This window comes from Glycine soja, chromosome 16, assembly GCF_004193775.1.
Source record: "Glycine soja cultivar W05 chromosome 16, ASM419377v2, whole genome shotgun sequence".
Lineage (NCBI taxonomy): Eukaryota > Viridiplantae > Streptophyta > Magnoliopsida > Fabales > Fabaceae > Glycine > Glycine soja.
In genome coordinates, this window is record NC_041017.1 from 6,300,621 (window position 1) to 6,372,709 (window position 72,089).

General features: G+C 30.0%; 3 protein-coding genes, 1 long non-coding RNA gene and 1 pseudogene across 5 annotated transcripts; all 5 read right to left on the reverse strand.

Annotated features, from left to right (window-relative positions):
* Positions 1-5,226: 5,226 nt before the first annotated feature.
* On the reverse strand, positions 5,227-8,971 carry LOC114391010 (annotated as a pseudogene).
* A 13,055-nt stretch (positions 8,972-22,026) lies between these two features.
* LOC114391009 (MDIS1-interacting receptor like kinase 2-like) lies at positions 22,027-25,913 on the reverse strand. The gene is made up of 2 exons (XM_028351995.1): positions 22,619-25,913; positions 22,027-22,483 (listed from the first exon to the last, which is right to left on the reverse strand). Exons 1-2 carry the CDS (start codon positions 25,809-25,811, stop codon positions 22,149-22,151), a joined length of 3,528 nt encoding a protein of 1,175 aa, XP_028207796.1. The 5' UTR covers positions 25,812-25,913; the 3' UTR covers positions 22,027-22,148.
* A 13,178-nt stretch (positions 25,914-39,091) lies between these two features.
* Positions 39,092-41,581, reverse strand: LOC114391022. The gene is made up of 4 exons (XR_003662051.1): positions 41,152-41,581; positions 40,935-41,043; positions 40,513-40,621; positions 39,092-40,039 (listed from the first exon to the last, which is right to left on the reverse strand). It is a non-coding gene; the product is annotated as an uncharacterized LOC114391022 (long non-coding RNA).
* Positions 41,582-46,269: 4,688 nt separating this feature from the next.
* On the reverse strand, positions 46,270-49,637 carry LOC114391014 (MDIS1-interacting receptor like kinase 2-like). Of its 2 annotated transcripts, XM_028352001.1 has the most exons (3): positions 49,328-49,637; positions 46,817-47,743; positions 46,270-46,677 (listed from the first exon to the last, which is right to left on the reverse strand). In XM_028352001.1, exons 1-3 carry the CDS (start codon positions 49,590-49,592, stop codon positions 46,343-46,345), a joined length of 1,527 nt encoding a protein of 508 aa, XP_028207802.1. In that variant the 5' UTR covers positions 49,593-49,637; the 3' UTR covers positions 46,270-46,342. The 2 variants fall into 2 exon arrangements, with proteins under 2 accessions (XP_028207802.1, XP_028207801.1); XM_028352000.1 differs by having other exon boundaries at positions 46,817-49,637.
* Positions 49,638-69,186: 19,549 nt separating this feature from the next.
* On the reverse strand, positions 69,187-71,791 carry LOC114391017 (MDIS1-interacting receptor like kinase 2-like). Its single transcript, XM_028352005.1, has 2 exons — positions 69,766-71,791; positions 69,187-69,629 (listed from the first exon to the last, which is right to left on the reverse strand). The coding sequence occupies exons 1-2, from the start codon at positions 71,789-71,791 to the stop codon at positions 69,292-69,294; spliced, it is 2,364 nt and encodes a 787-aa protein (XP_028207806.1). The 3' UTR covers positions 69,187-69,291.
* Between the last annotated feature and the right edge of the window lie 298 nt (positions 71,792-72,089).

The window sequence follows — 72,089 nt, forward strand, 5'->3', positions numbered from 1 at the left end:
ACCTTATGAGATTTAATTCTCTGGATCTCATCCTGTAGTCGTTTTGCAGCCTTGTCACTTTTGGTTTTGTCTCAATAGTGGAGACTGAGATTCTTGTTTCTAAAGAAGTGTTATCAATCAAGAAAACAAAAATAATATTTGCATTTCAATTTTTTTTTATCATGTTCATACTTATAGAAAAAATAGAAAAAAAAGCATATTTTTTATCTTACCATCTAAAATTATAAAATAATGAATATTTTTTTATTGTATAAATATATCGTTACTAAATATATACAATGTATATTTTATTTTATATTAAAGAAATTTTACTTTTCACATGACACATACATACATATATATATATATTCCATAAGAATCAAAGACGAGTACTTAAAATTTATAATAACTCATACAACATATTCAACCAACTGAATTATACTCACTGATATAGTTACACATATACATACATGAATGTTAAATTTAGAATTTAATTAATTAAAATCTCTCTAATATATTTCCATTGTTAAAGAAAAAGTGTTTTATATAAGAGCAATATATCAACAAACTTATAGGTTCCTACCACAAGCATACAACGAAATAAGAATCAAACCGTCATTAATGGTGCATTACTGAATCACAAGGTTTAAAAACCTTATTCATGACTACACACAAAAAACGGGAGTCAAGTAGTCATGTGTTTACACATCAAGAGAGACATACTCATCCAAGGAAATTAAACAGTAGAATAAAATAAAGTAAAATAACATGTTAAGAATATCATGCAATTAAAATAGAAACTCATGCCCTCAATGTCACGTCCTATTAGAGCATTGTATCTTGACGTCCTCCTGCACATGATTTCTTAAGGCAATCCACCTAATAATCTTCTCTCACGAACACAAAGTTCAAGATCATCACAGGATACAAACACAAACAACACACAGGGAGTGAGTTATCACATTCTTAAACATGTATAGATAATTGAAAACACATATATACATATAATATAAGTATAAGAAGCTCAACTTAACACAATTCACATCATTTTACCACTCATTATATAACGTCACTTGTCCCCAAGGATTTAATCACAAATCACATTCCACACTTTCACATTAATCACGTGTTTAGAACGACACATCTCTAGTACAACACAACATCTCAAACTCACATAATTCATTACCCACCATTACGTAACAAGTCATAATGATCATTACATAAGCTTTATGCAACATATACACTAAGACTTAATCATATATGCAATGTGGTATCATGTCAGTGAAAAACAACAGCAAGGTGCCTAGAAGTACATAACAAAAGACACCACACAATGAGTATGTCAAGTAACTCTCACTAAGTGAAATCATAAGGTGACCAGTCAAGGTCCCTCTATTTTGCGAGAATGCTCCAACCATATAGGATTAATATAGGCTTAAAGAAGCACTCAAATCGAGTGTATTTACCCCCAAGGCTTAGTGATAACTGCTAAATATGAGTTATTTTGATAATATAAATATATTGAAAATATCTTTAAAAATATTTATTTAGCAGTTATCTTTGGCTTAAATATTAAGATTTGATATTTTTGTTATTTATGACTTGCAGATATGAAAAGGAGAGATTAAAAGAGAAAAAGATTGAGAAAATATCCAAAATATCAAGAAGTCTCAAGGAGATATGATTAAAAGCAAAACAAATCAAAAAAATATCAAAAAAATATCATTGAGGAAGATTTTTAACATTAGGCCCAAGTCCACTCCAACAACTATAAAAAGAGAGTCAAGTCAAGGAGGAGAAACACAACACCACATAACCCCATCCCCTTGGGGTTTCATTTACTCCCTTTCTTTCTTTACCCCTCTTATCCAATCATTCTTTATACCTCATCCATTTTAAAAACCCCTCAATGGCCATGAGTGGCTAAACCTCTAGTTAGGGTCTTGCAGGCCTAAAAGCCAAGCGATGTATGATGTATTCATTATTTATCAATGCAAATGTGTTTTATATTCTATTATCTTTTCTGTTTTTATCTTGCATTATTCATCTTTAATTATGTTAGGGATTAGACGCTTAGGAGAGGGTAACTTCTAAGTAAGATTTAAAGAAGATATGCATGCATTGGTTTTAGGGGTTAGACGCTCGGAAGAGGATAACTTCTAATAGAACAAAAATAAAGGATTTTATAAGAAAATCATTGCTAGGAATATAATCATAATTTTATGCCTATGCATTCTTGCAAACATCTAGAATCCATACTTCATATACTTTATTTGTTGAGTCTTTGCAAAGGAATTTGGAAGATAGATAAATAAAATAGGCTTGTCATCATGAGGAATCAGAGGCAAGTAATTGAACAGATGTATGTAGAATAGAATTACCTAAATTGATAAAGAAAAAGAAAAATCATAAACTTATACATCCTAGGCAAACAAGGTAGGTCAGGTCCCAACCTTATCAAATTTTGATTTTATTTTATTTTTATCTTCTATTTTTATCTTTTACTTTTCTTATCTTATCTTTTATCTTTTATTTTCTTTTATTTTTATCATATCTTAATTTAAATATTTTATCTTCTCTATCTTCTATTTTTATCTTTAAATCTTTTATCCTTTCTTTTAAATCTTTATCTTATCTAATATACTTCTTTATCTTTATTTTAAATTCTTTATCAATTGCTTTTAACTTGGGTTTGCATTAATCTAAGTACAAATAAAGTTCCTGTGGATTCGACACTCGGACTTCCGAGTACTTTACTACTTGTGACAATTTGGTACACTTGTCAACATGTTAACACTTAGACTCCGAAGAATTCATTAGGATCTTACCTTTCTGATTCAGATCCAACCCCTAAAATAACTTTTGCATACAAATACTACTCGTGAATTATGCAATACCCACGGTCTTACACTTATTTTCAAAACACATTTAACCCAATGCATTACAATTTAACTCCTCAGGTTCTTAACTTGGAACCGTACACTCTTCCTTTAACACTTCTCGCATTGCACTACAATTTAACATCTCAAGTTCCTAACTTGAAATCCCTATACTTTTCTTTTAATACCATTCACATTGGGCTACAATTTAACATATCAAGTTCTTAACTTGGAACTCTACACTTTCCTTTTAAAACCTTGCGCATAAATATTTTTCTAAGGTAAACACCAATTAGGTGATTGTATAATACACAACTCAAAACACAACTAATATCATATCAAGTATTAATCGCACACTTATTCACAAGCTAATAGGCCAATTATGTTATAAAATAATTAATGTCACTATATATAACACGAAAATTTATAATGTATATTTAATGCATATATAAATTTAAATAATAAATTTAGTGACAATTAAATTTGATCTAATAATTAATTTGTTTACATATATGAATTATTATAAATGAAACCTATGATTTTTATTTAAAATTTATATATATATATATATGTTAATTTACATGTGCATTAAATATACATTAAACTTTTATATATGTTAATAATGTATTTTTTACATATATAAAATTTTATTAAACCTACGGTTTTTATTTACAATTTATATATGTAAATAAATTAATTATTAGATCAAAATTAATTGTCATAAAATTTATTATGTAAATTTACATGTGCGTTAAATATACATTAAAAGTTTTAGTGTTATATATAACGACATTAATTATTTTATAACATAATTGACTTATTAGCTCAATTGATTATCAATTGGTTAGAGCGTCTTGCTAATAATGTGAAAGTCACAAGTTCAATTTCTGTCTAGACAATTAATTTTAAATTAATTCATAAAATATATCTTTTAAAAAATTAATAAAAAATTGTATAAACCATTTACGGATTAGGAAATCCATAAGCCAATTACGGATCTATAATTGATTTATGAATTGTGAATCCGTAAACCAATTACGGAAAGACAATATGAGAATTACATATATTATGCTGGGTGTACCAGAAAAACAAATGGTGCACGTAGCAATTCTGAAACCAATAATGTTTTGTGTTGGACTTTTATGGACTTTCTTATATTTAGGGTTTTTTAATTGTAATCCATAGCCCTAGTATATCAACACGCTTTCGTATGAACTAGGGTTATCAGAAATTAAATGTAGAAGCAGTTTTCTTTAAGCTTTCCTTTATCGTCCCCTTGCAATTTATCTTTCTTAGTCTAGTTAGCAGCAGAGTCTATCAATCTAAATGTGAAATGCTATTCAGTTATCTAAGACTGGACCACTTTAGGAAATAAGAACGAAACATCGTAGTTCTAAAAATGCATTATTATGGCGTCATATGTAAAGGTGATTCTCACAAAATGTTTCTCATGCTGGTGTTGGTCAGCATAACACATTTTATCTTTAAGCTTTACTTTATTGTCCCCTTGCAATTTATCTTTCTTAGTCTAGTTAGCAGCAGAGTCTATCAATCTAAATGTGAAATGCTATTCAGGTATCTAAGACTGGACCACTTTAGAAGATAAGACACAAACATCGTAGTTCTAAAAATGCATTATTATGGCGTCATATGTAAAGGTGATTCTCACAAAATGTTTCTCATGCTTCTCATGCTGGTGTTGGTCAGCATAACACATTTTATCTTTAAGCTTTCCTTTATCGTCCCCTTGCAATTTATCTTTCTTAGTCTAGTTAGCAGCAGAGTCTATCAATCTAAATGTGAAATACTATTCAGTTATCTAAGACTGGACCACTTTAGCAGATAAGACCCAAGCATCATAGTTCTAAAAATGCATTATTATGGCGTCATATTTAAAGGTGATTCTCACAAAATGTTTCTCATGCTGGTGTTTGTGAGCATAACACATTTTTCTAGAACAAATGATATCTAGGCAATTCTATCATGAGCATAATGCTTTACGTAAAACATCCAATCAAAAACTCAAGATAAAATTGAAATAATTTCAGTTCAAGTTTCCTTATAAGTAGTTCATGCATTTTCCTTTTCTTTGCTGACTTGTCGTTAATTTTTAATTAATTGAAGGAAAGGGAACAATTGATTTGAATTATTATATTTTCTGAAACAAAAAATAACACAATATTTGTTTCCTTTATTTTAATAGGAAAAAAAATAAAGCTTACACATGTTATCATTAATTTGGTTAAGGTATCTAAAGTTCAGAAACCCAAAAAACTAAAATAAAATGACCTACAATATATATAAAAAAAAGATACAGTACAAAAATAGGAAAGAACAATTAAAACTCAAGCATGTTTATTATTTCAATCTTTCAGCTATATATAAGTGACAATGTAGAGCTAATCCATTGAAGATGAGCTTGACATTACCAGCTCATTGGCAACCTGCTCCATGGTAGGGCGAGATCGTGGACTTTCAGTCAAGCAGGCCATTGCTATCTTGGCAATTGATGCCACTTCCTTACCAATTGGCTTTGTTGGATAAGGGAGACGTTGGTCCAACTTATCCATCAATGCCATGTGATCGAGTCTTGTGGCCACAAGAGTAGATGGAGATGATCCCAATAAAGAAGATATAACATCACCAGGGTGCTTCCCAAAAAGTATTTCCCATGCTAGGACCCCAAAACTATACACGTCACATTTCTCATTAACCTCCATTGTGTATGCAAGTTCTGTAACAAAATAAAAGTGCTATCATACGCAAAATAAGATTCTAGTGACAAAGGCAAAATGTGGACAATTGTGACTAAGAAAGGCAAACTAAAAAATATGATATCCTCAATTTAGTATAAAGAAAGGTAATTAACCTGGAGCAGCATATCCAAAGGTTCCTACGAATGAGGTCCAATTGGATGAATCTGGATTAAGAAACTTGGCCGTGCAAAGTCTGAGACATGAGCTACATATTCGGAATCCAAAAGAACATTCTTGCTTGATATATCACGATGAACAATTCGAGGTGAGCATTCATGGTGCATATAGCACAAAGCATTTGCTACATCTTTAACAACATTCACCCTCTTATATCAATCAAATGCCATTGCTTGCCCATCATCCTTCAGAGTCTTCTCAACACTGCCATTCTCCAGGAATTCACACACCAAAAATGAGAATTGTGAATGTGAACAAAACCCAAATAACTTTACAATGTTACGATGTCGAATTTCTGTCAAAGCTTGGATCTCACATGTGAAAGCTTTCAGATTGAGCATCTCTCCATTTGGAACAGAATGGAGTTTCTTCACAGCAACAACTTGACCTGTAGGCAGCACTGCTTTGTAAACACATCCTTGCCCTCCAACACCAATGAGATGTTTGTCGTCAAAATTTTCTGTGGCTTCAATAATATTCTGGAATACCATTTTGCCATCAAAACTCCATATTGCAAATATGTTAGGAGTTTGTATACTTGTAGCCTGGTCTTCTTTGTTCGTTGAGGTTTGGCATAAATGATACGAGACTCCGAAAGCAAATAATGCCAGTATTAGAATGCCCAAAGTAAGGGGTAAAATTACTATCATATTATTATGAGATTTCCCACTTGATGTTGAGCAAGGCTCCAAGCCAGTGACATTGCCACACAAGCCTTTATTATTTCTCAATGCTTCAATTTTAGCATTGTGGAAGGCTAGAATGTTTGGAAGTGGACCCTCAAACTGGTTGTATGATATATCAATAGATGTCAAGCTCGTCATATCATCGAAGCTAGAGAGATCACCTGAAAGATTATTGTGAGAGAGATTCAGTGTTTCTAAGTTTTTTAATTCTCCAAACATTGAAGGTATTGTTCCTCTCAAAGAATTTCCACCAAGATCAAGACTTGTAAGAAATTTCAGTTTGCCAAGCTCTGAAGGAATATTTCCCTGAAAATTATTTTGGCTCAGACTCATGTTCAATAAATTGAGCAAATTTCCTAGTTGTTTTGGGATTAAGCCAGACAATTTATTTGATCCAAGCTTCAAAATTTGAAGTTTCTGCATTGATGCTATTTCTTTGGGAACATTTCCTGTAAGATTATTGTTGTCGAGTGAGAGATCAAACAAGGGCAAGTTACATAAATCATGTGGAATGTTTCCTGTAAGATGGTTTGAGAACAGGTGAAGTCGTTGTAATTTGGTTGCCCCAGCTAGTTCTGGTGGTATCACACCTGATAAATTATTGTTGGAGATCATGAGGCTTGTGAGGCTACGAAACTTTCCCCAGTTAGGTGAAAGTTGACCATAAAAGTTATTGTCACTCAATTCGATGTAGTCCAAATTTGGAAGTACACCAAAAGCATCTGTTATATCCCCAGTTAGCTGGTTTCGCTGAAGCCGGACTCTTATAAGGCTGGAGCAATTCTTGAAACTCACTGGAATTGGGCTTGTGAAGTTGTTATTTTCAGCAGAAAAGTTTTTCAACTTTCCTCCAATGCAAATGTTTTGAGGTAAATGGCCTATAAAATTATTGTCAGCTAGCTGCAAACTATTCAGAGCAGTAAGCATGCTCATTTCTATTCGAATCTTGCCACCAAGTTCATTTCCAATAAATACTAATTTCCTGACATTTGCTAAATTTCTAATAGTTGAAGGAATTGATCCAGTGAGTTCACTAAAGGATATAGATAATACATTAAGCTTTGACAAATTTCCAATGATGAAAGGAATAGATCCAGAGAGTTTATTTTCATCAAGGAACAAGGAGTCCAAATGGACCAAGTTGCCTATGGAAGCTGGGATTGGTCCAGTTAGTTCATTCAAGGATACAGATAATACACTAAGCTTTGACAAATTTCCAATGGTGAAAGGAATGGATCCAGAGAGTTTATTTTCATGAAGGTCCATGAAGTCCAAATTGACCAAGTTGCCTATGGAAGCTGGGATTGGTCCAGTGAGTTCATTCAAGAATATATATAATTCACTAAGCTTTGACAAATTTCCAATGGTGAAAGGAAAGGACCCAGAGAGTTTATTTTTAAAAAGGTGCATGGAGTCCAAATTGACCAAGTTGCCTATGGAAGCTGGGATTGGTCTAGTGAGTTCATTCAAGGATATATATAATCCACTAAGCTTTGACAAATTTCCAATGGTGAAAGGAATGGACCCAGAGAGTTTATTTTCTTCAAGGAACAAGGAGTCCAAATGGACCAAGTTGCCTATGGAAGCTGGGATTGGTCCAATGAGTTCATTAAAGGATATAGATAATACACTAAGCTTTGATAAATTTCCAATGGTGAAAGGAATGGACCCAGAGAGTTTATTTAGATCAAGGAGCATAAAGTCCAAATTGACCAAGTTGCCTATGGAAGCTGGGATTGGTCCAGTGAGTTCATTCAAGGATATATATAATACACTAAGCTTTGATAAATTTCCAATGGTGAAAGGTATGGACCCAGAGAGTTTATTTTCATGAAGGTGCATGGAGTCCAAATTGACCAAGTTGCTTATGGAAACTGGGATTGGTCCGGTGAGTTCATTAAAGGATATAGATAATACATTAAGCTTTGACAAATTTCCAATGGTGAAAGGAATGGTACCAGAGAGATCATTGTAAGAAAGATTAAGAAACAAGAGTTTGGAGAGATTACCAATGGTATTGGGAATGCTACCAAAGAGATTATTAGTGGACAAGTCAGGAGTGTTGAGATTGGATAAGGAACCAATTTGAGGAGGAATAGTTCCATTCAAGGAGTTGTGACTCATATTTAGAGTGAGAATGTTTGGAAGTAATGAGAAGTTGAGACTTTGAAGCGTACCTCTTAATCCAACATTTGTAAGATTTATGTTGGAAACAGAATTGAACTCATCACATGCAATTCCGAGCCAAATGCAAGGATTATTGCCACTCCATGAAGAGAGAGAAGCATGACTTTGGTTGTCAAGGCTGGATTTCCACTTCAACAAAGCATTTGCTTCTGAAGCAATCTCAGAAGAAGCAGCAAATGCACAGAAGTACATCACAAGAAGCAGCAAAAGTGGTTGAAGCTTCATGGACAGAAGCGTTGGAATTATGAACACCATGAGGAAATTTTGAGGAAGGATTCAATCACAGATTGTCTGATACAATCAAATGCTGGAGAAGTACTTACAAGCAATTCATGCGATATGCACACTTATATGCAAAACATCGTGAACCACGAACCAGAGTCAAGAGATATTATATAACTAATTTATGGGATATTATCCTTGAGAAACTTTAAATAAAATATTTATAACTAATTTTTATTTCTAATGAACATAATAGGTCCTTTTTCAGGGCAACATAATAGAACTTTAAATTAAATATAATTATTATTTTCTGGCATTGTGATTATGGGATCTTAATAATAAGCTTTATTATTATATGTCTTAAAAAATAATTGCTGCTAAAAAAAATATATAAGTTTTATAAAAAAATTAATGTAATAAAGTTATGTATTATTAAATATATAATTTAGAAAAAAAATATTAATTTGTTGCAGTCCCTTATACATTTTAATTATATTAAATCATTTAAATGTTATAATATTGAAAACTAATTAGGATGAAGACCGAAGAGAAGCGACAAATTCATAATATGGAAATAATTAAAGTGAGAAAGACAATATCAAACAAGACAGCCGATCAGTGGGATCAATATAAGTCTGTATGGGTAAATTTCAATACTGTTTCTGTTGGCAACCAGAAATTTCCATAGTGTTATGCATGGGTAAATTTCAAACTTCCACATAACCATTTCTGTAACACTATTTTTTTAACAACTGTTTTAATTAGAATATAAAAGAAATTTAATTTAATTTATGCTATAAATCATTGAATTTTAAAAATATAATAAGTTTAATTATGTGTTTTAGATGAGCTTAGTTGTTTCTTTTCTAGATGAGTATAATTAAGAGTTACACTTTTGATACAAGGGGAGGGGAGTTACTATATATTTCATGTAAATTGTTATTGGTTCCAAGTTATCAAGAGGTTGAGAGTTTTTTTTATTTATTTTAGAATTACTCTTGTTGAATAAAATATACATGATGATTGCATTATGCATTGTTTTCACACCATTTTATTGCAACGGATATGTTGCACAATAATTTTTATATGCCTATTATGATTATGAAGTCCTTGGGATCCATCATCTTTTTGAATTTTACTAATAAAAAAAATACGACTTCACACTATCATTATCTCAACACCAATCAAGAAATTCATAAAATATTATAAAAATATATTAATAATATTTATTTATATTTGATGATATTTTTTAAATGTTACCAAAAAAATTTAGTAATATTTTACTAAATGTTAAATAAAAAATATTACTAACTTTCACTGTGTAGTAGTGAATTATATTTTAGATTATTATAATTAACAGTATAACTTATACAATTAATTATTATGATTATAAATAAATATTATATATTTTAATTATTATTTTAGCAAATTAGTATTCTAAAAGAATAATTACAAATGATATACGTATATATAAGTAAAATCAAATTAAATACAAATATTAAGGTAGTATTTAGTTAGTGTTATTAATCATATTTATATAAATATTTAAATAATCTAGTATTTTTCTAATATTATATTTGTTAAAAATCATACATGATAAATTTTAATAACATTATTAAATATAATATGTTGATTGAATTTAATAAATGTAATGCTAATATATGGATATTAGACATTCAAATTTTTAAATGATTTTATTTATATAAAAATTATTATTAAATAAAATGAAATCACTAAAATATACATTTTAAAATCTTATAAAGAATATTTTTTTAGTAAGTTGCGTTAATCCTAAACGTTTATATCTAGGAGAATGATTTATTTAATAGAAAAATTCATATTTGATTTGTTTCGTGTGTAAATTTTTTTTATTTCAATGACAAACACCAATAATAAATAAAACTAGTCTCGGACGGAATAGGTAGAGGAAATCCGTGTTCTTTGAACGGATAAAAATAGTATATTAAATTATATATTTTATCATAAGGAATGAGCAGCAAAAGTGCAATACTTCCGATCTATTAAAAGAGAAAAGTATAATGGATATGTTGGGATGCAGTTCAAAAAGATGTTTTATTATTTTATCGACTGGAAAAATATATTTTTTATTTTTTAAGAGTTTTTAGTTATTAATTTTTTTTTTTAACTTTTATAAAGTAAAAGTTGCCAACAGATTTTTTTTTTTTTAAGTTTACATTTTCAGCTTGTGAAATTTTCTTTGGGAATGTGTTCCCTAAATAATGATTGGATAATTATGTTCTCAAAAAATTTTAAAATAACAAAAAATATCTTTTTCATTTTTTAAACCTTCAAAATTTTTCTCTCTTATTCCTCTGAACGTGCCGTGCCTTCCTCAAAATTTCTGTGTATAGTGTAATATTTACATAAGAAGAAAGAATGAAGTATAATACCTGCCTTTCTAAAGGGAAAGATACAAAAAAAAAAAAAAAAAAAAAAAAAGACAACAAAGAAAGACTACGAACGCGGATATAAGAAAAGCCAAGCATGTGCACTGCATCCAGGACCAGCCCTAATAAGTAATAACCCTTAGGGAGGGTTACATGATCACAATTTGATTTGATATACTTCAAGATTAACGACTCAAATGAAAATATTGAATTTCCTTCCTATTTTTTAAAATATATATCAATGTATTTACTATTCAATAAAAGAATTAAAAATGCTATTAAAACCCTAAATTTTATAGAAATTAATGTAAAACAGCAAACACATTAGAGTAAAATATCCTTTTTTACTTCATTAACCCTCTATCATCCCGTTTACTTAAAGTACTAAAAGGCAAGGGTTGAAATTAATTTATTAAAATGACTCATACAAATAATTTTAATGTTCTACCATTGCATTAGATTTTACTAAAACCCAATTTAGTCTTTTTAATTTTTTGTTATCATTATCAATTAAGTATTAAAATATTTATTAATAGCAATATTACTAGAATAAATTACACTTTCCTCTCTTAAAAAATGCGAATATCACACTATCATCTCCTCTTATATTAAAAACTTTACTCTCTTTTCCTAACACATTTTAATACATGACACTTTATTTCTTTTTAATTTTGCGTTAAAATTCTGTTTGTTTCCATTAAAATAAACTACATTACTAAAATATTCTTTACACTACCACCGCCTCTAAGGTGCAAATATTTCACTGCACTCCCTTCTTGTGTTAAAATACATACTTCATCCCTTAGCTAATGTGCGCATATATATATATATATATATATATATATATATATATATATGTATGTATAGGATATTTCGTTTTTAAAATGTTTAATTAATTTTTTTAAACAATTATAAAATTTTAATGTCTGAATACACACACTTAGTAAATCAACGCTCTAAATTCATAGAAGTGTAAATAGATGCGTAAAAGGTGTTTTTAGGTTATGCTTTATTTTTATTTACAAACAGAAACAGTTTTTTGAGAAGTGAATTACACAAACAATTGGGTGGTCCGAATCTGTTAGTATTTTTAATCTCTTTTATTTTTAATGTAATATTATATGTTGTTTAATGATTATGTGATCATAATTGGCCAAACTCCTTAGAACCGGATTCTGATGTGGTTATACTCATTTACTTTAATTTCTCTTTTTAATAAAATTCTTTAAAATTATTCAATTAATTGTATCTTTTCATTGCTTTCACTTCTATATTGAAATCACTCTGATTATTAGTTCATTATGTGCTTATGGTCATCTTCTCATAATTAATTGACCTATAGAATGAAATGGTTCATAAAGCTTGTATGATCAAACTGGTGACATGAATTTCTTTTTTTTACAAACTTCTATATTATTTATCTTTAACCATAAATTAAATTCAAAATGACTAATGCATGATTAATTTTGGGGAGAGAGTATTCTCAGACTTTAACTATAGGTTGACAATTAAAATAAGAGATATTAGACTATTAATCGATAACTTAGAGTTCTTAATTAAAATAGGAATTAAGGGAAAACGGTACATGCGAAATCATAATATGAGTCACTCTTTTTCATACATATCTTTTCTTCAAATTGTTGTTTGTTTTTAATTTTATTTTCTTGAATGCAATACAAATCATCCCCAACTTAAGATAAAAACTTAAAATTATTTATTTTATCTGATTTAGATTATTTGAAAATACAACTACACTTTAGGATATGAATTCCAAACTTTCAGTTTATGGTACACTTAGCAAGAATAAATCCATATTTTACGCATTAGTAATTAAGTATGTTTTCATTATTCCTTTTCAATTTTAATTATTGTTATTAAGATCAGAATGGACCATTTGAATCTATTTTTCTAAGGGAACTACTATTGGCCCTTACACATTGCCTTTGGACCCTACTCCCCCCTTCAAAATACTCATATGTCCATATTGGGCATTAACTACTTTTTTTTAATTATTATTCAATTTGATCATCTGTTTTGTGATATTCATTCATTATGATCTTTTCGTTTGACATCATTTGTGTCAATTTAGACAAAGGAGTAATATGAGCATTTTTGTTTTAGAAATCAAATTCAACATTTTAAAAATAGATACATCATTATGAATAATATAAATAAAAAAGATCAAAAAAATAATTTAAACTAAAAATAAGGATAAAAAGAAAAAAAAGAATTGAAATGAATGAAATGGATCATGCGTAAAATTAAACATGTGAATATTTACTTAAATTACATTAATCAACATTTAAAATATCATATATGTTTCTCATTTAAAATTAATTATTTCTCTTAAAATTTATTTTAGATCTCACATGCTATTGGACCGACTCATATCTCTATATTTTCTACCACGGCAAAGCTAGCTCCAGCCATTGCCAAATGATTTGAAGTCTCACCTCTTAAATGAATAGAAACTTTTCGCCAGAATTAAACTCCACATACTTTCTGGAAGTCTTTTGTACAGAGTCAATTTCCAAAATGGTGATGTCTAGTTAAAGGCTAATAGTAGTATTATGTATGCTGTGGATCCTGTCATGTATGTCACATTCATTGACTTTGCATAAAAAAGAGAGAGAGCAAGTTAATTAACATTATTTTACTGTCTTTCATTATATATTACATCTGGAGAATTTGCTGGTGGATGCTGATGGAGAGCTTAAAGTATCAGATTCTGCATTGAGTGTTCTGCCTCAACAATAATTTGGATCTTTCAAATTATTCCCGCAAGAGGGCTGGATCTATTTTTTTTATGATGTTTCGATAAAAAAAGATTAATTCTCTTCATAAAAAAGAGGAGGTAGAACCAATAAAGAGTGATTATTCGATTCATCCCTCGAATTGAATAACTCATTCAAGAAATGTTTTTGACCCAATCCGGAGGAATCAATAGAAAAAGTAAATCCCTTATGATACACTAGATCTGGCTGGGTTATTGATAGAGTGAATAGATCTGTCATTTCTTGATAGAGTGCAAGGACTGATCTATTCTATGGTCTTGTAGTGTTTTTCTTTTTGTTCTAATGGCTGGTTATTTGCATTTCAATGACAATAACATAAAGAAGAGTGGGGTATTTTATGAGTATTCTAGCTCTCTTAATATATGGAGTGGTCTTTTTTCCTAGCATGATTGACTGGATTGATCTCACATTAGTTGATGCATTCTTAGTCTTTTATTATAGACAGGAAAGTCATGTGGTTGCTTAAGAGTAACACAAATATCAAATTGAAATAGATAAAATCATATGAACTTTAAACAGTAAGGAATTAATAATATATGAGCAAAGGTCTAAAATTCAGTTATTTAAGACCAGAGCACTTTAGAAGATAAGACCCCAACATCGTAGTTCTAAAAATGCATTATTATGACGTCATATGTAAAGGTGATTCTCACAAAATGTTTCTCATGGTAGTGTTGGTTGTAACATCCTATTTTTCATAAACTAATTTAAAAAGGATTGTTATTTGTAAATAAATAGAGTTTTATAAAAAATGATAAGGTTTTCATAATTAAATAAATAAGGAGAAATAACTTTATTAATTAAAATAATGGTTTAGAGAAAATAAAAAGGATATTTTATTTATTCATTTGATAGTGAATAAAATAGAGTTTATTTTTATAAAATAATATAAATAAATAAATAAAGTAAATAATAGGTTGTGAGTACCCTAGTTATAAATAGAGAAATGTTAGGTCAGTTTTCAGACTGACGATATCTTTTCAACTTCCTCTTTCTCTTAATTTTCCCTTCTCTTTCTCACAAAATTCTCTCTTTTCCCACATACCACCAAACCTATATCAGAAAAACGACGATTTCAAATTTCAGACTCATTCACCGTTTGATCGTCGTGAAATTTAAAAACCAGGTTTGCAACTCAATTCTGAGCATTCTCACCGTTGGGAATTACGAAAACATATCGAAGCTGAGAGTAATACCCTTCGCATTGTAACTTTTCTTTTCCCGCAGAAACCCAGAGCTATCTCGGTAAAACTATGATCCCGAACTTTTTAACCGTTGGGTTGTTGTCTTATTTTTATATGTGGTTCGCGATTCATTTCTGCATGTTTTCACCGTTGGGATTTACAAAATAATATCTGTTGAGGGAGAAAGATGCATCGCATGTAGGACCATAGAATGGAGGCTTCAATCCCTTTTCTTTCTCTCCAACATTTGGGAACCCTAACAGAGAAACCGGAGGAGGAGCTCTAGAGAGCACCAGAAACGCCACAATTGATAACGAAGAACGCTTGAGCGACTACATCGAAGTAAAGGATGAGTTATTCACAAATGGGGATTAGTGAGAACATGTGTAGGGATCCTTAGAGTACCAATTAGAATGGGTTTTGGGGTGTTTCTGCAAATTTTATTTTATCCTTATAGTTATAACTGTGAATTATATATGTTTGATGAACCAATTGATGTCCCAATGAAAAACTATTGTGAAATTGATGTATTCTTGTGTTGAGTGTGAACCCTATAAATTGAACCTTTGTCTAATTAGCGTGAATTGATAAAATTAAGTAAGTAGAGGTTTAGCGTAAGAGGGAGTGAGATATTGATTTTGTATTTTCTCTTTTTCATGCTTTTTAGCGTAAGAGGGAGTGAGATATTGATTTTATATTCATGACCCAATATGATGTATGTTGTTGGTTTTATATATATAAATTTAGCTATATATTTATTTATATTAATATTTTATGTAAATAATATTGTAGTGTTGTTATAGTGTGATTCCAAAAATTATTCAAGTGTTGGAGTTTGAGAATATTATGGTCAGATTTGAGGTACATGTGTATTGAGATGTGTGTATTGAGTTGTGAGTTGTGAATTATACAATAACCCAACCAGTGTTGATATTGAGAAAAGTGTTGATGCGCAGTGTTAAAGAGAAAGTGTAGGTTTCCTATTTAGGAATCAGTGTTGAATTGTAGCACAATGTGTTAAACGTGTTTGAAACACGAGTGTGAGGTCGTGGATATTGTATAATTCATGAGTAGTGTTTATAAATGAAATATGTGATGTATTGTTGAATAACATGTTGCTTTGAGATTATAATATTGTTACTGAGATTGAGTATAAGTACAAAGTTGAACATGTGTTAATTTGTGAGATACGTGTAAACATGTGATGGTGGATTGTGACACTATGATCTGTGAAATTGTGAATGAGTTTTGGCTGTGAATAAGTGTGTGGTTAACACTTAATGTGACATTACTTGTGTTGTAAGTTGTGAATTGTACAATAATCCGACTAGTGTTATCTTGAGAAAAGTGTTGATGCACAGTGTTAAAGAGAAAGTGTAGGTTTCTTATTTAGGAACTAGTATTAAAGAGAAAGTGTAGGTTTTCTATTTAGGAACCAGTGTTAAATTGTAGAGCAATTGTGTTAAACGTGTTTAAAACATGAAGGTGAGGTCATGGGTATTGTATAATTCATGAGCAGTGTCTGCATGCAAAAAATTATTTTAGGGGTTAGACCTGAATCGGGAGAGAGAGGCCCTGACGGACTCTTCGGAGTGTAGACCTTGGGAGTCACCCAGTTTGAGTGCTCCTTTAAGCCTGTGCCCATTCCGCATGGTTGGAGCATTTTCGTAAAACAGCGTGACCCTGACTGGTCTCCCTATGATTTTACTTAGTGAGAGTGACCTGACATACCCATTGTGTGGTGTGTCTTGGTATGTACTCCTAAGCGCCCTAGGGTGGTTTTTCACTGACATGGTACCAGATTGCATATAGGCTTGAGTCTTAGCATAACTATTGCATACGCTTGCTAATTATTTATTATGAAATTGATGTGTTATTATGTCTTGATCGGAGTGTGTGATTCTTGTGTAATGTGATTGATGATTGAAAAGTGTAATTGATGATTGAAAAGTGAATTTTGAATGACAAAGTGATTGAATTACGTGAGTTATGTTTAAGTAAGTTTTATTTTATTTATATGATATGTATATCTAGTTATCTTGCTTCTCTATTAGTTAGGAATGTGATAACTCACTCTCCTTGTGTTGTTTGTGTTTGGATCCTGTGATGATCTTGAACTTTGTATTCGAGGGAACAGATGACTAGATGAATTGCTTTAAGGAACCTTGTACTGAAGGACGTCAGGACACAATGCTTGGATAGGATGTGACATTGGAGCATAATAGTCTATTTTATTTTACCTCACTGATTTAATAAAATATTTTTTTTATAAATTTTGACGGCCTTGTTTTGAGCTGAATATATTTTTAATAAGTTTTATTTGGTAATAGTGAAGTAAATGTGAACCTTTTACCCATGTGAATTTGTTTACCAATATTTTATATGTTTTATTTATTTATATAAATGTCGGGGTAGAGGGTGTCACATTGGTCAGCATAACACATTTTTCTTCTAGAACACATGATATCTACGCAATTCTAAAAGTATGAAACAATTTTAAATAGACTTTTGAAGAACCTTATTGTAGATGTAATTGCCTTTGATGTTTTGATGATGATCATGATGATGTGTTGCAATTGATGCAAATGGGCTTTTCAAGATTAAATTCAAGACAATACTTCAAGATTACAAGTCACAACATCAACATGATCACTAGAATATTAGGAAGGGAATTCCTAATTGAATTAGCAAAGGTTTGGCCAAGTGATTTAAATTAAAAAAGTGTTTCTCAAAGGTTTTACTCTCTGGTAATCGATTACCAGAGGATGTAATCGATTACCAGTGGCCAAATACGTTTTATAACAGCTACAAAAATTTGAATTCGAAATTTTAGACTGTGTAATCGATTACACAATTTTGGTAATCGATTACCAGTAGTTAGTAAACGTTTTAATTCAAATTTTAAAAGCTGTAATCGATTACACAATCACTGTAATCGATTACCAGACAGGATTTTCAGAAAAATAATTTCAAGAGTCACAACTTTTCAAAGGCTTTATTCATGACCACCAATGGTCTATATATATGTGACTTAAACACGAAATTGCTTAGAGATTTTCATAACAACAAGTGTTTATCCTCTCAAAGAGCAAATTCATTTTATCCTCTTAAGAATTCCTTGGCCAATTCAATTGCAATTCATTAAGGAATTATTTGAGTGCTCAATCTGTAAAATCCATCTCTTTCTAGAGAGATTTGTTCTTCTTCTTCTTCTTCTCATTCTCTAAGGGATTAAGAGACTGTGAGTCTCTTGTTGTAAAGGAATTCTAAACACAAAGGAAGGATTGTCCTTGTGTGTTTAGAACTTGTAAAAGGAATTTACAAGATAGTGGAACTCTCTCGGGTTGCTTGGGGACTGGACGTAGGCACAAGGGTGTGGCCGAACCAATATAAAACTGAGTTTGCATTTTCTCTTCCCTTAATCTCCTTTATTTATTATTGCTTTATATTCATATTCAAATTGTTTCATTTGAATTAATATTTAAGAAGATTGTCATTAAGGGAATTCATAACTTGAGTAAAAAGTGAAATAGATTTTTAATTAGGGGAAATAGTTTGGAATATCTTAATTCAACCCCCCCTTCTTAAGATATCTGAGGCCACTTGTCTAACACTTATAGTTAAATACACTTTAACCAATTTTAAAGAATAAAAGTATGAAACAATATATAAACTCAAGAATGTCATTCTGTTAGCCTATTTTAATTCCAAATTATAATATTAATTCCAAACTATATATAAAAAACCCTAAAAAGCAAGAAAAGGGAAAAAAATACAAAATCAGAATCTCAGTCCCTCTTACAGTAAATATTTCCTTATTTAATTTCATTAATTCACACTAATTAGAAAAATACTCAGTTTCTAGTAGGGGTGGGAATAGGCCAGGTCAGGCCAGGCTTTAAAAGGTCTGAGCCTAGCCTACGATTAATTTTTTAGGCCTGAGCCTGGTCTATAGCCTATCAAAGGCTTTTATTTTGGCTCGCTCTGACCTTTTTAAAAGCCTAGCCTGGCCTGGTAGCCTATTTAAAAGCTTATTTAAAAATCTTCTTCACATTAAATCTTTAATATTTCTAGTTGTTTTTACCAAAAAAAATAAATAACACACCTTCTATAATAGGCTAAACAAGGCCTTAATATATAATTTGCCTTAATTTTTAATCTAACGTTAATTTAGTTGGTAGTCCTAAAAATATATTAATAATATAAACAAAAATCACCAAATGATATAAAATAATCTAAAACAAAAGAAAACCTCATACTTAGGTAGTATCATCCAAGTCTATCAAACTAACATATTAATTATTACAACAAAAAAATAAAGCCTACATCTCCATTCTATTTGAACAGAACCGGTGCATAAAATATCTACCAATAAAATTAATAGTAACGTCATTTCATCATTAGCTCCTCCATATTCACCATAAGATAGGATATGATTTTTGTATAGGAACGTAGGATATGATAGGATATGATTTTTATTTGCTCTAGAATACAATAACGTAATAAAAGAAGAAGGAAATCTAATAGGAATAGAAAAAGGAACTGTTAACAGAAATAGGAAAACTAATAAAAATAATGAGAAATATAAAGAAACTTACACCTTGTAATTAAAATTTTACTTAATTATAGGAATGGAATCTGCTAGTTTTTTTAAAAAAAGAATATTAATTGTACCCAAAAAATAATATATATATATATATATATATATAGGCCGGCCTATCAGGCTTATAAGGCTTTTTAATAAGTCTAAGCCTGGCCTATTTAATTTAATAGGCTTTTAAAAAAGCCTGAGCCTAGCTTTTTAATTAAATAGGCCAGGTCAGGTCAGGCTTTATGTAGGCCAGGTCGTAGGCTCTTGTAGGCCGGCCTAGCCTATTCTCACCCCTAGTTTCTAGGATTCAAACTCAACACAAGAACACATCAATTTCATAGCAATTTCACATCGGAACACCAATTAGTCTGTCAAACATATATAATTCACAGTTATAGTTGTAAACATAGAATCAAAATTTCATAAAAACCCCAAAATTCATCTCAATTGATCTTCTAAGGATACTTATACATGTTCTCACTACTCCCAATGGTTAACAAGTCAGGGATGATAGTTTTACTAGAAAAGGGAATGATCTAGAAGGAAGAGAAAGTGTAGAAATATCTTAATATAAGTACTGACCTAATATGTTTCTATTTATAACTAAGATGTTCTGATTATATTATTTACTCTATTTTTCTTTATTTTATTGTTTTATAAAAATGAACTATATTTTCTTATTATGAAATGAATAAATATAATATTCTTTTTATTTTCTAAAAACACATTTATTTTATTTACCTTAAAATCATTATTTTAATTAATAAAAATATTTCTCTTTATTTATTAAATTAAAAATTTCAATATTTTTCTAAAAATTTATTTATTTTTAAATAAAATACTTTTTAATTTATTTAAAAAAATGGAATGTTAATGTGACTTTTGAGTAGTTAGTACAAGGCTCTACCCAACTAAGCTAATAGACCAATTATGTTATAAAATAATTAATATCGTTATATATAACACTAAAATTTTTAATGTATATTAAATGCACATATAAATTTAAATAATAAATTTAGTGACAATTAATTTTGATCTAATAATTAATTTTTTTACATATATGAATTGTAAATGAAACCTATATTTTTATTTAAAATTTATATATATATACACTATTAGATCAAAATACATTAGTAGATTTATGTTAATAATGTATTTTTTACATATATAATTTTTTTATTAAACCTACGATTTTTATTTACAATTTATATATGTAAACAAATTAATTATTAGATCAAAATTAATTGTCAAAAATTTCTTATGTAAATTTATATATGCATTAAGTATACATGAAAATTTTTAGTGTTATCTATAGCGAAAATAATTATTTTAACATAATTGATTTATTAGTTCAATTGGTTAGAGTGTCGTACTAACAATATCCGTAAACCAATTACGGAAAAGCAATATGGGAATTACAATGTTGTGTTGGATATACTAGAAAAACAAATGGTGCACGTAGCAATTCCCAAACCAATAATGTTTTGTGTTGGACTTTTATGGACTTTCGTATATTTTGGGTTTTTTAATTGTAATCCATAACCCAAATATATCAACACACTTTCGTAGGAACTAGGGTTATCAGAAATTAAATGTAGAAGCGGTTTTCTTTAAGCTTTCCTTTATCGTCCCCTTGCAATTTATCTTTCTTAGTCTAGTTAGCAGCAGAGTCTATCAATCTAAATGTGGAATGCTATTCAGTTATCTAAGACTAGACCACTCTAGAGGATAAGACCCCAACATCGTAGTTCTAAAAATACATTATTATGGGTCATATGTAAAGGTGATTCTCACAAAATGTTTCTCATGCTGGTGTTGGGAGCATAACACATTTTTCTTCTAGAACACATGATATCTAGGCAATTCTATCATGAGCATAATGCTTTACGTAAAACATCCAATCAAAAACTCAAGATAAAATTGAAATAATTTCAGTTCAAGCTTCCTTATAAGTAGTTCATGCATTTTCCTTTACTTTGCTAACTTGTCGTTAATTTTAAATTAATTGAAGGAAAGGGAACAATTGATTTGAATTATTATATTTTCTGAAGTAAAAAAATAACACTATATTTGTTTCCTTTATTTTAATAGGAAAAAAAATAAAGCTTACAAATGTTATCATTGATTTGGTTAAGGTATCTAAAGTTCAGAAACCAAAAAACTAAAATAAAATGATCTACAATATAAAAAAAAAGATACAATACAAAAATAGAAAAGAACAATTAAAACTCAAGCATGTTTATTAAGTTCAATCTTTCAGCTATATATAAGTGACAATGTAGAGCTAATCCATTGAAGATGAGCTTGACATTACCAGCTCATTGGCAACCTGCTCCATGGTAGGGCGAGATCGTGGACTTTCAGTCAAGCAGGCCATTGCTATCTTTGCAATTGATGCCACTTCCTTACCAATTGGCTTTGTTGGATGAGGGAGACGTTGGTCCAACTTATCCATCAATGCCATGTGATCGAGTGTTGAGGCCACAAGAGTAGATGGAGATGATCCCAATAAAGAAGATATAACATCACCAGGGTGCTTCCCAATAAGTATTTCCCATGCTAGGACCCCAAAACTATACACGTCACATTTCTCATTCACCTCCATTGTGTATGCAAGTTCTGTAACAAAATAAAAGTGCTATCATACGCAAAATAGGATTCTAGTGACAAAGGCAAAATGTGGACAATTGTGACTAAGAAAGGCAAACTAAAAAATATGATATCCTCAATTTAGTATAAAGAAAGGTAATTAACCTGGAGCAGCATATCCAAAGGTTCCTACGAATGAGGTCCAATTGGATGAATCTGGATTAAGAAACTTGGCTGTTCCAAAATCTGAGACATGAGCTACATATTCGGAATCCAAAAGAACATTCTTGCTTGATATATCACGATGAACAATTCGAGGTGAGCATTCATGGTGCATATAGCACAGAGCATTTGCTACATCTTTAACAACATTAACCCTCTTATACCAATCAAATGCCATTGCTTGTCCATCATCCTTCAGGGTCTTCCCAACACTGCCATTCTCCAGGAATTCACACACCAAAAATGAGAATTGTGAATGTGAACAAAACCCATATAACTTTACAATGTTACGATGTCGAATTTCTGTCAAAGCTTGGATCTCACATGTGAAAGCTTTCAGATTGAGCATCTCTCCATTTGGAACTGAATGGAGTTTCTTCACAGCAACAACTTGACCTGTAGGCAGCACTGCTTTGTAAACACATCCTTGCCCTCCAACACCAATGAGATGTTTGTCGTCAAAATCTTCTGTGGCTTCAATAATATTCTCAAATACCATTTTGCCATCAAAACTCCATATTGCAAATATGTTAGGAGTTTGTATACTTGTAGCCTGGTCTTCTTTGTTCGTTGAGGTTTGGCATAAATGATACGAGACTCCGAAAGCAAATAATGCCAGTATTAGAATGCCCAAAGTAAGGGGTAAAATTACTATCATATGATTATGAGATTTCCCACTTGATGTTGAGCAAGGCTCCAAGCCAGTGACATTGCCACACAAGCCTTTATTATTTCTCAATGCTTCAATTTTAGCATTGTGGAAGGCTAGAATGTTTGGAAGTGGACCCTCAAACTGGTTGTATGATATATCAATAGATGTCAAGCTCGTCATATCATCGAAGCTAGAGAGATTACCTGAAAGATTATTGTGAGAGAGATTCAGTGTTTCTAAGCTTTTTAATTCTCCAAACATTGAAGGTATTGTTCCTCTCAATGAATTTCCACCAAGATCAAGACTCGTAAGAGATTTCAGTTTGCCAAGCTCTGAAGGAATATTTCCCTGAAAATTATTTTGGCTCAGACTCATGTTCAATAAATTGAGCAAATTTCCTAGTTGTTTTGGGATTAAGCCAGACAACTTATTTGATCCAAGCTTCAAAATTTGAAGTTTCTGCATTGATGCTATTTCTTTGGGAACATTTCCTGTAAGATTATTGTTGTCGAGTGAGAGATCAAACAAGGGCAAGTTACATAAATCATGTGGAATGTTTCCTGTAAGATGGTTTGAGAACAGGTGAAGTCGTTGTAATTTGGTTGCCCCAGCTAGTTCTGGTGGTATCACACCTGATAAATTATTGTTGGAGATCATGAGGCTTGTGAGGCTACGAAACTTTCCCCAGTTAGGTGATAGTTGACCATAAAAGTTATTGTCACTCAATTCGATGTAGTCCAAATTTGGAAGTACACCAAAAGCATCTGTTATATCCCCAGTTAGCTGGTTTCGCTGAAGCCTGACTCTTATAAGACTGGAGCAATTCTTCAAACTCACTGGAATTGGGCCTATGAAGTTGTTATTAGCAGCGGTAAAATTTTTCAACGTTCCACCAATGCAAATGTTTTGAGGTAAATGGCCTATAAAATTATTGTAAGCTAGCTGCAAACTTTCCAGAGCAGTAAGCATGCTCATTTCTATTGGAATCTTGCCACCAAGTTCATTTCCAAAAAAATATAATTCCCTGACATTTGATAAATTTCCAATAGTTGAAGGAATTGATCCAGTGAGTTCATTTAAGGATATAGATAATACACTAAGCTTTGACAAATTTCCAATGGTGAAAGGAATGGACCCAGAGAGTTTATTTTCATCAAGGACCAAGATGTCCAAATGGACCAAGTTGCCTATGGAAGCTGGGATTGGTCCAGTGAATTCATTCAAGGATAAAGATAATACACTAAGCTTTGACAAATTTCCAATGGTGAAAGGAATTGACCCAGAGAGTTTATTTTCATGAAGGAGCATGGAGTCCAAATTGACCAAGTTGCCTATGGAAGCTGGGATTGGTCCAGTGAGTTCATTAGAGTGTATAGATAATTCACTAAGCTTTGACAAATTTTCAATGGTGAAAGGTATGGACCCAGAGAGTTTATTTTTATGAAGGTGCATGGTGTCCAAATTGACCAAGTTGCCTATGGAAGCTGGGATTGGTCCAGTGAGTTCATTCAAGGGTATAGATAATACACTAAGTTTTGACAAATTTCCAATGGTGAAAGGAATGGACCCAGAGAGTTTATTTTCATCAAGGAACAAGAAGTCCAAATGGACCAAGTTGCCTATGGAAGCTGGGATTGGTCCAGTGAATTCATTCAAGGATAAAGATAATACACTAAGCTTTGACAAATTTCCAATGGTGAAAGGAATGGACCCAGAGAATTTATTTCCATCAAGGAGCATGTAGTCCAAATTGACCAAGTTGCCTATGGAAGCTGGGATTGGTCCAGTAAGTTCATTCAAGGATATATATAAATCACTAAGCTTTGACAAATTTCCAATGGTGAAAGTTATGGACCCAGAGAGTTTATTTTTATGAAGGTGCATGGAGTCCAAATTGACCAAGTTGCCTATGGAAGCTGGGATTGGTCCAGTGAGTTCATTAAAGGATATAGATAATACACTAAGCTTTGACAAATTTCCAATGGTGAAAGGAATGGTACCAGAGAGATCATTATCAGAAAGATTAAGAAACAAGAGTTTGGAGAGATTACCAATGGTATTGGGAATGCTACCAAAGAGGTTATTAGTGGACAAGTCAAGAGTGTTGAGATTGGATAAGGAACCAATTTGAGGAGGAATAGTTCCATTCAAGGAGTTGTGACTCATATTTAGAGTGAGAATGTTTGGAAGTAATGAGAAGTTGAGATTTTGAAGCGTACCTCTTAATCCAACATTTGTAAGATTTATGTTGGAAACAGAATTGAACTCATCACATGCAATTCCGAGCCAAATGCAAGGATTATTGCCACTCCATGAAGAGAGAGAAGCATGACTTTGGTTGTCAAGGCTGGATTTCCACTTCAACAAAGCATTTGCTTCTGAAGCAATCTCAGAAGAAGCAGCAAATGCACAGAAGTACATCACAAGAAGCAGCAAAAGTGGTTGGAGCTTCATGGACAGAAGCGTTGGAAATATGAACACCATGAGGAAATTTTGAGGAAGGATTCAATCACAGATTGTCTGATACAATCAAATGCAGGAGAAGTACTTACAAGCAATTCATGGGATATGCACACTTATATGCAAAACATCGTGAACCACGAACCAGAGTCAAGAGATATTATATAACTAATTTATGGGATATTATCCTTGAGAAACTTTAAATAAAATATTTATAACTAATTTTTATTTCTAATGAACATAATAGGACCTTTTTCAGGGCAACATAATAGAACTTTAAATTAAATATAATTATTATTTTCTGGCATTGTGATTATGGGATCTTAATAATAAGCTTTATATATTATGTCTTAAAAAATGCTGCTAAAAAATATATATAAGTTTTGTAAAAAAAAAATTACTGTAATAAAGTTATGTATTATTAAATATATAATTTAGAAAAAAAAATATTAATTTGTTGCAGTCACTTATACATTTTAATTATATTAAATCATTTAAATGTTATAATATTGAAAACTAATTAGGATGAAGACTGAAGAGAAGCGATAAATTCATAATATGGAAGTAATTAACGTGAGAAAGAAAATATCAAACAAGACAGCCCATCAGTGGGGTCAATAGAAGTCTAGCTTGGTATGTTGTACGCGTTTACTTTACAAAACTACAAAATTGTTACTGTTAGCAAGCAGAAATTTCCGTACTGTAATAATGCATGGGCAAATTTCAAACTTCCACATAACCATTTATGTAACACTGTATTTTTTTTTTTAGGTAAAATTATAAATTTGGTCTCTTACTTTATTTCTAGTTTTTAGATTTGATCTCTCAGTTTTTAAATTTATGAATTTGGTCTTTTTATGTTGTAAAATCGTGTAATGTTGGTATCAGGTTACAATTAGACGTTGACGGTTACAAAGAAATATTGACTATCACGTGTTATGTTGTTCTTATTGGATGATGACTATCACATGTCATGATTTGAAACTATCAAAAGAAAAGAATAAAGGTTTTTCAATTTTATCCAAAAAAAGGAGGGAATGCACCCTTTTTTGAAAAAATTTCCAAGTAACTGTTTTACGCCTTTGAGCACGTATAGATCCTTTGATTATGTCTCGCCAAAAATCCGATTGTTGGGAATAACGTATTAAAGCCAATTCATTTTTTTTTTCAGCGTTATCAGTATCTCTTGTAGGATTATAAGTATCGTACTTCTTAAAAAAAATTAGATTTATTAGTCAAAATGACTACACGTTTGGCTTTTCTAGAACGAATTTGATAATTTTCTGTTTCATTTTTTCCCTCCCGTTGTTCCAATTCGTCAATAAATTTGTATGACCATCGAGGAACTTTTTTACGGATTTCGTTTATTCTAATACACTTTGTTCTATTTCCATTTACTATTGTTTTTTCATTCAAATCAGTTCTAATTGCATCAAATAACTTTGGCGACTTACCCATTTAATGACTTTGGCACCGGACGTTCCCAAACTGGAATGTGTATTATCGATATAGGGGATCTTTCAATTGAGAAGATCCATCGACCTTAGACGAAGAGAAAGAAAGGTCTATCTATTTTTTTGTTTTAGTTATTCAGTTAAACCAATGATTCGTTATTGGAGCAGATAGCAACAACCATCTCATATGGGAAAAGCCATCTTTTTCTCAACAATGTCTTTGTCATTTGATCCAATAGCGCTTCGTTAGATAGGAACAAATTTGATAAATATTGATAACTCTCAGATAGAGTATTAGAACGGAAAAATCCATTAGATAATGAACTATTGATTCTAAGCCATCTTTGACAATGAATCAACAATTCAAAATGCTTTTCTTGCGTATTCTTGATAAACCAGTGTTTATATATAGATGTAGGAAGATCTGTTTGGGAAGTAGTAAGAAGTTCCCTTGACATCTCTTCATCTGTGAAGAATTGTCAATGTGAAAACACAGAGACAAAAGGGTGATCTTTGAATAGGAAAAAGAGTGGATCCGCGGGGTCCCAAATGAATTGGCTTATTCGAAAAAAGCCTTGTTCTTTGGAAGATCTATTTCGTGTCTGGTACTGCATGGTTCCACCCTGCAAGAACTCTGAATCATTCTCTTGAAGCTCATCCTCTTCATCATAAATGATCCGCTTGTCCCGAAATGACCTGGCCCAATAGGGAAATCCCAATTCATTGGGCCTTTCAATACAATAAAATAGAAAGCCCCAAGGGCTCCATATTCTAAGAGCCCAAACGATGTGATTGAAAAAATCCTCCTCTATCTGTTGTGGGTCGAGGACTCCCCCGCCCCCCCCCCCCCTTCTTCAAACTCCGATTCATATTTTTCATAGAGAAATCTTTGATCAACGATAGAATAAGATCCATTTTGAATCATATTTAAGAGATTCCTTGGTTCGGACCGAAGAAACAATGTCACTCGATCCTTATCAAACTGACTGCAATCTTTTTCTATACGTGAGGATCCCACCAGAGCGCCTTCTACTTCTAATAGGCCATGAACTAGATCAGAATTATTCTCAACGAGTCCATAAGATGTGATCCCATTTTTTTCATCAGGTCTGGGTAGAGACCAAAGGTCTTGAGCGACCGATCCGGCAGAACAACTCAAAAGGTAAAGAAGTATCGTTAATTTCTTCATATTCGTTCCAAGTTCGAAGTACCATTTGTACAAATAAGAATCCCCCCCCCCCCCCTCACATGATTTCTTCTTCATATTGGTCAATGAAAATAACAATATATTTCATATTTCATAGAGTTTACATTTAATCAGAACGTAACACGTGACAGTTATCATCCAATAGTAACGTGACATGTGACAATCAACGTCACTGGCTCACGGTCAACATTCAATTGTGGCATGAGGGACCAACATTGCACGATTTTACTAAATAAGAGAGTCAAATTCATGAATTAAAAAATTGGGAGACCAAATCCGAATAGGAGATAAAATGGGAGACCAATTTTATAATTTTGCCTTTTTTTAACAACTTTTTTAATTAAAATATAAAAGAAATTTAATTTATGCTATAAATCATTGAGTTTTAAAAATATAATAAGTTTAATTATGTGTTTTAAGTGTAATTAAGAGTTGCACTTTTGATACAAGTGGACGGGAGTTACTATAGACCTCATGTAAATTGTTATAGATTCCTAACTATCAAAGTGGTTAAGAATTTTTTATTTATTTTAGAATTACTCTCATTGAATAAAATATACATGATAATTCCATTATATATTATTTTTCACATCCTTTTGTTGCAAGAGAAGCGTGATTCTATTATTATATTTTTTGGCACCTCCATTAATATAGTCATTCCTCTTAATTTATGTTTTTTCTTTTACATTGACAAGGTTCTAACTTTAGAACTATTATTGGTTAAACAAAATAATACCCAAGCCAATTAATTCAAGCACTTGACGCTAGTAATCATTAATTTTACTAATAATTTTTTTGAAAAAAAATTATTAGTCACATAAGATGCTCTTACAAAAAATAATACAGTAGTGACATTTTACTAAAGATTTTAGTTTATATATTCATAAAAATATAATAATAATATTTATTTATATTTGTTGATATTTTTTAAATGTTACTAAAAGTTTTTAGTAATATTTTACTAAATGTTAAATAGAAAATATTACTAATTGTCACTGTGTAGTAGTGAATTATATTTTAGATTATTAAAATTAACAGTATAACTTATAAAATTAATTATTATGATTATAAATAAAGTATTACATATTTAAAATATATTTTGATTATTATTTTAGCAAATTAGTATTCTAAAATAATAATTACAAATGATATACGTATATATAAGTAAAATCAAATTAAACACAAATATTAATGTAGTATTTAGTTAGTGTTATTAATCATATTTAAATAAATATTTAAATAATCTAGCATTTTTCTTATATAATATTCATTATTATATTTGTTAAAATCATACATGATAAATTTTAATAATATTATTAAATATAATATGTTGATTGAATTTAATAAATATAATGTTAATATATGGATAATAGGCATTCAAATTTTTAAATGAATTTATTTATATAAAAGTTATTATTAAATAAAATGAAATTACTAAAATATACATTTTAAAGAATATTTGTTTAGTAAGATGTGTTAATCCTAAATGTTTATATGTAGGAAAACGATTTATTTAGTAGAGAAACTCATATTTAATTTTTTTTATGTGTAAAATTTTTTATTTCAATGATAGATATGGATAATGAATAAAATTAATCTTTGGATTAGTAGTTGGAAGAAATCCATATTCTTTGAACCGATAAAAAAAAGTATATTAAATTATATATTTTATCATAAGGAGCAAAAGTGAGTTTTTTTTCTTAAATACACCTTTTCTTTTTTGTTTTTTTTTAATCTATACTACTTTATAATTTAATTCCCAATATACATTACTTACTTGATACTTTCTCTCTCCTTTTTGTTTTTTAATTTAAAATATTATAAAATATAAATATTATATTATATAATTTTTTAATTGGTTTTAAAATTACTTATTTATTAAATTAAATTATATATATATTTTTTAATTTTTTTAAAGAAAATGATATTATTAAATATAATTATTTTTGTTTTATTATTTAATTTACTTAACATATTTTTTAGGTGAATATTTTTATTTAAAATCTGAATTTTATAATATAAGTATTTTTAATATAATTATATTATTAAATATAATTAGTTTGTTTATGTCATTAGATTTAATTAAAAAATGAGAAGACTTTTTGTTTAACCGTTTATTCATAGAAGACCATTATATTGTATTATCATACTTAAACAATCACATTTGATTAAGGAAAAATTAAAGATAAAGATATGTTAGGACAATTGTTTCTGTTATAAGCATGTTGTTGTTGTAAAATTCATATTTTTTTTCTACTTTCTCATTCGTTCAAAGTTAAAACGGGACTATCCTCTATCGTCCTCTTTCTTTTATTTTTTATATTTTAATCTTTTGAAGTCATAGATAATAAAAATATTTATTTTTCATATTTATTTAATAGTTATCTTTGACTTAAATGATAAGAAAAATAAAAGAAAGAGGACGGCAAAGGATAGTCCCGTTTTAAAATGAATTTATTTATATAAAAATTATTATTAAATAAAATGCAATTACTAAAATATACATTTTAAAGAATATTTGTTTAATAAGATGTGTTAATCTTAAATGTTTATATGTAGGAGAATGATTTATTTAATAAAAATTTATATTTAATTTTTTTATGTGTAAATTTTTTTGTTTCAATGACAGACATGGATAATGAATAAAATTAATCTTTGGATTAGCAGTTAGAAGAAATTCATATTCTTTGAATCGATAAAAAAATATATATTAAATTATAAATTTTATCATAAGGGATGAGGAGTAAAAGTGAGTTTTTTTTTTTTTTTGTAAATACACCTTTTTCCTCTTTTTTTTCAATCTACACTACTTTATAATTTAATTCCTAATATATATTACTTACTTGATACTTTCTCTCTCCTTTTTTTTTGATTTAAAATATTATAAAATTTAAATATTATATTATATAATTTTTTTAATTGGTTTTAAAATTACTTATTTATTAAATTAAATTATATATATATTTTTAATTTTTTTTAAAAGAAAATGATATTATTAAATATAATTATTTTTGTTTTATAATTTAATTTACTTAACATATTTTTTAGGTGAATATTTTTATTTAAAATCTGAATTTTCTAATATAATTATTTTTAATATAATTATATTATTAAATATAATTAATTTGTCTATGTCATTAGATTTAATTAAAAAATGAGAAAACTTTTTATTTAATAGTTTATTCATAGAAGAATATTATATTACATTATCATACTTAAACAATTACATTTGACTAAGGAAAAATTAAAGATGAAAATATGTTAGAATAATTGTTTCTGTTATAATCATGTTACTGTAAAATTCACATTTTTTTCTACTTTCTTTTTCAGAGTTAAAATCGAACTATCCTTTGCCAACTTTTTTTTATTTATTTTAATCTTTTACAAGACATAAATAATAAAAATATCAATTCTTATCACTTAAGTCAAAGATAACTGTTAGATAAATATTTTTAAAGATATTTTTAATATATTTTTAAAGATATCTTCAATATAACCGTTATTACTCTTTGAAATTTTATGTCTATGATATAAGATACATATATCAATTATTTTTTTACTGTGTTTTTTAGTTTAATTTAATATTACTAACTAATTTTTTTATTTTTTTAATTAACAAACATAACAAAAAAAATATCAGCAGCGCATAAATTTAATTACAAAAGTACATATAAACTAACTAAAAAATTGTAATATAATTTTATTAATTTTTTTTTATTTTTCTTTATCTATATATTTTTCTTTAAAAAAATAAAACACAAAATTATAAAATTTAATTTAATAAATAAGTAATTTTAAAACCAATTAAAAAAATTATATAATATAATATTTATATAATAATATTTTAAATTAAAAAAACAAAAAAAGAGAGAAAAACTCCCAAGTAATGTATATTAGTAAAAAGTAAGAAAAAAAAGGTATATTTACTTGAAAAAAACCCGCACAAAGTGGAATACTTAGACGATCTCTTAAAAGAGAATAGTATAATATATTTTATATTTTACATAAGTTGGGAGAATGAAGTATAATACCTGCCTTTTTAAGGGAAAAGAGAGTGTAATTTCCTCTGGAAGAATATGATACCATTTATGAAGTCAATGCAAGTCTTGGCTGGTTGTCTTGCATGATGCATACGTTGCTAAATTTCAAACTTCTTACGACCCGCATATAAAAAAACCCAAGCATGTCCACTCCATCCAGGAACAGCCCTAATAAGTAATAACCCTTAGGGAGGGTTACATGATCACGATTTGATTTGATATGCTTCTAGACTAATGGATTTTGAGTTATTTACAATACTACCCCTTCCATTCCAAATGCCCCTTCCATTCCATTTTGAGGAGTCAAAATCAGATTTCAAATGCCCCTTCCATTCCATTTTGAGTTATTTACAATACTACCCTACTACCACCGTTGACTGCACTAGCCATCAACACGGTGAGACTGACTTTACTTATGGCCCATTCGGTATTTTTCTATTTGCTCTGCTGAGCTCACACGCTTGCTAAAATCATATAAAAAAACAAAACATGAACAGTGATTCATATAAAAAAAAATAAACATGAACCATGCTCATGTTGTGATAATGTAAAGTGGACAGTGGTCCCGATTAGAGTACCAAATTCCTTCGTATTTTAATTTTTGTTTTGTTGGTGGATTTGTATTTTTTATTGACGATGATTAGAGATTTAACGCGTATTTAGATTAATGATTTATTTTATGAAAATGAATCTTTTTTTAAATAAAAAAAAAATTTGAACCGACTATAGATAAAGTATTTAATTTGAGGTGACTTCTTATAGGATTATGCATATCCTGAAAATAGAGAGACGACATATTTTCATGGGAATGCGATAAGCGTTGGCGTTGTCTAATGTATATAAAAAGCGTTAAAAACTGAAAGATGGGGATAGGTTACGCTACGCATTTCCATCCCCATGTTAATGTCATTGTCACATGCCATTACCTGCCTGCGCAAGCGTCAAGCTTAAAAATTAAAATGTATGTTTGCCTAAAACGTAAATAGAGTTGGTGATTAAAATATGTTTAACTAACTGATTGGACGATTCTTCCTTTTTGTTTAATGGAATTTATATAGTAAGAAGTCTTGTTAGATAGAATTTTTTTCCAATCAATTTTTTTATTGTTAATATGATAAATAAGTACTACTACTACAAAGAGTATTACATACTTAATCGTTGATCATGAAATATTGTTGGTTGAATTTTGTGAATTGTGTAAAAGTAAGATATTTTAAATTCGAGAGTCTAAGAGTTTTATAAAATTTTCTTTGATGGAAAAAAATATAAATAAAAAATCCTAATGAATTAAACTGGGTTCATAAATTTAAGAAATACGGAGAATTTTTTATTTCTCTCAATATTTTTTCAATGTTTAATGTGTTTAAATTAAGATTGAATAGTTGGATATTAATGTAAAACAGCAAACACGTTAGAGTAAAATATCCTTTTGTACTTCATTCACGCTCTATCATCCTATTTAGTTAAAGTACTATAAGGCAAGGGTTGAAATTAATATATAATTTAATTAATTTATTAAAACGACTCATACAAATTTTTTTAATGTTATATCATTGCATGCATTAGATTTTACTAAAAGCAAATTTAGTCTTCTTAATTTTTTTGTTAACATTATTAATTAAGTATTAAAATATTTATTAATAGCAGTATTACTGGAATAAATTACACTTTCCTCTCTTAAAAAATACGAATATCACACTATCATCTCCTCTTATATTGAAATTTTTACTCTCTTTACCAAACAAATTTGAATACATGACACTTTATTTCTTTTCAATTTTGCGTTAAAATTCTGTTTGTTTCTTTTAAAATAAACTAGATTATTAAAATATTCTTTACACTACCACCTCCTCAAAGGTGCAAATATTTCACTCCACTCCCCTCTTGTGTTAAAATACATACTTCATCTCTTAACTAATGCGTGCGCGCGAGATATATATATATATCGTTTTAAAATGTTTGATAATTAATTTTTTTAAACAATTATAAAATTTTAATGTCGGTATACACACACATTTTATTTGTTTGTTAGTAGTGAATTTTATTATAATTAAATTTTATTTAATAATAGATTTTTACATATATATTCATGTGAAAAGTTATGCGCGCGTTACATTTATCAAAATTAATAAATATAGTATTTAGATTTAATAATAGAGGATATTATGAAAATTAATCATATATTATTTTTTCATGAAAATTTTTTACCCATTGCTGAAGTACTAGATTTCCACCCTTAATTACAATGTACGGGTATAAATGAGTTCAAAATACTCCAATTCAAAATTTGAGTCTTAACATTTCATTTCCAAATTAACATAATATTGTTTGCATAATTAAGTCACTTTATTTATTTTCGTGTTTTTAGTTCTACACCACTCTCTATTTAATGTTTGTAACCTAAAAAATTATCTATTTAAAGTGAGTTTTTTTTATCGGCAATATTAAGACAAAATCAAAACCGCGATTTTTATCATGGTTCCTTTCTCTCTTCTCTTCTATTTAAGGTGGGTATGCTTAGTAATTATAGAACATAAAACAAACATATACTATTTAGTGGGTTAAAGTTGTTATTTTTTATTTGAAAAGAAAAAAGCAATTACTAATAATAAGTAATGTATATACATCTTTCAATTTGACAAACATTAAATTAAACTTAAAGTGAATTACTTATGCACTTTAATTTCAAGAAATTAAGCTCAATTTCAATGAAATTTAATAATTTGATACTTTGTCTTTTTAAGAGAAAATGTCCAGTATACTGACACAAACCTGAGTTGCAAATTAAGTTATAAAAACTTTATTTTCGATGGGTACTTAAAAAAAAAAGAGGTGAAATATATACCGTAGTATGACTTCAAGAATATGTATAATAGTTAAATCGATACCAAGGTAGATTTCTTGTGAATGAATCCTGCAAACATATCATTATCAACGCGAGTTGTGTTAGAATAGCCTCAAAATTCAATCATCCACTTGAAAATTTGACCACTAAGGCAAATTCTCACTTCTCTGCGTATTTTTTTTCCCTAACCTAACATTTTTTCCTAATCTAACATGATGTTAGAATATGTAACGCGAATAATATTAAAGATGAATAAAATAAATAAATACATAAATATGTAAAAGCATACATATTATTATATCAGAAGTTTTATAGGAGTACATAGTATACAACAATATACATATTGGATCAAGCTCCATGCGTCCTTAATTTGCACGGTTAAAAGTTTACAATGTGAAAAGAATCCATACCTTGTAATACAATAAAGAATAAATAACACAAAATATATAAGGAAAAACATACAAAGTATATAAATTAACAAATATTATATTAATTTTTTAAAAAATAATTCTTCATAGAAAGTTAATTTTTATATTTAAATAATTTAATTTTTCTTCATTACACTTGAAATGAATGCAAATAACTTCCGATCCTAAACAAAGATTAAATATAAGATGTAACGTGAATAATATTAAAGATGATTAAAGAAAATAAATATGTAAAAGTATACATTATTACATGGAATTGAGCAAACACTACTAAAAAAAAGGCCTTCCACATCGGTTCTAACGGTCATTCTACATCGGTTATGACGCGTGGTGGTAACTCGGGGTCGTTGAATCACAACATCGATTCTGTGATCGTCTTTGAAGGGTGGCTTTTCTACATCGGTTGTCTAGCTACAACCGATGTAGAATGGGTAGGTTTCTACAGCGGTTCTAAGGCTAAAACCGATGTTGAATGGGTAGGTTTTTACATCGGTTATCGGTCAACCGATGTAAAAAATGAAAGGTTATTACATCGGTTATAGATCAACCGATGTAGAATGACTATATATGGTAACGTGACTACATCGGTTATCAATCAACCGATGTAGAAAATGAAAGGTTTTTACATCGTTTATCGTCAAACTGATGTAGTATGAGGAGATTTTCTACATCGTTTATCACTAAACCGATGTAGAATGGGCATGAATGGAAAAGATTCTACATCGGTCTTCAATCAACCGATGTAGAATTTGAAGAGTTTTTACATCGTTTATCGTCTAACCAATGTAGAATGATGATGTTGTCCATATGAAGACTGAATCAATTCAATCACTAAAAAGCAAGCATTGATGGAGAAAGGAGGAAAAGATGGGGAATATAAAGGAAAGAACAGATCACATTTCATACCATAGGTGCTAAGAATAAAGCAGCATCTACAATTCTCGATGTAATTATTACATTTGGTTGATACTTTTCAAGGCAACGAACAATAGGAGCAACTCCCAAGTATGCACATGACAATATTACAGACACACAGAGTGGAATAGATTGGTCCATTCACTCAATTCAATAGGTAAATCAGAATGCATTCTTACAAGTAAATAACTGAAGAAAAACTTCAAAAGCAATCATTAATATCAACAACCAACTCTCATAAAAGCTTAAGTTGTTAAGTGAAGACTATGTGAAAGATTTTATACTTACCACTCCCCTTTACGCAAGAGCCTTTTGGATTTAAAACATGAATAATGCATGGCTTACCCTACCTTACTGTAAAATTCAACTTTTTTGCTAAGAAAAAGGAGGTGGCAAGAATCAAACTATCCACTTGATTATGAAGACTGATACAATGTCTATGAATAATGACCAATTATCCCCAAAGCTTAAGCTGTTAGGTGAATGCTCAAGAATGGTTTAGTATCTAACAGTTAATAAAATTCTTCATATGACAACCGATAAATAGTTAACCAAAACAGGCTTAACAGACCCACAAACTCTTACTTTTGTATTACAATTTTCATCAGATGATGAGGTAGTTTCTATTCAATGATTTAGAAGTTTACCTGGTATATTGATACTCGTAGTAAGAATTACTCACACGTCTTATTAAGGACAGGTCTGCATCACCACATGTCTAAAATATTCTGTGTCACACAAATGTTGATGTCCTCAAAAGGCTTATATCTGCTTGACATGAGCTAGCTCAGGTCTGTATCACCATGAGACACTCTGATACTTTTTTTAAGCCCTTTCTTCTGTGCTGAAACATAAGTGTTTTCTCTTCTCTCGTATTCTATGTTGCTGTTTGGTGAACATGATTTCTAGATCCCTATGTATTTGTAGGATGAGTATATGACTATATCTTGTGGAACACATTCGATACTTTATTTTTCTTATTAGATAGAGCTCTCACGAAAAGAAGACAAAAAAGGGAGAAACTATAAGTGTTTTCTCTTCTCATGAAAATTTTGTACAAAAAGGATAAGTACTCTCACGAAAAGAAGACAAAAAAAGGGGAGAAACTATAACTTAGGAGATTGGAATTTGGAATATGTAACATGTCTGTGTTTTTCTGAAAAAGAAATTGCTCTGCATACACCAGGAATTGTTCAGCTATAATCTTGCTGTCATAGTTAGAGTTAAAGAAAAAAACTAAATTGCAGGGAAATAAATCTGCATGATTAAAAACTAAATTAATGAAACACTTTAAGAACCATCTTTGAGGTAGTACATGTAACTCGGTCAATGTAAAAAATAATATTGTTTCTTTTTTACAGCAAAAAACACCAAAAGTTAGAATTCAGTTACGAGAAAATAGATTAATTTGCGTTGTTAGTGCATGATCATTAAACTCTTCCGTTATGAGGAATTTGTTAGGATAAAAATGCAGAATAATATTTTGACTAGGTAGAAAGCATCAAATCAAGAAACATGAATGGATCAACCGATTAATATAGCTGGAATTATGGATGCACATATCAAATGACCAATTGCATATGAACATAGACTACAAACAATAAAATATGAAGAAGAAAAAAAAAATCTGTCAGTCCTTCCCACAATTATTTTATGCTTTTACCATTTCAATAAAACCAGAACATAAAGATGATCAAACAAATTTAGTAAAATAAAGATGATAAAAGCTTAAAAAATAAAGAAAAAAAATTGTTTAATATATTTAATTCAAAAACTTTTTAAAATTATAAGTTGTATTTTAGTGAGAAGAAAGTGTTTGACAACACACTTTAATAGTTTACTTTGACTTGCTTATAGACAGATATGGACCCATGGGAGCAGCAGGGCCCAAGCCCCCCTCCTTCTGAACTTCATGCACACTAAGAAGTACCACCAAACCAAATTGTATATGGGAATAGCATTAAATTGCTTATACAAGCTTGGAAAAATAGAAATATTAGTGCTCATTAACTAGTAAGAATAATATGATTTATTATTTTATTGGTAAGTCAGAAACACATGCAGCATATAATTAATTTATTATATTTCTAGTTTCTAGATAAGGGTCAAGGATTGTTTCTAGATAAGTTTGTGTTCTAAACTTAGCTTTTAATAAAATTGTTTCTTAAAAAACTAGTAAGAAGAATAATTCTTAAGTGAATATAATATATATTGGTACAATCAATTAAAAATTTAACATATATTAAATAATAATAATAATAATAAAGTTATATTATATTATAAATACTGTATTATATTATATTATATTATAAACACGTGCATACATTTATCTTTTGAAATATTTTTTTGTGATTTATGATTTTATTCTGTTTTTTATTTGAAATAAAAGTTACAAAAACTAGTAAATATTTTTTGTAAAAATTATTATTTGTTAGAAGTTAAATATCTAAAAATTAAAAAAAATCAGATCCCCCCCGATGAATGTCTGGATCTGATTTTTGAAACAATGCACGTACAAAACACGCAAGCAAAAGTGCATTACATTTTTGGCATTCATTTCCTACATTTTTAATATCATGAAAGAGGATCGAGTTCCAAGAGTACAAGACACTAATTTATTTTAATAAGAGCACTTATAACTTATTGGGATGAAAGAAAAGTTGCATATTATATTGTTTTCAAGTTAATATTTCTTCGAATGCACGGCATTTGTGATTTATATATTCCAATTTTTTTATAAAAATTAGAAAAAATAGGAATTAGAATAAATGAAAATTCAGAGACTTTATTAAATTTCACATATATAGTTCAAGCATCAATAACTTTACACATATAATTGGCAAAACTACTACTTACGGATTTATGCCATTGGTGATTCTATATCAAGAAGTATGCAGATTTCCAAACAAGTCAAGCACTCAATGTTAAGCAAACTTACAATGGTATATAAGATCATCATATATTACATTTGAGGTGCTTCCAAACTAAAATAGTGCATTCCGGGAATGCAGAGAAGTATTACTTTGGGAAGCTATTTAGCACAAGATCATAAATATATATAAAAAAAACGGGATACATTCTCAAAACAAGATCACTGCATAACGTACACAACAAGTTGCGAACATTCTCAAAACAAGGTTCCGTGCTTAAATTAATTCAAAAGAACGAGCTAGTGTTCTTCTAAGGCATGCAATGCATTTTTTCCAGATATAGTCAAACTTGAAAGATAATCTTTTATGCATACCTGACCAACTTATGCGCACTTAGCTCAACTATTACCTGATTGTCAATAACTCTGACTCTAAGGTATTCTTGTCTATAAAGTGAATCCAGCATGGCTTTGACATATCCTTCAATGTACAACTGCACCAGGCCACAAATCTAATTATTAACAGACAACCAAATCAAGATTTTAAAAAATCAAGATGGAAGAAAGTATAAATATTTCTTTTGTTAAACATTAATGTATAAACATAAACACATAAGTTAGAAATTGAAGTCATTAGAATAATTAATCGTTATCCATAAAAAATCAAGATGCATAAATCTCTAAAGACAAGATCTCTAACAATTAGTCTAATGTAATGCTATGTACAGTTACATTTATTCAAAAATAATATTCAGTTCTTTTGCATTCAATTTCTAGTTCTTAGTCCTCCCCCCGCCATATAATATGTTTGATACATGCATACATTCCTTCAACCCAAGAAATCTGAAACAAATTTGTTTTTAAAAAAAAAGAACTAAGAAAGAGATAACCCTGGATATAAACATACAACCCAAGAGACTGAAATACAGAGATTATATAGGCGCAACAAGATATTATTTAAATATACCTGAAGTGAAATGCTACTCCTTCCTCATGGAGTAGCATCTGATCAATAGGAAGTTGACATATGTACAGAAAAATGATATTCAAGCCAACATAAAATATATCTCCACCACCTACCAGTTCATAAAAACCAGAGTTAGTGAACTTATTAAATTCAAATTCTAAATTCTGTTGTAACAATTGAGCCTACCCAAGAATAAGGCAACTAAAGTATAACTTAATAACCGAAAATCTACATCCTCAAACATATCCAAAGGCAACATAACGACATAATTAACATTAGTAACATTGGCTAAATTTAACCAAAAATGAGTTACAAGGTGAGACTCAAATGTAGAGTAGTTACCAAAAGAACAAAGATGTTGCTATGTACATAACATGGTCATGTCACTTAAAAGGGGAAAAATTTCAGAAGAATACACTTACACTCGAGGGCACACAAAGAACTATGCCAAGAACAACATCAGTATGCAGCTCCAGCTATTGAACTGAGTCCAGTGAGGTTAGATTCTTACTCTCAAGTTCTCATTTCAAGCTTCTCATCAACATATAAAGAAGCAAAACAACACAAATTAAAAAAGAATAAGAAGAAATTTATTCCCTCAAAATCTCAAATAAAAAAAATAAAAACAAAATTCGGTACCAGAGATAGCCATGGCGAATCCACAACCACCACCGCAGACATCCTTAAAAGAGTAACCAAAGGGCGGAACCCTAACAAGAACCAGCGTCAACAGTGGCATCCTATGCGGCAGAGCTCTGGGAAGGTAACCCCACATTTTGATCCTTGGTAAGGAAGGGTGTGAGAGTTTCTGGGAAGGGAGCCACGGTCTTCTCTCCTTCCATTCCTTGGAAGCGCTAGAGGTAGCCTTTGAGAAGCTCCACGTAGTCCTCGAAGCCCAGAGTGGTCATCGCCCAGAGCAGGTCGTCGCCGTTGATCGCCTTGCGCTTCTCGCGCTGGCACTTGTCGGAGGCCTCGTCGGTGATGAAGCTGATGAACTCTGACACGCACTCCTGCACCGTCTCCTTCGCGTACTTCAAGATCTTCGCGTTTGCCGGCAGCGCCTTCTTCATGATGCGGCTCACGTTCGCGATCCAAACTATTTTTCACTAATCCTAGAAATTAAAATTTTTATATACGTGTACTTTAATTATCATTAAAATTAATCTATAAATTTATTTTACACATATTTATCTATACGTGTACTTTAATGATCAAACAAATTTTAGCATAAAATGGGATTTGAAGTAAAAAAATTAATAAAAACTGACATATTAAATAAAAAATATTGAATATTGGTAGGCATAAACAATTGTATTATTGAAATAATGAATTCTGCATGCTTACCAATTACAGAAATTAATATTAAATAAAAAAGTAGCAGTGTGTATATATATATATATATATTACGTTAATCTCTACTTGCTTGTACATGTATGTATATACAAATAGGAATGAATAAACACTAATTTATATATCAGAGCTTCGTTAATGAAATCATTCAAGTTTACAAGTTTAATTATTCATTGCTAATAATTCCTCTAGAAGTCATATACTTTTCGTTTGTTATTACTACTTACTAACACGTAATCACTAACTTTTTTACATAAACAGATGGTGGAAAGGCCTTGGAATGGCCAATGAGGTGAAATTCGCTAGGTATCAACCTCTTAAATGGTACACGTGGCCTATGGCATGCTTCACAGATCCCCACTTTTCAGAGCAAAGGATTCAGCTCACTAGACCTATCTCTTAATTTTACTTTTCTTAATAAAAACAACTTTTCACTCTTAATTTCCTAACTATTGGAGATGGTATCAACCTTCTTAGGTGCGCATACATGAGGTGCATATATATCCAAGTATATTTCTAGTGCCTTACATGCATTTTCCCACTATCCTATGAACCATAAACACAATTTTTTTAACCATACTACCACAACCAACAGTTCTCAACATCTCTTTCTTGTTCTCAATAAAAATTCCCCATTTAAGTAACCACTACAAGCCAAATTTGATTGTGATTTGTGAAGAATGTTAGCAGATCAAACATAGTTTTGGGTGTCATCATAAAATTTAAGATGTAAGGGGCAATACTTGTTTTCAATTCACCATTGTAATATGCATAATTGATCCTGTTATAAGAAAAGTTTATCTATGTTATCTAGCATGAAAAAACAGGCTGGATAAGAACTTGGTTATTTTTACCGAAACATTAAGCAGTTCTGGCTAGCTGCTTGATTAGTTGTTGATTGATTTCCAAAAGGAGCCTTTGACGCAACATCTATGAAAAATGACCACAAGTCAAGCTATCAGAAAGTTAAAACTTTAAAGGAGTATCAAAAATGAAACACGTTACTAAATATATACAATATATATTTTATTTTACATTAAAAAATCTTTCACTTTTCACATTACACATACTTATATATATTCCATAAGAATTAAAGACGAATACTTAAAATTTATAATAACTCATACAACATATTCAATCAACTGAATTATACAACATATTCAATCAACTGAATTATACTCACTGATATAGTTACACATATACATACATGAATGTTAAATTTAGAATTTAATTAATTAAAATCTCTCTAACATATTTCCATTGTTAAAGAAAAAGTGTTTTGTATAAGAGTAATATATCAACAAACTTATAGATTCCTATCATAAGCATATAACGAAATAAGAATCATACTGTCATTAATGGTGTATTACTGAATCACAAGGTTTAAAAACCTTATTCATGACTACACACAAAAGACTAGAGTTAAGTAGTCATGTGTTTACACATTAAGAGAGACATACTCATCCAAGGTAATTAAACAGTAGAATAAAATAAAGTAAAATAGCATGTTAAAAACATCATGCAATTAAAATAGAAACTCATGCCCTCAATGTCACGTCTAATTAGAGCATTGTGTCTTGACGTCCTCCTGCACAAGTGTTAGACAAGTGGCCTCAGATATCTTAAGACATACTCATGCCCTCAAAGTCTCTTTACTTCTACAACAAGATTTCTTAAGGCAATCCACTTAGTCATCTTTTCTTACGAACACAAAGTTCAAGATCATCACAGGATACAAATACAAACAACACACAGGAAGTGAGTTATCACATTCTTAAACATGTAGAGATAAATGAAAACACATATATGCATATAATATAAGTATAAGAAGCTCAACTTAACCCAACTCGCATCATTTTACCACTCATTATATAATGTCACTTGTTCCCAAGGATTTCATCACAAATCACATTTCACACTTTCACATTAATCACATGTTTAGAATGACACATCTCTAGTACAACACAATATCTCAAACTCACACAATTCATTACCCACCATTACGTAAGAAGTCATAATGATCATTACATAAGCACTCTGTAACAGATACACTAAGACTTAATCATATATGCAATGTGGTACCATATCAATGAAAAATAACAGCAAGGTGCCTAGAAGTACATAACAAGAGACACCACACAATGAGTATGTCAAGTAACTCTCACTAAGTGAAATCATAAGGTGACCAGTCAAGGTCCCTCTGTTTTGTGAGAATGCTCCAATCATATAGGATTAATATAGGCTTAAAGAAGCAATCAAATCGAGTGTATTTACCCCCAAGGTTTAGACTTCGAAGAATTCATTATGGTCTTACCTTTCTAATTCAGGTCCAACCCCTAAAATAATTTTTGCATGCAAATACTACTCGTGAATTATGTAATACCCACGGTCTCACACTTATTTTCAAAACACATTTAACACAATGCATTACAATTTAACTCCTGAGGTTCTTAACTTGGAACCGTACACTCTTCCTTTAACACCTCACGCATTGCACTACAATTTAACACCTCAAGTTCCTAACTTGAAATCCCTATACTTTCCTTTTAACACCCTTCACATTGTGCTACAATTTAACATATCAGGTTCCTAACTTGGAACCCTACACTTTCCTTTTAAAACCTTGCGCATAAATATTTTTCTCAAGGTAAACACCAATTAGGTGATTGTATAATCCACTACTCAAAACACAACTAATTTCATATTAAGTATTAAACGCACACTTATTCACAAGTTAATAGGCCAATTATGTTATAAAATAATTAATATCGTTATATATAACACCAAAATTTATAATGTATATTTAATGCATATATAAATTTAAATAATAAATTTAGTGACAATTAAATTTGATCTAATAATTAATTTTTTTACATATATAAATTATTGTAAATAAAATCTATGATTTTTATTTAAAATTTATATATATATATATATATATATATATATATATACACACACACACACACACACATTAGTATATTTATGTTAATAATGTATTTTTTACATATATAAAATTTTATTAAACCTACGGTTTTTATTTACAATTTATATATGTAAATAAATTAATTATTAGATTAAAATTAATTATCACAAAATTTATTATGTAAATTTACATGTGTATTAAAGATATATTAAAATTTTTAGTGTTATATATAACGAAATTAATTATTTTATAATATAATTAACTTATTAGCTCAGTTAGTTAGAGTATCGTGTTAATAATGTGAAAATCATAGGTTCAATTTCTGCTTAGACAATTAATTTTAAATTAATTCGTAAAATACATTTTTTAAAAAATTGATAAAAAAATTATATGAACCACTTACGGATTGGACAATCCATAAGCCAATTATAATTGATTTATGAATTGTGAATCCGTAAACCAATTACGGATGTACCAGAAAAACAAATGGTGCGCGTAGCAAATCCGAAACCAATAATGTTTTGTGTTGAACTTTTATGGACTTTCTTATATTTAGGGTTTTTTAATTGTAATCCATAGCCCTAGTATATCAACGCACTTTCGTATGAATTAGGGTTATCAGAAATTAAATGTAGAAGCAGTTTTCTTTAAGCTTTCTTTTATCGTCCCCTTGCAATTTATCTTTCTTAGTCTAGTTAGCAGCAGAGTCTATCAATCTAAATGTGAAATGCTATTTAGTTATCTAAGACTGGACCACTTTAGAAGATAAGAACGAAACATCGTAGTTCTAAAAATGCATTATTATGGCGTCATATGTAAAGGTGATTCTCACAAAATGTTTCTCATGTTGGTGTTGGTCAGCATAACACATTTTATCTTTAAGCTTTCCTTTATCGTCTCCTTGCAATTTATCTTTCTTAGTCTAGCTAGTAGCAAAGTCTATCAATCTAAATGTGGAATGCTATTCAGTTATCTAAGACTAGACCACTCTAGAGGATAAGACCCTACATCGTAGTTCTAAAAATACATTATTATGGGTCATATGTAAAGGTGATTCTCACAAAATGTTTCTCTTGCTGATGTTGGGAGCATAACACATTTTTCTTCTATAACACATGATATCTAGGCAATTCTATCATGAGCATAATGCTTTACGTAAAACATCCAATCAAAAACTCAAGATAAAATTTAAATAATTTCAGTTCAAGCTTCCTTATAAGTAGTTCATGCATTTTCCTTTTCTTTGCTGACTTGTCGTTAATTTTTAATTAATTGAAGGAAAGGGAACAATTGATTTGAATTATTATATTTTCTGGAAAAAAAAATAACACTATATTTAATTTGTTTCCTTTATTTTGATAGGGAAAAAGTAAGGCTTACAAATGTTATCATTAATTTGGTAAAGATATCCAAAGTTCAGAAACCCAAAAAACTAAAATAAAATGACCTACAATATAAAAAAAAGATACAATACAAAAATAGAAAAGAACAATTAAAACTCAAGCATGTTTATTAAGCTCAATCTTTCAGCTATATATAAGTGACAATGTAGAGCTAATCCATTGAAGATGAGCTTGACATTACCAGCTCATTGGCAACCTGCTCCATGGTAGGGCGAGATCGTGGACTTTCAGTCAAGCAGGCCATTGCTATCTTTGCAATTGATGCCACTTCCTTACCAATTGGCTTTGTTGGATGAGGGAGACGTTGGTCCAACTTATCCATCAATGCCATGTGATCGAGTGTTGAGGCCACAAGAGTAGATGGAGATGATCCCAATAAAGAAGATATAACATCACCAGGGTGCTTCCCAATAAGTATTTCCCATGCTAGGACCCCAAAACTATACACGTCACATTTCTCATTCACCTCCATTGTGTATGCAAGTTCTGTAACAAATAAAATAAAAGTGCTATCATACGCAAAATAGGATTCTAGTGACAAAGGCAAAATGTGGACAATTGAGACTAAGAAAGGCAAACTAAAAAATATGATATCCTCAATTTAGTATAAAGAAAGGTAATTAACCTGGAGCAGCATATCCAAAGGTTCCTACGAATGAGGTCCAATTGGATGAATCTGGATTAAGAAACTTGGCTGTTCCAAAGTCTGAGACATGAGCTACATATTCGGAATCCAAAAGAACATTCTTGCTTGATATATCACGATGAACAATTCGAGGTGAGCATTCAAGGTGCATATAGCACAAAGCATTTGCTACATCTTTAACAACATTCACCCTCTTATACCAATCAAATGCCATTGCTTGTCCATCATCCTTCAGAGTCTTCTCAACACTGCCATTCTCCAGGAATTCACACACCAAAAATGAGAATTGTGAATGTGAACAAAACCCATATAACTTTACAATGTTACGATGTCGAATTTCTGTCAAAGCTTGGATCTCACATGTGAAAGCTTTCAGATTGAGCATCTCTCCAATTGGAACTGAATGGAGTTTCTTCACAGCAACAACTTGACCTGTAGGCAGCACTGCTTTGTAAACACATCCTTGCCCTCCAACACCAATGAGATGTTTGTCGTCAAAATCTTCTGTGGCTTCAATAATATTCTCCAATACCATTTTGCCATCAAAACTCCATATTGCAAATATGTTAGGAGTTTGTATACTTGTAGCCTGGTCTTCTTTGTTCGTTGAGGTTTGGCATAAATGATACGAGACTCCGAAAGCAAATAATGCCAGTATTAGAATGCCCAAAGTAAGAGGTAAAATTACTATCATTACTTTCTTCCTCATATGATTATGAGATTTCCCACTTGATGTTGAGCAACGCTCCAAGCCAGTGACATTGCCACACAAGCCTTTATTATTTCTCAATGCTTCAATTTTAGCGTCGTGGAAGGCTAGAATGTTTGGAAGTGGACCCTCAAACTGGTTGTATGATATATCAATAGATGTCAAGCTCGTCATATCATCGAAGCTAGAGAGATCACCTGAAAGATTATTGTGAGAGAGATTCAGTGTTTCTAAGCTTTTTAATTCTCCAAACATTGAAGGTATTGTTCCTCTCAAAGAATTTCCACCAAGATCAAGACTTGTAAGAAATTTCAGTTTGCCAAGCTCTGAAGGAATATTTCCCTGAAAATTATTTTGGCTCAGACTCATGTTCAATAAATTGAGCAAATTTCCTAGTTGTTTTGGGATTAAGCCAGACAACTTATTTGATCCAAGCTTCAAAATTTGAAGTTTCTGCATTGATGCTATTTCTTTGGGAACATTTCCTGTAAGATTATTGTTGTCGAGTGAGAGATCAAACAAGGGCAACTTACATAAATCATGTGGAATGTTTCCTGTAAGATGGTTTGAGGACAGGTGAAGTCGTTGTAATTTGGTTGCCCCAGCTAGTTCTGGTGGTATCAAACCTGATAAATTATTGTTGGAGATCATGAGGCTTGTGAGGCTACGAAACTTTCCCCAGTTAGGTGAAAGTGGACCATAAAAGTGATTGTCACTCAATTCGATGTAGTCCAAATTTGGAAGTACACCAAAAGCATTTGTTATATCCCCAGTTAGCTGGTTTCGCTGAAGCCTGACTCTTATAAGGCTGGAGCAATTCTTCAAACTCACTGGAATTGGACCTTTGAAGTTGTTATTAGAAGCGGAAAAATTTTTCAACGTTCCGCCAATGCAAATGTTTTGGGGTAAATGGCCTATAAAATTATTGTCAACTAGATGCAAACCTTCCAGAGCAGTAAGCATGCTCATTTCTATTGGAATATTGCCACCAAGTTCATTTCCAAAAAATAGTAATGCCCTGACATTTGATAAATTTCCAATAGTAGAAGGAATTGATCCAGTGAGTTCATTAAAGTATATAGATAATACACTAAGCTTTGACAAATTTCCAATGGTGAAAGGAATGGATCCAGAGAGTTTATTTTCATCAAGGAACAAGGAGTCCAAATTGACCAAGTTGCCTATGGAAGCTGGGATTGCTCCAGAGAGTTCATTAGAGGATATAGATAATACACTTAGCTTTGACAAATTTCCAATGGTGAAAGGAATGGACCCAAAGAGTTTATTTTCATCAAGGAGCATGAAGTTCAAATTGACCAAGTTGCCTATGGAAGTTGGGATTGGTCCAGTGAGGTCATTCAAGGATATATATAATACACTAAGCTTTGACAAATTTCCAATGGTGAAAGGTATGGACCCAGAGAGTTTATTTTCATGAAGGCGCATGGAGTCCAAATTGACCAAGTTGCCTATGGAAGCTGGGATTGGTCCAGTGAGTTCATTAAAGGATATAGATAATACACTAAGCTTTGACAAATTTCCAATGGTGAAAGGAATGGTACCAGAGAGATCATTGTCAGAAAGATTAAGAAACAAGAGTTTGGAGAGATTACCAATGGTATTGGGAATGCTACCAAAGAGGTTATTAGTGGACAAGTCAAGAGTGTTGAGATTGGATAAGGAACCAATTTGAGGAGGAATAGTTCCATTCAAGGAGTTGTGACTCATATTTAGAGTGAGAATGTTTGGAAGTAATGAGAAGTTGAGATTTTGAAGCGTACCTCTTAATCCAACATTTGAAAGATTTATGTTGGAAACAGAAGTGAACTCATCACATGCAATTCCGAACCAATTGCAAGGATTATTGCCACTCCATGAAGAGAGAGAAGCATGACTTTGGTTGTCAAGGCTGGATTTCCACTTCAACAAAGCATTTGCTTCTGAAGCAATCTCAGAAGAAGCAGCAAATGCACAGAAGTACATCACAAGAAGCAGCAAAAGTGGTTGGAGCTTCATGGACAGAAGCGTTGGAAATATGAACACCATGAGGAAATTTTGAGGAAGGATTCAATCACAGATTGTCTGATACAATCAAATCCAGGAGAAGTACTTACAAGCAATTCATGGGATATGCACACTTATATCAAACAAGACAGCCGATCAGTGGGGTCAATATAAGTCTAGCTTGGTATGTTGCACGCGTTTACTTTACAACACTGTTTCTGTTAGCAAGCAGAAATTTCCATAGTGTTATGCATGGGTAAATTTCAAACTTCCACATAACCATTTCTGTAACACTGTATTTTTTTAACAACTGTTTTAATTAGAATATAAAAGAAATTTAATTTAATTTATGCTATAAATCATTGAATTTTAAAAATATAATAAGTTTAATTATGTGTTTTAGATGAGCTTAGTTGTTTCTTTTTTAGATGAGTGTAATTAAGAGTTACACTTTTGATACAAGGGGAGGGGAGTTATTATATACCCCATGTAAATTGTTATTGGTTCCTAGCTATCAAGAGGTTGAGAGTTTTTTATTTATTTTAAAATTACTCTCGTTGAATAAAATATACATGATGATTGCATTATGCATTGTTTTCACACCATTTTGTTGCAACGGATATGTTGTACAATAATTTGTATATGTCTATTATGATTGTGAAGCCCTTGTGATCGATCATCTTTTTGAATTTTACTAATAAAAAAAATACGACTTCACACTATCGTTATTTCAGCACCAATCAAGAAATTTATAACATATTATAAAAATATATTAATAATATTTATTTATATTTGATGATATTTTTAAAATTTACCAAAAAAAATTAGTAATATTTTACTAAATGTTAAATAAAAAATATTACTAACTTTCACTTTCACTGTGTAGTAGTGAATTATATTTTAGATTATTATAATTAACAGTATAACTTATACAATTAATTATTATGATTATAAATAAATATTATATATTTAAAATATATTTTAATTATTATTTAAGCAAATTAGTATTCTAAAAGAATAATTACAAATGATATACGTATATATAAGTAAAATCAAATTAAATACAAATATTAAGGTAGTATTTAGTTAGTGTTATTAATCATATTTATATAAATATTTAAATAATCTAATATTTTTCTAATATAATATTCATTATTATATTTGTTAAAATCATACATGATAAATTTTAATAACATTATTAAATATAATATGTTGATTGAATTTAATAAATGTAATGCTAATATATGAATATTAGACATTCAAATTTTAAATGAATTTATTTATATAAAAATTACTATTAAATAAAATGAAATCACTAAAATATACATTTTAAAATCTTATAAAGAATATTTTTTTAGTAAGTTGCGTTAATCCTAAACGTTTATATCTAGGAGAATGATTTATTTAATAGAAAAACTTATATTTGATTTCTTTTGTGTGTAAATTTTTTTTATTTCAATGATAAACACCAATCATAAATAAAACTAGTCTCGGACGGAGTAGGTAGAGGAAATCTGTTTGAACGGATAAAAATAGTATATTAAATTATATATTTTATCATAAGGGAGGAGCAGCGAAAGTGCAATTAAAAGAGAAAAGTATAATGGATATGTTGAAATACAGTCTAAAACATCTTTTATTATTTTATCTATCGAAAAAATATCTTTTTTATTCTTTAAGAGTCTTTGGTTATTAATTTTTTTAAACTTTTATAAAAGATTTTTTTTGAAATTCAGATTTTCAACTTGTGAAATTTTTTTTAAGAATGTATTTTTTAAATAATGATTGAATAATTATGTTCTCAAAAAATTTCAAAATGATAAAGAATGTACTCCTTATTTTTTAAACCCTAAAAAAAATTTTCTCTCTTATTCCTCGGAACGTGCCTTGCCTTCCTCAAAATTTCTGTGTATAGTGTAATATTTACATAAGAAGAAAGAATGAAGTATAATACCTGACTTTGTAAAAAAAAAAAAAAGACAAAACAAAGGAAGACTACGAACGCGGATATAAGAAAACCCATGGATGTGCACTGCATCCAGGACCAGCCCCTAATAAGTAATAACCCTTAGGGAGGGTTACATGATCACGATTTGATTTGATATGCTTTTAGATTAACGACTCAAATGAAAAATATTGAATTTCCTTCCTATTTTTTAAAATATATATCAATGTATTTACTATTCAATAAAAGAATTAAAAACGCTATTAAAACCCTAAATTTTATAGAAATTAATGTAAAACAGCAAACACGTTAGAGTAAAATATTCTTTTTTACTTCATTAACCCTCTATCATCCCGTTTAGTTAAAGTACTAAAAGGCAAGGGTTGAAATTAATTTATTAAAATGACTCATTCAAATAATTTTAATGTTCTATCATTGCATTAGATTTTACTAAAAGCCAATTTAGTCTTTTTAATTTTTTTATCATTATTAATTAAGTATTAAAATATTTATTAATAGCAATATTACTAGAATAAATTACACTTTCCTCTCTTAAAAAATGCGAATATCACACTATCATCTCCTCTTATATTAAAAACTTTACTCTCTTTTCCTAACACATTTTAATACATGACACTTTATTTCTTTTTAATTTTGCGTTAAAATTCTGTTTGTTTCCATTAAAATAAACTACATTACTAAAATATTCTTTACACTACCACCTCCTCTAAGGTGCAAATATTTCACTGCACTCCCTTCTTTTGGATATTTCATTTTTAAAATGTTTAATTAATTTTTTTAAACAATTATAAAATTTTAATGTCTGAATACACACACTTAGTAAATCAACGCTCTAGATCCGTAGAAGGTCATGCTCACCCAATACTATCCATGCTGACCCAGCATGACCCGTGTTAGCCTTTACATTGTAGCTTATTTTAAACATTATAAATAGAAGTGTAAAAGGTGTTTTTAAGTTATACTATATTTTTATTTACAAACAACAACAGCTTTTGAGAAGAGAATTATATCAAAAATAATTGTGCGGTCCGAATATGTTAAGGACTTTCAATCTCTTTTATTTCTAATACAATATTATATGTTGTTTAACTATTATATGGTTATGGTTGGCCAAACTTCTTAAAACTCCGATTGTGATGTATCTATACTCATTTACTTTAATTTCTCTTTTTAATAAAGTTCTTCGAAATTATTTAATTAATTGTATCTTTCTATTGTTTTCACTTCTATATTGAAATTACTCTAATTATTAGTTCATTATATGTTTATGGTCATCTTCTCATAATTAACTGACCTATAGAATGAAATGATTTATAAAGCTTGCATGATTAAACTGGTGGCATGAATTCCTTTTTTTTTTTACAAACTTCTATATTATTTATCTTTAACCATAAATTAAATTCGAAATGACTAATGCATGATTAATTTTGGGGAGAGAGTATTCTCAGACCTTAGCCATAGGTTGACAATTAAAATAAGAGATATTAGATGATTAATTGGTAACTTAGAGTTCTTAATTAAAATAGGAATTAAGAAAAAATGATACATGTGAAATCATAATATGAGTCACTCCTTTTCATACATATCTTTTTTTCAAATTGTTGTTTGTTTTTAATTTTATTTTCTTGAATGCAAATATAAATCATCCCCAACTTAAGATAAAAACTCAAAATTATTTATTTTATCCGATTTAAATTATTTGAAAACACAACTTTAGGATATGAAATCCAAACTTTCAGTTTATGGTACACTTAGCATTAGTAAATCCATATTTTACGCATTAGTAATTAAGTATGCTTTCATTATTCCTTTTCAATTTTAATTAGTTATTAAGATCAGAATGGACCATTTGAATCTATTTTTCTAAGGGAACTACTATTGGCCCTTACACATTGCTTTTGGACCCTACTCCCCCCTTCAAAATACTCATATGCCAATATTGGGCATTAACTACTTTTTTTTTTAATTATTATTCAATTTGATCCCTCTGTTTTGTGATATTCATTCATTATGATCTTTCGTTTGACATCATTTGTGTCAATTTAGACAAAGGAGTAATATGAGCATTTTTGTTTTAGAAATCAAATTCAACATTTTAAAAATAGATAGATCATTATGAATAATATAAATAAAAAAAATCAAAAGAATAATTTAAACTAAAAATAAGGACAAAAAGAAAAAAAAAAGAATTGAAATGAATGAAATGGATCATGCGTAAAATTAAACATATGAATATTTACTTAAATCACATTAGTCAACATTTAAAATATTATATATATTTCACATTTAAAATAAATTATTTTTCTTAAAATTTATTTTAGATCTCAGTTGTTATTGGACCGACTCATATCTCTACATTTTCTACTACGGCAAAGCTAGCTCCAGCCATTGCCAAATGATTTGAAGTCTCACCTCTTAAATGAATAGAAACTTTTCGCCAGAATTAAACTCCACATACTTTCTGGAAGTCTTTTGTATAGAGTCAATTTCCAAAATGGTGATATCTAGTTAAAGGATAATAGTAGTACTATGTATGCTGTGGATCCTGTCATGTATGTCACATTCATTGACTTTGCATAAAAAAGAGAGAGAGCAAGTTAATTAACATTATTTTACTGTCTTTCATTATATATTACATCTGGAGGATTTGCTGGTGGATACTGATGGAGAGCTTAAAGTATCAGATTCTGCATTGAGTGTTCTGCCTCAACGCAAGAGGTCTGGACCTATTTTTTTTATAAAAAGATTCATTCTCTTCATAAAGAAAAAGAGGTAGAATCAATAAAGAGTGATTTTTCGATTCATCCCTCATAACTCATTCAAGAAATGTTTTTTATCCAAATCCGGAGGAATCAATAGAAAAAACAAATCTGGTATGATACATCAGATCCGGCTGGGTTATTGATAAAGTGAATAGATCTGCCATTTCTTATCTCTTCTGATTCAAAATCATGGTGTAACACGTGTATCTCCTCCCATTATTTCGGTTATGGAATAGATGAAATAAATCCCAAAATAAATTTTTGTTCGAGAATGAAATCTTATTGAAATTGTCCAGTTCACCCTTTGAAACCAGCATGCTAGCTAATTTTTTAAAAAATTAAAAGGACATTTATGTCCAACTTGGCAAGTTAGAGGCTGTGCTTCTCACAAGATATGTTTCGCAACATTATATGGCCTCACAGGTATTTTAGCATTTGCTGCTGCTATAATCATATCTTTTATCTCTCGCACTCCAATAAGATTACTGCTTTCATTTATCATATATATAGGTGATACTACGAGGGTGCAAGGACTGATCTATTCTATGGTCTTGTAGTGTTTTTCTTTTTGTTCTAATGGCTGGTTATTTGCATTTCAATGACAATAACATAAAGAAGAGTGGGGTATTTTATGAGTATTCCAGCTCTCTTAATATATGGAGTGGTCTTTTTTTCTAGCATGATTGACTGGATTGATCTCACATTAGTTGATGTATTCTTAGTCTATTATTATCGACGGGAAAGTCATTTGGTTGCTTAAGAGTAACACAAATATCAAATTGAAATGGATAAAATCATATGAACTTTAAACAGTAATGAATTAATAATATATGAGCAAAGGTCTAAAATTCAGTTACTTAAGACTAGAGCACTTTAGAAGATAAGACCCCAACATCGGAATTCTAAAAATGCATTATTATGGCGTCATATGTAAAGGTGATTCTCATAAAATGTTTTTCATGTTGGTGTTGGTTGTAACATCTTATTTTTCGTAAACTAATTTAAAAAGGATTGTTATTTGTAAATAAATAGAGTTTTATAAAAAATGATAAGGTTTTCATAATTAAATAAATAAGGAGAAATAATTTTATAAATTAAAATAATAGTTTAGAGAAAATAAAAAGGATATTTTATTTATTCATTTGATAGTGAATAAAATAGAATTTATTTTTATAAAATAATAAAAATAAATAAATAAAGTAAATAATAGGTTGTGAGTACCCTAGCTATAAATAGATAAATGTTAGGTCAGTTTTCAGACTCACGATAGCTTTTCAACCTCCTCTTTTTCTCAATTTCGTTTTCCCTTCTCTTTCTCACAAAATTCTCTCTTTTCCCGCATACCACCAAACCTATCTCAGAAAAACAACGATTTTAGACTCATTCACCGTTGGATCGTTGTGAAATTTAAGAACCAGGTTTGCAACTCAATTATGAGCATTCTCATCATTGGGAATTACAAAAACATATCGAAGCTGAGAGTAATACCCTTCGCATTGTAACTTTTTTTTTTCCGCAGAAACTCAGAGCTATTTCGGTAAAACTATGATCCCGAACTTTTTAACCGTTGGGTTGTTGTTAGATTTTTATATGTGGTTCACGATTCATTTTTGCACGTTTTCACCGTTGAGATTTGCAAAATAATGTCTGTTGAGGGAGAAAGATGCATCGCATTTGGGACCATAGAATGGAGGCTTCAATCCCTTCTCTTTCTCTCTAACGTTTGGGAACCCTAACAGAGAAACCGGAGGAGGAGCTCTAGAGAGCACCAGAAACGCCACAATTGATAACGGAGAACGCTTGAGCGACTACATCGAGGTAAGGGATGAGTTATTCACAAATGAGAATTAGTGAGAACATGTGTAGGGATCCTTAGAGTACCAATTAGAATGAGTTTTAGGGTGTTTCTGTAATTTTTATTTTATCCTTATAATTATAAATGTGAATTATATATGTTTGATGAACCAGTTGATGTCCCAATGAAAAACTATTGTGAAATTGATGTGTTCTTGTGTTGAGTGTGAACCCTATAAATTGAACCTTTGTCTAATTAGCATGAATTGATAAAATTAAGTACAGGTTTTGCGTAAGAGGGAGTGAGATATTGATTTTGTATTTTCTCTTTTTCATGCTTTTTAGTTTTTTTTATAGTTTAAAATTAATATTATATTTGAAATTGACCAAAGATTTCTAGTAGACTGTGTGTTGTATTCTTAGATAATATATATAAATTCATGTATACTTATATATACGGGAAAGTATTCATATAATTATTTAGAATTGGTACATTGAAAGCTTACTTTGAAATTCATTACCCAATATGATGTATGTTGCTGGTTTTATATATATAAATTTAGCTATATATTTATTTATATTAATATTTCATGAGCAATGTTTATAAATGGAATATGTGATGAATTGTGAAATAACATGTTGCTTTGAGATTATAGTATTGTTATTGATATTGAGTATAAGTACAAAGTTGAACATGTGTTAATTTGTGAGATACGTGTAAACATGTGATGGTGGATTGTGACACTATGATATGTGAAATTGTGAATGAGTTTTGGCTGTGAATAAGTGTGTGGGTAACACTTGATGTGACATTACTTGTGTTGTAAGCTGTGAATTGTACAATAATCTGACTAGTGTTATCTTGAGAAAAGTGTTGATCCACAATATTAAAGAGAAAGTGTAGGTTTCTTATTTAGGAACCAGTGTTAAAGAGAAAATGTAGGTTTTCTATTTAGGAACCAGTGTTAAATTGTAGCGCAATTGTGTTAAACGTGTTTAAAACACGAGTGTGAGGTCATGGGTATTGTATAATTCATGAGCAGTGTCTGCATGCAAAAAATTATTTTAAGGGTTAGACCTGAATCAGGAGGGAGAGGCCCTGACGGACTCTTCGAAGTGTAGGCCTTGAAAGTCACCCGGTTTGAGTGCTTCTTTAAGCCTGTGTCGATCCCGCATGGTTGGAGCATTCTCATAAAACTGTGTGATCCTGACTGGTCTCCCTATGATTTTACTTAGTGAGAGTGACCTGACATACCCATTGTGTGGTGTGTCTTGTTATGTACTCCTAAGCGTCTTAGGGTGGTTTTTCACTGACATGGTACCACATTGCATATAGGCTTGAGTCTTAGCATAATTGTTGCATACGCTTGCTAATTATTTATTATGAAATTGATGTGTTATTATGTCTTGATCGGAGTGTGTGATTCTTATGTAATGTGATTGATGATTGAAAAGTGAATTTTGAATGACAAAGTGATTGAATTACGTGAGTTATGTTTAAGTAAGTTTTATTTTATTTATATGATATGTATATTTAGTTGTCTTGCTTCTCTGTTAGTTAGGAATGTGATAACTCACTCTCCGTGTGTTGTTTGTATTTGGATCTTGTGATGATCTTGAACTTTGTGTTCGAGGGAACAGATGACTAGATGAATTGCTTTAAGGAACCTTGTGTTGAAGGACGTCAGGACACAATGCTCTGATAGGATATGACATTGGGGCATAATAGTCTATTTTATTTTACCTCACTTATTTAACAAAATATTTTTTTTATAAATTTTGTCGGCCTTGTTTTTAGCCGAATATATTTTTAATGAATTTTATTTGAAAATAGAGAAGTGAATGTGAACCTTTTATCCACGTGAATTTGTTTACTAATATTTTTATATGTTTTATTTATTTATATATATGTCGGGATAAAAGGTGCCACATTGATCAGCATAACACATTTTTCTTCTAGAACACATGATATGTAGGCAATTCTAAAAGTATGAAACAATTTTAAATAGACTTTTGAACAACCTTATAGTTAAATACACTTTGACCAATTTTAAAGAATAAAAGTATGAAACAATATATAAATTCGATAATGTCATTCTGTTAGCCTATTTTAATTCCAAATTATAATATTAATTCCAAATTATATATAAAAAAACCCTAAAAAGCAAGAAAAGGGAAAAAAATACAAAATCAGTATCTCAATCCCTCTTACAGTAAATATTTCCTTATTTAATTTCATCAATTCACACTAATTAGAAAAATACTCAGTTTCTAGGATTCATACTCAACACAAGAACACATCAATTTCATAGCAATTTCACATCGAAGCACCAATTAGTCTGTCAAGCATATATAATTCACAGTTATAGTTGTAAACATAGAATCAAAATTTCATAAACACCCCAAAATTCATCTCAATTGATCTTCTAAGGATCCCTACACATGTTCTCACTACTCTCAATGGTTAACAAGTCAGAGATCATAGTTTTACTAGAAAAGGGATCGATTTAGAAGGAAGAGAGAGTGTAGAAACATCTTAATATAAGTACTGACCTAATATATTTCTATTTATAGCTAAGATGCTCTAATCATATTATTTACTCTATTTTTGTATTTTATTGTTTTATAAAAATGAACTATATTTTCTTATTATGAAATGAATAAATATAATATTCTTTTTTTTTTTCTAAAAACACATTTATTTTATTTACCTTAAAACCATTATTTTAATTAATAAAACTATTTCTCCTTATTTATTAAATTAAAAACTTCATTATTTTTCTAAAACTTTATTTATTTTTAAATAAAAGACTTTTTAATTTATTCAAAAAAACGGAATGTTAATGTGACTTTTGAGTAGTTAGTACAAGGCCTTACCCAACTAAACTAATAGGTCAATTGTGTTATAAAATAATTAATGTCACTATATATAATACTAAAATTTCTAATATATATTTAATGCACATATAAATTTAAATAATAAATTTAGTGACAATTAACATAATATTGTTTGCATAATTAAGTCACTTTATTAGCTTATTTATTTTCGTGTTTTTAGTTCTACACCACTCTCTATTTAATGTTTGTAACCTAAATAATTATCTATTTAAAGTGAGTTTTTTTTTATCAGCAATATTAAGACAAAATCAAAACCGCGATTTTTATCATGGTTCATTTCTCTCTTCCCTTCTATTTAAGGTGGGTATGCTTAGTAATTATAGAACATAAAACAAGCATATACTATTTAGTGGGTTAAAGTTGTTATTTTTTATTTGAAAAGAAAAAAACAATTACTAATAATAAGTAATGTATATACATCTTTCAATTTGACAAACATTAAATTAAACTTAAAGTGAATTACTTATGCACTTTAATTTCAAGAAATTAAGCTCAATTTCAATGAAATTTAATAATTTGATACTTTGTCTTTTTAAGAGAAAATGCCCAGTATACTGACACAAACCAGAGTTGCAAATTAAGTTATAAAAACTTTATTTTCGATGGGTAAATTAAAAAAAAAAACAGGTGAAATATATACCGTAGTATGTCTTCAAGAATATGTATAATAGTTAAATCGATACCAAGGTTAGGTAGATTTCTTGTGAATGAATCCTGCAAACATATCATTATCAACGCGAGTCGTGTTAGAATAGCCTCAAAATTCAATCATCCACTTGAAAATTTGACCACTAAGGCAGATTCTCACTTCTCTGCATCTATTTTTTTTCCTAACCTAACATTTTTTCCTAATCTAACATGATGTTAGAATATGTAACACGAATAATATTAAAGGTGAATAAAATAAATAAATACATAAATATGTAAAAGCATACATATTATTATATCAGAAGTTTTATAGGAGTACATAGTATACAACAATATACATATTGGATCAAGCTCCATGCGTCCTTAATTTGCACGGTTAAAAGTTTACAATGCGAAAAGAATCCATACCTTGTAATATAATAAAGAATAAATAACACAAAATATATAAGGAAAAACATACAAAGCATATAAATTAACAAATATTATATTAATTTTTTTAAAAAACAATTCTTCATAGAAAGTTAATTTTTATATTTAAATAATTTAATTTTTCTTCATTACACTTGAAATGAATGCAAATAACTTCCGATCCTAAACAAATATTAAATATAAGATGTAACGTGAATAATATTAAAGATGATTAAAGAAAATAAATATGTAAAAGTATACATTATTACATGGAATTGAGCAAATTAAAGCAATCCAAATATTTTTCACTCATCAGTAAAATGGTACTTAAACTGAAGTTCCGCAATGCAAAGAATTATTCATTTTAAATCCACACTTAAATCAGTTTTCCTTGTAAGGTAGTGCATGCAATTCAAATATTATAGAATTCTACTTTTAGTTTGCTAACTATAAAAGGATTCTAATGTTCTATAACATTTTTTCTGTCCTTTTCTATCTACGTACTCTCCTGGATAGTTGGTAAAAAATATGTATTTTAATTAGCTACAAAATATCATCTTCGGTCTCTTTTACAAGCCTTTCTACATCTTTACCTGCAACATAAAATTCCAAAAGTTTTGTAGTTAAAAGTAGAACGGGGAAACTATTAATAACATAATAATAATCCTGAGCTTTCTTTAAAGGCAGCATTATAGTTGAGAATGTGGCAGCAGATATACTATTACAATCTGTGCTTATAGAGTTTCAATGCACTCAATTTCAATCTTGGCATCCAATGGCAATTTAGCCACTTCTTAAATTGAACCATTGGAAAAGCAGCTAAGTAAAATTGTTGAAGTAATTATAGGCATTAATTATGAGTGAAAATTAAATAATACCAACTCAAGGGGAAAATCTTATGATTTTCAGCATAGTACTAGTAGTTTCTCTAGCATTAATCACCCTTATTATATATTAAATATGACAAGTTGACAAAATAACCATTATGTATGACGAGATGAATCTTTAAGAGTTAAACCATAATAAAGCATGAAGGTTTTAAATCTAACACCTGCTCACTCTTTTTCCATGTTAAGTGTATGTTACCTACAAGCTAACACATTCTCAGCCCACAAATGTAACAGGATAATTTTTACAGCACAGAATAAATTATTGCCATAAGTGAAATTCATTAGTAAACACACTACCCACTCTTTTAAATGCACTCCTTACTATTAGTTGAAATCAGTTAGAAATTGCTAAATCTATTCCCAGAGGATCATATGTCAGTGGTAAAACAATCAAAATGCTAATTCCTAAACACACATAAAACTCGGATCCCAATTTCCTAGAGAGCCATGCTAAGGGCAAATCTGTCAAGTCTAAACTCTATTACATACTTACGTAGAATACAAAGTACAAAGATTTATGAGTATGAGTTAAATATACAACATCAAAGAGAACCAACCAGACTTTCCAATATTTCCAAATTTGAAATGCAACTCTAGGATCGTGTGGTAGCCTACTTGTTAATTATCCTACAACATCCTAGTAAAACACTAAAGTATCAGAATTTCGGTGCTGAATCACATGATTTTGCTTTATATGCAGCAGCAAATTAGAGTAAAAAAAACCAATGACAATGACAAAGGTTTATATGTAGGTCAGTGTAGCACAGGTTTTAATTTGGTTCGCATACCTTGAGTGAAAAACCGCACACAGTTTTTGATGGTACACAAAACCTAACAGTAGTAAAAGCTAAATAAATTACCAAGAAATCTAAAAGCAAGTAATAAAGTCAAAATCATTTTACATACAAAGAGAATGGCGTGAGAGAAAGGTTCACCAACAATGGCAGAACCAGACCGCAAGAGGAAAACTCTAAAAGGAGAAAGAGCGAGGCAGAGACAAACAATTACGAGAGCGAGAGAGACGACTCCAACGATGGCAATGTGATAGGTAGGGTTTATGAAAGGGAGGGCAATAATGGCGAGGGTCAAGGAATAGAGCTTCGTGAGGGAAACAGTGGTGAAGGCACGGATACAAACCCTACATTGTTCCCCATAACCCTAATGCGCAGATACAAACAATTAAATATTATATTATAATTTTTAAACCCTACCGCGTAAAACAAAAATCACTAAATCCTAACACTAACTAAAATTTATTTTAAAAAAACACTTTAAACAGGAGAAGCCTTTCAGGGTAACAGCTTCAAGGTGAAGCAGATCAGGGTAGTTTCACCAAGTCAATTTAACCAAAAAAGCACTTTAAACAAAAGAAAGTTTTCAGGGTAGCACCTCCTATGTGAAGCAGACCAGGATGACACCTCCTCTTGTACTGACATCCACCTAAACAAATGACAGAGATCAGGGTAGCATCATTATAGGAGGAGGCTTACTGATGCTTCTCATTATCAACGTGATAAAAAAAATTCATCTTGATAAATAATTTGTTGACCAACTCATATAGGTAAATAGCTTTTATTTTTCACCCATATTGATAAAAAAAGTTGACAAATGACATTAATTTCAAAATCAGGGATAAAAATCTGGGACCAAATCATTTGGTACCTACATTTTTCAGTGGTAAAAATCTGGGACAAAAGACAAAATGGGAAAAAATCTACGTACACAAATTGGATTTGGCCTCCTCTAAGCTTATGAGTGTAAAACTCTTTTTTAATTAATATTCCAAGAGGCTCATTTCTTTTAAATGCATGTCATATAATTTGCCAAGAAAGAAAAAATGGCATAAAAAAATTAACATATGCCAAAGCTTAAACAAATAGACTATGTGATTAAAAGGAACCGGTGATATATAATTGCTTTGAAATCCCTGTGAAAGCTTCACTGTTAGGCTGATTAGTTGCTCTCACTTAGTTGACATAATTTAAAGACAACAAAATCAATTTCAAGGTTTATGAATTTCAGTTTGACCACAATCAAACTGTATAACAAAAATCTAATGAGACAACAATATTTTAAAGAAGAAAAAAATGCATGTTATTACCACTCATAATGGATGCAGCCGTACTTACTAGAAACTAGAAAATAGATCATTAACATTTATTCTAAAGACATTCAACATCGATTTTGAACCCATGTTGAAACTATCATTATTTAAAGTATGTCATTTTTTACATTGGTTATAAAATTGATGCTCAAAATCACTTCCAAAACTAATGTAATATAATAGTAAAAAATATCGGTTTTAATCAAAACTAATATTGTAAGTATTATAAAATATTGATTTTGTTAAAACCGACGTTGTATAGTGCATACATCATTAGTTTTGACAGAACAAATATTTTACACTACTTACAACATTGATTTTTGCTAAAATTGATGTTATTTTTGCTATTATACCACATTAATTTTGATCAAAATTAATATTGTACAATATCATTTTTGATATAATCGATGTTGATTTTGCAAAAAAATAAATATATTTTTATCTATTTGTTAAATAAAATCAAACCTGCAAATTAAAAACAAAACCAATCTAAACATATTATATATATATATATATATATATATATATATATATATATATATATTAAATAAAGAAATACTTAAAGATATCAAACAATGATCTCAATACATAAATATCTTCCATAAACTATGTTAAACAATGATTTTTGGACCTCTAGTAAAGTACACTTAAAAAAATTTCCTCTTTTTTTTACTACATTAAAAAATGCTTCAAAACATACCATCAAAGTTAATAAAAGACAAATATAACTCAGAATATAATTCCAAATATAAAATATTTTATTCTTTTTTTTTTTTTTTTTGAGTTTATCAATCTTGTCAAACACGTATAGTGTTTCTCTCTGTAATGAAAGAGACAAATATAATTCCAAATATAACTCATAATAGAGATGAGATAAAAGATGACTTGTGAGACTTACCTCATGAGTTTCCCTTTAGAGACCGCTTCAAATATAACTCCAGTATAATAGTCAAGACCTCGGGTCAGACATATGTCATAAACCACGTTATCAAGGCGTTTTGATTTATCCATAAGTTTAAATAAAATTTATAGGTCATTCAATGCATCAACGGATCCATCATCTTTTAAGAAAGCACTGCCTTCTCTAAATTTAGACAACAATGCTAGAGGAGGTCCTTTATCTTTGATATAAGTTTCAATTTTGTCAGCAATCTCAGCAATTAATCCTTTCTCTTCCTCCTACTGCATGACAGTACAAAAACACATCATTAAACATAACATATATATCATGATTACAAGACAACAACTTTCCAATATTACAGTAATAGGGAATATTATTGTCTCAAATTTTAATTGGTCATACACATAGAAAGAAACAAAATCATAAGTCTCAAAGACCTAAGGCAATGAATGTAGTGGAATATACTTCAACAGTTTTACGAACATTTAAATCATGAAATGCAATTTCTTTTTTATTTTATCAAACAATGTCTAAGTTTTGAAGCACCAAGTCTAATCTAAGGTTATTAAATAAAATAATCCTTTGCATTGAAGCACCAGATCTTACCTCATACAAACAAATGAATTATAAGAAAGAAAGTCACAATGGTGTCCTAGAAACCATTAGAATGATATGAAGAGTTCCTCATTCTAACAGCAAGAGTCCAACGAATAATTTAAAGGCAATAATTACAGAGAACTTCACAAAAATATAAATGTACAGGCATCTTGCTTGGATGCCAATAAATGATAAAACACAACTTACACTAGTTTCTACAGTACATAGAACATTTTGCAGCCTCAGATAACTGCATCAAGACAAATGATATAAGGTGCAAAATAATTGTTCAAGATAAAATGCAGAAATATGTAACATATTTACTAGCATGGTTATAGTCATCACTCAACACATTGTTACTATAGACCAAAGACAACATTAAACTTTGAACTAATGAAAACAGTGGTAAAAAATAGTTCATTTGGTCATCTAGGCAGGGCAGAAAAGAGACACACTGCCTCAGAAAACCCGAGGGAAGTAAGCCTGATGATGTGCCTAATGGGACCAGATCCTGTAATTTCAGATAACATGCCAATTTACTTTGGCTTAAAATACCCAGTAGCCAATGGTATCTAATATAAAGGAGTATTCTACTTTACTAACACCATCTGAACTTAAAATTACCTGGCAATCCAAGAAAATGCCCTAAAAATAGAATTTGAATTTATCAGTTGTATGCGACTTGCAATCCAGAAGTCAAAGCTCCCTTTATCTTGTAATTTCCAAGATCTTTATTCCTAGCCACATTTGTTTTGGACTAAAACTACTGATTTTCCTAGCCACAATATTCATAAATATACCAAAAGTCAAAAATCATTGTGATTAGTGGTAATCCCTACAACATTTTCTTGTGCATGATATGCTTAACTGAAGCACTGGCTCTGGCAAATATTAGTTAGTTGAAATTCATGTAACATAAATTTATGAAAATAATCATTAGAAAAAAAATAAAAGAATAGAAAAAAAAAAACTGTCTCTAGATCTGCCTTTGCTTGTTCACGATCACAGTACTCGGCCCATTCTCATACACATATGCATTGTTTTTTTTTTCATATAAGAGGCAACCTTATAAGGTTAATTGTAGTCTATACTTATCACTAGCTACTTTGCCACCAACATTTCAGTAGTTTTGCTAAGCTCATGACCACCTACACATGATAAGGAAGAAAAATAACTGAGTATTAAAAAATTGTCCATCATGACTCTAAAGGGAAAGAAAAACAAAGCACAGCTTTCTGCTTCAAACTGAGTATTAGAAGTTCCATTAGTAGGATCGTTTCACCTTATGAGATTTAATTCTCTGGATCTCATCCTGTAGTCGTTTTGCAGCCTCGTCACTTTTGGTTTTGTCTCAATAGTTGAGACTGAGATTCTTGTTTCTAAAGATGTGCTATCAATCAAGAAAACAAAAATAATATTTGCATTTCAATTTTTTTTTTCATGTTCATACTTATAGAAAAAATAAAAAAAAGCATATTTTTTATCTTACCATCTAAAATTATAAAATAATGAATATTTTTTATTGTAAAAATATATCGTTACTAAATATATACAATGTATATTTTATTTTATATTAAAAAAATCTTTCACTTTTCACATGACACATACTTTTATATATATATATATATATATATATATATATATATATATATATATATATATATATATATATATATATATATTCCATAAGAATCAAAGACAAGTACTTAAAATTTATAATAACTCATACAACATATTCAATCAACTGAATTATACTCACTGATATAGTTACACATATGCATACATGAATTTTAAATTTAGAATTTAATTAATTAAAATCTCTCTAATATATTTCCATTGTTAAAGAAAAAGTGTTTTGTATAAGAGTAATATATCAACAAACTTATAAGTTCCTACCACAAGCATATAACGAAATAAGAATCAAACTGTCATTAATGGTGTATTACTGAATCACAAGGTTTAAAAACTTTATTCATGATTACACACAAAAGACGGGAGTTAAGTAGTCATGTGTTTACACATTAAGAGAGACATACTCATCCAAGACAATTAAACAGTAAAATAAAATAAAGTAAAATAACATGTTAAGAGCATCATGTAATTAAAACAAAAACTCATGACTTCAATGTCACGTCCTATTAGAGCATGGTGTCTTGACGTCCTCCTGCACAAGATTTCTTATGGCAGTCCACTTAGTCATCTTCTCTCACGAACACAAAGTTCAAGATCATTACATGATACAAATACAAACAACACATAGGAAGTGAGTTATCACATTCTTAAACATGTAGAGATAAATGAAAACACATACATACATATAATATAAGTATAAGAAGCTCAACTTAACACAACTCGCATCATTTTACCACTCATTATATAATGTCACTTGTCCCCAAGGATTTAATCACAAATCACATTCCACACTTTCACATTAATCACATGTTTAGAACGATAAATCTCTGGTACAACACAACATCTCAAACTCACACAATTCATTCTCCACCATTACGTAACAAGTTATAATGATCATTACATAAGCGTTATGTAACAGATACACTAAGACTTAATCATATATGCAATGTGGTACCATATCAGTGAAAAATAACAGCAAGGTGCCTAGAAGTACATAACAAGAGATATCACACAATGAGTTTGTCAAGTAACTCTTACTAAGTGAAATCATAAGGTGACTAATCAAGGTTCCTCTGTTTTGCGAGAATGCTCCAATCATATAGGATTAATATAGGCTTAAAGAAGCACTCAAATCGAGTGTATTTACCCTCAAGATTTAGACTCTGAAGAATTCATTAGGATCTTAACTTTCTGATTTAGGTCCAACCCCTAAAATAACTTTTGCATGCAAATACTACTCGTGAATTATACAATACTCACGGTCTCACACTTACTTTCAAAACACATTTAACACAATGCATTACAATTTAACTCCTCAGGTTCTTAATTTGGAATCGTACACTCTTCCTTTAACACCTCACGCATTGCACTACAATTTAACACCTCAAGTTCCTAACTTGAAATCCCTATACTTCCCTTTTAACACCCTTCACATTGCACTACAATTTAACACTAAAATTTATAATGTATATTTAATGCATATATAAATTTAAGTAATAAATTTAGTGACAATTAAATTTGATCTAATAATTAATTTTTTTACATATATGAATTATTGTAAATAAAACCTATGATTTTTATTTAAAATTTATATATATATATATATATATATATATATATATATAAATACATTAGTATATTTATGTTAATAATGTATTTTTTACATATATAAAATTTTATAAAACCTACGATTTTTATTTACAATTTATATATGTAAATAAATTAATTATTAGATCAAAATTAATTATCACAAATTTTATTATGTAAATTTACATGTGCATTAAATATATATTAAAAATTTTATTGTTATATATAACGACATTAATTATTTTATAACATAATTAATTTATTAACTCAGTTGGTTAGAATGTCATGCTAATAACGTGAAAATTATAGGTTCAATTTCTGCCTAGACAATTAATTTTAAATTAATTTCTAAAATATATCTTTTAAAAAATTGTATGAACCACTTACGAATTGGGCAATCCATAAGCCAATTACGGATCTGTGATTGATTTATGAATTGTTAATCCGTAAACCAATTACGGATGTACCAGAAAAACAAATGGTGCGCGTAGCAAATCTGCTACCAATAATGTTTTGTGTTGGACTTTTATGAACTTTCTTATATTTAGGGTTTTTTAATTGTAATCCATAGCCCTAGTATATCAACAGACTTTCGAATGAACTAGGGTTATCAGAAATTAAATGTAGAAGCAGTTTTCTTTAAGCTTTCCTTTATCATCCACTTGCAATTTATCTTTCTTAGTCTAGTTAGCAGAAGAGTCTATCAATCTAAATGTGAAATGCTATTCAGTTATCTAAGACTGGACCACTTTAGAAGATAAGAACGAAACATCATAGTTCTAAAAATGCATTATTATGGCGTCATATGTAAAGGTGATTCTCACAAAATGTTTCTCATGCTGGTGTTGGTCAGCATAACACATTTTATCTTTAAGCTTTCCTTTATCGTCCCCTTGCAATTTATCTTTCTTAGTCTAGTTAGCAGCAAAGTCTATCAGTCTAAATGTGAAATGCTATTCAGTTATCTAAGACTGGACCACTTTAGAAGATAAGAACGAAACATCGTAGTTCTTAAAATGCATTATTATGGCGTCATATGTAAAGGTGATTCTCACAAAATGTTTCTCATGCGGGTATTGGTCAACATAACACATTTTTCTTCTAGAACACATGATATCTAGGCAATTCTATCATGAGCATAATGCTTTAAGTAAAACAGCCAATCAAAAACTCAAGATAAAATTGAAATAATTTCAGTTCAAGCTTCCTTCTAAGTAGTTCATGCATTTTCCTTTTCTTTGCTGACTTGTCGTTAATTTTTAATTAATTGAAGGAAAGGGAACAATTGATTTGAATTATTATATTTTCTGAAACAAAAAACAACACTATATTTAATTTGTTTCCTTTATTTTAATAGGAAAAAAAATAAAGCTTACAAATGTTATCATTAATTTGGTTAAGGTATCTAAAGTTCAGAAACCCAGAAAACTAAAACAAAATGACCTACAATATATATAAAATAAAGATACAATACAAAAATAGAAAAGAACAATTAAAACTCAAGCATGTTTATTAAGTTCAATCTTTCAGCTATATATAAGTGAGAATGTAGAGCTAATCCATTGAAGATGAGCTTCCCATTACCAGCTCATTGGCAACCTGCTCCATGGTAGGGCGAGATCGTGGACTTTCAGTCAAGCAGGCCATTGCTATCTTTACAATTGATGCCACTTCCTTACCAATTGGCTTTGTTGGATGAGGGAGACGTGGGTCCAACTTATCCATCAATGCCATGTGATCGAGTGTTGAGGACACAAGAGTAGATGGAGATGATCGCAATAAAGAAGATATAATAACATCACCACGGTGCTTCCCAAAAAGTATTTCCCATGCTAGGACCCCAAAACTATACACGTCACATTTCTCATTCACCTCCATTGTGTATGCAAGTTCTGTAAACAAAATAAAAGTGCTATCATACGCGAAATAGGATTCTAGTGACAAAGGCAAAATGTGGACAATTGTGACTAAGAAAGGCAAACTAAAAAATATGATATCCTCAATTTAGTGTATAGAAAGGTAATTAACCTGGAGCAGCATATCCAAAGGTTCCTACGAATGAGGTCCAATTGGATGAATCTGGATTAAGAAACTTGGCTGTTCCAAAGTCTGAGACATGAGCTACATATTCGGAATCCAAAAGAACATTCTTGCTTGATATATCACGATGAACAATTCGAGGTGAGCATTCATGGTGCATATAGCACAAAGCATTTGCTACATCTTTAACAACATTCACCCTCTTATACCAATCAAATGCCATTGCTTGTCCATCATCCTTCAGAGTCTTCTCAACACTGCCGTTCTCCAGGAATTCACACACCAAAAATGAGAATTGTGAATGTGAACAAAACCCATATAACTTTACAATGTTACGATGTCGAATTTCTGTCAAAGCTTGGATCTCACATGTGAAAGCTTTCAGATTGAGCATCTCTCCATTTGGAACTGAATGGAGTTTCTTCACAGCAACAACTTGACCTGCAGGGAGCACTGCTTTGTAAACACATCCTTGCCCTCCAACACCAATGAGATGTTTGTCGTCAAAATCTTCTGTGGCTTCAATAATATTCTCGAACACCATTTTGCCATCAAAATTCCATATTGCAAATATGTCTGGAGTTTGTATATTTGTAGCCTGGTCTTCTTTTTTCGTTGAGGTTTGGCATAAATGATACGAGACTCCGAAAGCAAATAATGCCAGTATTAGAATACCCAAAGTAAGGGGTAAAATTACTATTATTATTTTCTTCCTCATATGATTATGAGATTTCCCACTTGATGTTGAGCAAGGGTCCAAGCCAGTGACATTGCCACACACGCCTTTATTATTTCTCAATGCTTCAATTTTAGCATTGTGGAAGGCTAGAATGTTTGGAAGTGGACCCTCAAACTGGTTGTATGATATATCAATAGATGTCAAGCTCGTCATATCATCGAAGCTAGAGAGATTACCTGAAAGATTATTGTGAGAGAGATTCAGTGTTTCTAAGCTTTTTAATTCTCCAAACATTGAAGGTATTGCTCCTCTCAATGAATTTCCACCAAGATCAAGACTCGTAAGAAATTTCAGTTTGCCAAGCTCTGAAGGAATATTTCCCTGAAAATTATTTTGGCTCAGACTCATGTTCAATAAATTGAGCAAATTTCCTAGTTGTTTTGGGATTAAGCCAGACAACTTATTTGATCCAAGCTTCAAAATTTGAAGTTTCTGCATTGATGCTATTTCTTTGGGAACATTTCCTGTAAGATTATTGTTGTCGAGTGAGAGATCAAACAAGGGCAAGTTACATAAATCATGTGGAATGTTTCCTGTAAGATGGTTTGAGGACAGGTGAAGTCGTTGTAATTTGGTTGCCCCAGCTAGTTCTGGTGGTATCACACCTGATAAATTATTGTTGGAGATCATGAGGCTTGTGAGGCTACGAAACTTTCCCCAGTTAGGTGAAAGTTGACCATAAAAGTTATTGTCACTCAATTCGATGTAGTCCAAATTTGGAAGTACACCAAAAGCATCTGTTATATCCCCAGTTAGCTGGTTTCGCTGAAGCCTGACTCTTATAAGGCTGGAGCAATTCTTCAAACTCACCGGAATTGGGCCTATGAAGTTGTTATTTTCAGCGGCAAAAATTTTCAACGTTCCACCAATGCAAATGTTTTGAGGTAAATGGCCTATAAAATTATTGCCAGCTAGCTGCAAACTTTCCAGAGCAGTAAGCATGCTCAGTTCTATTGGAATCTTGCCACCAAGTTCATTTCCAATAATTCTTAATGTCCTGACTTTTGATAAATTTCCAATAGTGGAAGGAATTGATCCAGTGAGTTCATTAAAGGATATAGATAATACACTAAGCTTTGACAAATTTCCAATGGTGAAAGGAATGGTACCAGAGAGATCATTGTCAGAAAGATTAAGAAACAAGAGTTTGGAGAGATTACCAATGGTATTGGGAATGCTACCAAAGAGGTTATTAATGGACAAGTCAAGAGTGTTGAGATTGGATAAGGAACCAATTTGAGGAGGAATAGTTCCATTCAAGGAGTTGTGACTCATATCTAGAGAGAGAATGTTTGGAAGTAATGAGAAGTTGAGACTTTGAAGCGTACCTCTTAATCCAACATTTGTAAGATTTATGTTGGAAACAGAACAGAACTCATCACATGCAATTCCGAACCAATTGCAAGGATTATGGGATCTTAATAATAAGCTTTATATATTATATGTCTTAAAAAATTGCTGCTAAAAATATATATATAAGTTTTATAAAAAAAATTAATGTAATAAAGTTATGTATTATTAAATATAGAATTTAGAAAAAAATATTAATTTGTTGCAGTCCCTTATACATTTT

Coding starts and splice junctions, on each gene's coding strand:
- LOC114391009 (XM_028351995.1), bottom strand. CDS start 25,811: ATGGTGTTCATATTTCCAACGCTTCTGTCCATGAAGCTCCAACCACTT. Junction 22,484..22,618: donor CTTTGGATATGCTGCTCCAG/GTTAATTACCTT, acceptor ATTTTGTTACAG/AACTTGCATACACAATGGAG.
- LOC114391014 (XM_028352000.1), bottom strand. CDS start 49,592: ATGGTGTTCATATTTCCAACGCTTCTGTCCATGAAGCTCCAACCACTT. Junction 46,678..46,816: donor CTTTGGATATGCTGCTCCAG/GTTAATTACCTT, acceptor TATTTGTTACAG/AACTTGCATACACAATGGAG.
- LOC114391017 (XM_028352005.1), bottom strand. CDS start 71,791: ATGAGTCACAACTCCTTGAATGGAACTATTCCTCCTCAAATTGGTTCC. Junction 69,630..69,765: donor CTTTGGATATGCTGCTCCAG/GTTAATTACCTT, acceptor TTTTGTTTACAG/AACTTGCATACACAATGGAG.